The sequence below is a fragment of the Ascaphus truei genome, chromosome 12, assembly GCF_040206685.1.
Source record: "Ascaphus truei isolate aAscTru1 chromosome 12, aAscTru1.hap1, whole genome shotgun sequence".
NCBI lineage: Eukaryota > Metazoa > Chordata > Amphibia > Anura > Ascaphidae > Ascaphus > Ascaphus truei.
The window spans coordinates 17,824,422-17,896,510 of NC_134494.1; positions in this window are offsets into that span (position 1 = coordinate 17,824,422).

The following is a 72,089-nucleotide window of genomic DNA, read 5'->3' on the forward strand; positions in this document are numbered from 1 at the left end:
AGATTTCCCGGCTTGCTAGTGGCCGCCCCTCGGCGTGACGCGCGGTCACGCGTCATCGGGAGCCTGCGCCCCCTGCACGCGCGTCGGGGAGCCCTGGTGTCCCGCGATGTGGGGGACGGCGGCAGGGGGTTCCGGGGGACCCGGCAGCGGGAGGGAGAGCGCCCCGATCGGAGGGCGCTCTTCCGCTGCTTCGGCGCGCGCCCGTCACCCTCCGGCGCGCGCCAGGCTACTGCTGCGGCCGAGAACGGGCAAATGCTCGAATAAACTCGGCCGCAGCAGTATAACACAACTTTTTTTTATTATACTCTTTGTAAAACATTCCCAGCGCATTGGTATTCCAGGCAAGCACACTTTTTTGCCTCAAAGGCATGTGTTGTCTTTTACGGCTTGGAAAATAAGCGGGGTTATATTGAAATGACGTTGGATTTCTTCCATAAGTTATTCGTAAATTACTTTCTTGCCATCATAATTAACTTGTTTGTACCAGTCAAGGTACAGCTCATAACTGACGTTGTTTCAAAATGAGAAGGGCTAGTCTGGCCACATCTACTCTGCTTCTCCTGTATGCTCTGCGAGGAGTCATTTTGCGTCATGTCTGGGATCGCAATCGGGATGCATCTCCGGTTGCATTTGCAGCTATACTCCTGGGTGCCGCGGGTGGTATGGCAGGTGTTCTTCTGTCAGTGGGCGAGGGTAGATGGTCTGAGAGGATTCGCATCGCCGATGGCACTTGCAGCTGTACACCCCATTTATATTTTGCCTTTTCACATGCTTCATTGAGTATATTATTTTTTTTCTTGTTCCATTAATACATCTTCATCGTAGTACCCCCTGTAATTTTCCATTGCAGCACAATTTATTTTTATACATATCTTCAAATGATGATCTGTTCTTTCAAAGGTTCTAACCATGCAGTATGTCAGGATTTTCTTCCAGAGGTCACTGGCACAGAAAAGAGACTTAACGTTTTTGGTCCAAAAACCCCAGTTGGTGCCAAGTTAGAGCCCATGGCGGTGAAGATTTTCTTCATTAGATGGGTACAGATAAATGTCCCACTTTCCAATATATATCAAATAGTCCACAGTTTGGTTCTTTTCTCAATTTACTCGGAGACTATAGAAAACATCTTTTGTCAGTCTAATTTCGGTTCCCGTAGGGCTGGCTATTAACTCCATATACAGGTAATTTTCCTGTAGGATCACTGCTATCCAGTTCACCGGTTTCCGGCACTGAGTGCTATACAAAATTGGGACTCTTTCTGATCCTCTCCGGATCACACTGTTAAGAATATATTATTCTGTCCCTTATAAGCACCTGCCTATTTTTTGATATTCATTCTGATGTATATTAACGGATGAGCGGTCTCATCCCCTTTAAAGTTTAATATAGAATTGAGTGCAGAATCCTTAGCCTGGCTATTTTTACCTTGGTGTTTAATAGTTCGGAATCTACACATTCAAATACACTCTAGATTTTCTTCCAACAGTCTTAACATACTGTAGTAATCACCTGTTTTTCTCAGTGACAGCCCAAAATGCTCTTGGTTAATCAACAACATTAGAACACAGTGTCTTCCTTTAGCAATTTTTACTGTGATTTTAGAAAACACTGTTCTGTCACTAAGTAACTATTGTTAATCCTATGTTCCTTATCTTTTAAGACCCATCTCTATGGTCTTACTACCGGGGTTTTCTGTAAAACGGAAAAACCTGGGTTTTTGGTCTTCATTCTTGGACCGAATAAAAGCCCAAGGCTGTAATACTGTAGTCAGTTATCACTTTGTAGGATGCAGAGAGCCCCTCCCAATGTTTTTGAAGTGCTAAGCCATAAGTAAAAAGAGTATACTCTATTTTCTTGTAGTAAGTAAATGATTTATTAGCTCATGTAGATTTTTTTTTTTTAAATGTCAAAGTAATGGTAGTTTAATCAAACTGACATTTCAAAATGTTTAATATAACCAGGTGAGGGTACATACCATAGCCCAAATACTGTCTGGTAAAATGTTCATGTAACTGATATCAGAACTTTTTTTAAATGACGGTAACATCAAATAAGTAAACTGAGATTTCAAAATTTTTAATACCAAGTAACCAATGTATATACGGTAACATAGTCCATATGGTACATTGTCTGATAAAATCTTCATGAGCTTTCAAAACCTTTGAATTCCAATTCGTCACTTTTGAACAATGCATGCATATTTTCATCTCTACTGGTACCGGTAGAAATTTCACTTTCTACATCATCATCATCTTCGTCTGCTCTTTCATTTGTTTTAGAGCCAGACAAAACCTCAACTCAGCGTGTGTTCAACAGTTTGTCTTTCACTGTCTGCCCATGGGGTGCTATTCCACAGCATTCAAAAGCACGACTTATGCTTTCTTTGTTGAGACTGACTACACACAGCCGCAGCATTAACACACAACACAGTGGTAAAGCGAGCTTTAGTAGCACCACAGTGGCTAGCATCCACATTTTTGTTGCCAACAATGTCTACGGTTGAAGAGATTAACATGTCAATATATACAGTTGTGTCATCCATATTGTAAATGTGGTCAGCGTCTAAATCTGCTGTTACTGTAGGGACGCTGTCCAAATAGTCATGTGCGATTTGTGCCTTTTCCTTCTAGCGTTTCATTGTCTGCTTGACCCATGTGTGCAACTTTTCTCACAGATAGCTTGTTACGGTTCATAAAGTTTGATATCCAATTATCAGAGCACTGGAATTCTGCTGTTTCGATAGATGCCATGTTCTTATGCAACTACAAAAGCCGGTTCGCGTAAACGGCGATAATTAACAATCAGTTTATTTGCACGTTGTTCCCTAACCCACTGTAATAGTGCAGTTTCCAAATGTGGGTGTTGTGGTCCTCGACCACCCCCAACAAATCTACAGATTGTCCCACACACATCAGGGGGGCGTTCCAACCAATATCCACCCCTCAGATTGACATCCTCAGAGTTGCTAGGCACGACCTTTAATACGGATACATTATTCAAGGCTGGAATACACACACAGGCCTAATAAAGTGTAACGGGTTTTGTGAACCGGTCTGACCCACCCAATCTCACATTGGCCCCTGTGGTCTAACCAGTGCCCATTACAGTGTAGTAGTGTCTGGTGGTGCACCTGTTGGCAACAGGACTCCTGAGTCTCCCGCATGATGGTGTATGGGGAGGACCCGTCCAGACAGGCCGCTGAGGTAGTGGCTTGAGTCCTACCTAGGTCCAGTGCAGCGCCTCCACCTCATCAGGGTCCCTTCGGTCACTTGGGGATGGTCCTGGCGAGGAACTCCTCTGTGGTGCTCCTCTCTGTACAATCACTCCACACATGTACACGAGAGAGTTTGTATTTAAGAGCATCTTTATTGGACTGTGGGCCATGCTGCCCTCCACAATAGCCCTCCATTGTTACAGCACTTCCCTTTACAAGGTGTAATTCTCCTTAAATAGGGATTCCCTATCCCAGCCGGGGTGTCTTTACTCTGTGCCAGGTCCCTGGACACAGTCTTCTTATTCAGCTACTATAACATAACTCTCACTCCTCCTCCAGCAACACACACACAACTCCTCTCAGAACTAACTCTTAGACACAGTGCTGTGCCTTATGTACACTCTGGAAGCTGCCACACCTCTGACATCACTAACCATGGAGTCAGAGCCTGTGACCACTCCCATCCATACATAGGGCACCTCACCAGGGTGTGAGGGCAAACCTCCATAATTACTGCTGGCATGCCCATAACTTACCAGGCCTTACTGTCAGCAGGAGAGATGACTGTAATCCATTTTACAGCATGGTTACATACTATTTTTGTGTTCTCTTTTCTCTTACATGTGCATGGTGTCCCGCTCCCTTGTCACCTCTACCCTTTATGTACCAGGACCTATATTAAATACAAAAACAATGCATTTATAGCAAGACATGACATTTTTAGCAATAGAAAGAATGGTATAAACATTTAACATAATAAATAATGTATTATTGTAGGTTGATGAAATTTTTTTTTTTTTTTTTTTTTACAGGATCATATAACTTCCAAAGCAACTATTAATTGATTGCCTTTTTCTGAGAATCATCAGCGGCTTGTTTTAGACTTGGCGGTCTACTGCTGACTTGTTCCTTATTTTTTACTACAAGCAAAACATTCTCACCCCCCCACCCCCAAGTGCTGTACAGTGCTGTATAGTTTCTATTGAAATTTTACCTTTTTAGATGTACGTCAAAATAAAAGTTAACAAATGCCGTCCAACTAATATCCCATTTATCATTTGGGCATTTTTTTTGTGGCATGTATGTGTAACGGGTTTTCTGCACTGGCCTGACCCACCCAATCTCATATTGGCCCCTGTGGTCTAACCAGTCCCCATTACAGTGTGATGTCTGGTGGTGCACCTGTTGGCAACAGGACTCCCGAGTCTCCCGCATGATGGTGTGTGGGGATTTGCCAACCCAGACAGGCAGCTGAGGTAGTGTGCTGAGTCCTACCTATATCCAGTGCAGCGCCTCCACCTCATCAGGATCTCTTCTGTCGCTTGGGGATGGTCCTGGTGAGGAACTCCTCCGTGGTGCCCCTCTCGGTGTAATGACTCCACACTTACACACGAGAGTATCTTTAATCAGGAACATCTTTATTGACGGTTGTGGGCTAACTGCCCCTCACAGTGATCTTCTAGCCACACATAATTATTCAGCTGCTTCCCTATGAAAGGTATATCTCTGTCTTTGATTTGGGGATTCCCTATCCCCGCAAGGATGTCTTTCCTGTGCCAGGTCCCTGGTCACAGTCTCATCACTTTGCAGTGTCTAACTACACCAACAACTTTTACTCCTTGCATAACATTGCAGAACCGAACCTAACTTTTGAGCAGTGCTGTGCCTTATATCGTCAGGGGGCGGGCACATCTCTGATGTCACTAATAGTGGACTCAGAGTATGTAGCCACTCCCATCCTCACATAGGGCACCTCACCAGGGTGTGAGGGCAAACGTCCATGATTACTACTGGCATGCCCACAACTTACCAGGCCTTACTGTCAGTAGGAGAGATGACTGTTAGCCATTTTACAGCATGGCTACATATGATTGAAGAAAATCTTTTTTTATTTTGATTTGATGGACTCTCCATTTCTGATCCACTTTTCTATTTCTTTTCTATTTCTTTTCTTCCTGTGAAGTTATTTCTTTCTCACTGGAGATTTCCGGAGAAATATTTATCAAACTGATATTGTCAATATGAGATTTGTTCATATCACAATTGCTTGCATCACTCTTCATTGTCTCCTTTTTTCATCTGTATGGGTGTGCTTGTGAGTACACCAGCCATTTGATGTGGTGCGTAGAGTCTCCCAGAAATATCCCAGCTGCTTGAATGTGATATACCCAAATGACACCAAATCTAATTTAGATTGTCTCAACTACATGGAGTACAGTACTTGCTGTACATTATGACTACAATATCACTTTACATTACACTGAATACATTACGCAATTCTGAGTTTTGGGGGGCTATGGTGGAGAAAGCATGGCATGGAGTACAGTTCATTACCTTGTAATATTGCAGGATTTCTGTCCAGCGCCAATGTGTGTGTTTCCTGTGCGTTGTCTTCGCCCGGCTCCAGACATGCAAAACATAAAAGAAACATTAACATTAATCAATGAAAACTTTATACACTACCGACACACTTTATTGCTCATCGGCCAGATCCGCAAGCCGGGAGATTTCCCGGCTTGCTAGTGGCCGCCCCTCGGCGTGACGCGCGGTCACGCGTCATCGGGAGCCTGCGCCCCCTGCACGCGCGTCGGGGAGCCCTGGTGTCCCGCGATGTGGGGGACGGCGGCAGGGGGTTCCGGGGGACCCGGCAGCGGGAGGGAGAGCGCCCCGATCGGAGGGCGCTCTTCCGCTGCTTCGGCGCGCGCCCGTCACCCTCCGGCGCGCGCCAGGCTACTGCTGCGGCCGAGAACGGGCAAATGCTCGAATAAACTCGGCCGCAGCAGTATAACACAACTTTTTTTTATTATACTCTTTGTAAAACATTCCCAGCGCATTGGTATTCCAGGCAAGCACACTTTTTTGCCTCAAAGGCATGTGTTGTCTTTTACGGCTTGGAAAATAAGCGGGGTTATATTGAAATGACGTTGGATTTCTTCCATAAGTTATTCGTAAATTACTTTCTTGCCATCATAATTAACTTGTTTGTACCAGTCAAGGTACAGCTCATAACTGACGTTGTTTCAAAATGAGAAGGGCTAGTCTGGCCACATCTACTCTGCTTCTCCTGTATGCTCTGCGAGGAGTCATTTTGCGTCATGTCTGGGATCGCAATCGGGATGCATTTGCAGCTATACTCCTGGGTGCCGCGGGTGGTATGGCAGGTGTTCTTCTGTCAGTGGGCGAGGGTAGATGGTCTGAGAGGATTCGCATCGCCGATGGCACTTGCAGCTGTACACCCCATTTATATTTTGCCTTTTCACATGCTTCATTGAGTATATTATTTTTTTTCTTGTTCCATTAATACATCTTCATCGTAGTACCCCCTGTAATTTTCCATTGCAGCACAATTTATTTTTATACATATCTTCAAATGATGATCTGTTCTTTCAAAGGTTCTAACCATGCAGTATGTCAGGATTTTCTTCCAGAGGTCACTGGCACAGAAAAGAGACTTAACGTTTTTGGTCCAAAACCCCCAGTTGGTGCCAAGTTAGAGCCCATGGCGGTGAAGATTTTCTTCATTAGATGGGTACAGATAAATGTCCCACTTTCCAATATATATCAAATAGTCCACAGTTTGGTTCTTTTCTCAATTTACTCGGAGACTATAGAAAACATCTTTTGTCAGTCTAATTTCGGTTCCCGTAGGGCTGGCTATTAACTCCATATACAGGTAATTTTCCTGTAGGATCACTGCTATCCAGTTCACCGGTTTCCGGCACTGAGTGCTATACAAAATTGGGACTCTTTCTGATCCTCTCCGGATCACACTGTTAAGAATATATTATTCTGTCCCTTATAAGCACCTGCCTATTTTTTGATATTCATTCTGATGTATATTAACGGATGAGCGGTCTCATCCCCTTTAAAGTTTAATATAGAATTGAGTGCAGAATCCTTAGCCTGGCTATTTTTACCTTGGTGTTTAATAGTTCGGAATCTACACATTCAAATACACTCTAGATTTTCTTCCAACAGTCTTAACATACTGTAGTAATCACCTGTTTTTCTCAGTGACAGCCCAAAATGCTCTTGGTTAATCAACAACATTAGAACACAGTGTCTTCCTTTAGCAATTTTTACTGTGATTTTAGAAAACACTGTTCTGTCACTAAGTAACTATTGTTAATCCTATGTTCCTTATCTTTTAAGACCCATCTCTATGGTCTTACTACCGGGGTTTTCTGTAAAACGGAAAAACCTGGGTTTTTGGTCTTCATTCTTGGACCGAATAAAAGCCCAAGGCTGTAATACTGTAGTCAGTTATCACTTTGTAGGATGCAGAGAGCCCCTCCCAATGTTTTTGAAGTGCTAAGCCATAAGTAAAAAGAGTATACTCTATTTTCTTGTAGTAAGTAAATGATTTATTAGCTCATGTAGATTTTTTTTTTTTAAATGTCAAAGTAATGGTAGTTTAATCAAACTGACATTTCAAAATGTTTAATATAACCAGGTGAGGGTACATACCATAGCCCAAATACTGTCTGGTAAAATGTTCATGTAACTGATATCAGAACTTTTTTTAAATGACGGTAACATCAAATAAGTAAACTGAGATTTCAAAATTTTTAATACCAAGTAACCAATGTATATACGGTAACATAGTCCATATGGTACATTGTCTGATAAAATCTTCATGAGCTTTCAAAACCTTTGAATTCCAATTCGTCACTTTTGAACAATGCATGCATATTTTCATCTCTACTGGTACCGGTAGAAATTTCACTTTCTACATCATCATCATCATCTTCGTCTGCTCTTTCATTTGTTTTAGAGCCAGACAAAACCTCAACTCAGCGTGTGTTCAACAGTTTGTCTTTCACTGTCTGCCCATGGGGTGCTATTCCACAGCATTCAAAAGCACGACTTATGCTTTCTTTGTTGAGACTGACTACACACAGCCGCAGCATTAACACACAACACAGTGGTAAAGCGAGCTTTAGTAGCACCACAGTGGCTAGCATCCACATTTTTGTTGCCAACAATGTCTACGGTTGAAGAGATTAACATGTCAATATATACAGTTGTGTCATCCATATTGTAAATGTGGTCAGCGTCTAAATCTGCTGTTACTGTAGGGACGCTGTCCAAATAGTCATGTGCGATTTGTGCCTTTTCCTTCTAGCGTTTCATTGTCTGCTTGACCCATGTGTGCAACTTTTCTCACAGATAGCTTGTTACGGTTCATAAAGTTTGATATCCAATTATCAGAGCACTGGAATTCTGCTGTTTCGATAGATGCCATGTTCTTATGCAACTACAAAAGCCTGTTCGCGTAAACGGCGATAATTAACAATCAGTTTATTTGCACGTTGTTCCCTAACCCACTGTAATAGTGCAGTTTCCAAATGTGGGTGTTGTGGTCCTCGACCACCCCCAACAAATCTACAGATTGTCCCACACACATCAGGGGGGCGTTCCAACCAATATCCACCCCTCAGATTGACATCCTCAGAGTTGCTAGGCACGACCTTTAATACGGATACATTATTCAAGGCTGGAATACACACACAGGCCTAATAAAGTGTAACGGGTTTTGTGAACCGGTCTGACCCACCCAATCTCACATTGGCCCCTGTGGTCTAACCAGTGCCCATTACAGTGTAGTAGTGTCTGGTGGTGCACCTGTTGGCAACAGGACTCCTGAGTCTCCCGCATGATGGTGTATGGGGAGGACCCGTCCAGACAGGCCGCTGAGGTAGTGGCTTGAGTCCTACCTAGGTCCAGTGCAGCGCCTCCACCTCATCAGGGTCCCTTCGGTCACTTGGGGATGGTCCTGGCGAGGAACTCCTCTGTGGTGCTCCTCTCTGTACAATCACTCCACACATGTACACGAGAGAGTTTGTATTTAAGAGCATCTTTATTGGACTGTGGGCCATGCTGCCCTCCACAATAGCCCTCCATTGTTACAGCACTTCCCTTTACAAGGTGTAATTCTCCTTAAATAGGGATTCCCTATCCCAGCCGGGATGTCTTTACTCTGTGCCAGGTCCCTGGACACAGTCTTCTTATTCAGCTACTATAACATAACTCTCACTCCTCCTCCAGCAACACACACACAACTCCTCTCAGAACTAACTCTTAGACACAGTGCTGTGCCTTATGTACACTCTGGAAGCTGCCACACCTCTGACATCACTAACCATGGAGTCAGAGCCTGTGACCACTCCCATCCATACATAGGGCACCTCACCAGGGTGTGAGGGCAAACCTCCATAATTACTGCTGGCATGCCCATAACTTACCAGGCCTTACTGTCAGCAGGAGAGATGACTGTAATCCATTTTACAGCATGGTTACATACTATTTTCGTGTTCTCTTTTCTCTTACATGTGCATGGTGTCCCGCTCCCTTGTCACCTCTACCCTTTATGTACCAGGACCTATATTAAATACAAAAACAATGCATTTATAGCAAGACATGACATTTTTAGCAATAGAAAGAATGGTATAAACATTTAACATAATAAATAATGTATTATTGTAGGTTGATGAAATTTTTTTTTTTTTTTTTTTTTACAGGATCATATAACTTCCAAAGCAACTATTAATTGATTGCCTTTTTCTGAGAATCATCAGCGGCTTGTTTTAGACTTGGCGGTCTACTGCTGACTTGTTCCTTATTTTTTACTACAAGCAAAACATTCTCACCCCCCCACCCCCAAGTGCTGTACAGTGCTGTATAGTTTCTATTGAAATTTTACCTTTTTAGATGTACGTCAAAATAAAAGTTAACAAATGCCGTCCAACTAATATCCCATTTATCATTTGGGCATTTTTTTTGTGGCATGTATGTGTAACGGGTTTTCTGCACTGGCCTGACCCACCCAATCTCATATTGGCCCCTGTGGTCTAACCAGTCCCCATTACAGTGTGATGTCTGGTGGTGCACCTGTTGGCAACAGGACTCCCGAGTCTCCCGCATGATGGTGTGTGGGGATTTGCCAACCCAGACAGGCAGCTGAGGTAGTGTGCTGAGTCCTACCTATATCCAGTGCAGCGCCTCCACCTCATCAGGATCTCTTCTGTCGCTTGGGGATGGTCCTGGTGAGGAACTCCTCCGTGGTGCCCCTCTCGGTGTAATGACTCCACACTTACACACGAGAGTATCTTTAATCAGGAACATCTTTATTGACGGTTGTGGGCTAACTGCCCCTCACAGTGATCTTCTAGCCACACATAATTATTCAGCTGCTTCCCTATGAAAGGTATATCTCTGTCTTTGATTTGGGGATTCCCTATCCCCGCAAGGATGTCTTTCCTGTGCCAGGTCCCTGGTCACAGTCTCATCACTTTGCAGTGTCTAACTACACCAACAACTTTTACTCCTTGCATAACATTGCAGAACCGAACCTAACTTTTGAGCAGTGCTGTGCCTTATATCGTCAGGGGGCGGGCACATCTCTGATGTCACTAATAGTGGACTCAGAGTATGTAGCCACTCCCATCCTCACATAGGGCACCTCACCAGGGTGTGAGGGCAAACGTCCATGATTACTACTGGCATGCCCACAACTTACCAGGCCTTACTGTCAGTAGGAGAGATGACTGTTAGCCATTTTACAGCATGGCTACATATGATTGAAGAAAATCTTTTTTTATTTTGATTTGATGGACTCTCCATTTCTGATCCACTTTTCTATTTCTTTTCTATTTCTTTTCTTCCTGTGAAGTTATTTCTTTCTCACTGGAGATTTCCGGAGAAATATTTATCAAACTGATATTGTCAATATGAGATTTGTTCATATCACAATTGCTTGCATCACTCTTCATTGTCTCCTTTTTTCATCTGTATGGGTGTGCTTGTGAGTACACCAGCCATTTGATGTGGTGCGTAGAGTCTCCCAGAAATATCCCAGCTGCTTGAATGTGATATACCCAAATGACACCAAATCTAATTTAGATTGTCTCAACTACATGGAGTACAGTACTTGCTGTACATTATGACTACAATATCACTTTACATTACACTGAATACATTACGCAATTCTGAGTTTTGGGGGGCTATGGTGGAGAAAGCATGGCATGGAGTACAGTTCATTACCTTGTAATATTGCAGGATTTCTGTCCAGCGCCAATGTGTGTGTTTCCTGTGCGTTGTCTTCGCCCGGCTCCAGACATGCAAAACATAAAAGAAACATTAACATTAATCAATGAAAACTTTATACACTACCGACACACTTTATTGCTCATCGGCCAGATCCGCAAGCCGGGAGATTTCCCGGCTTGCTAGTGGCCGCCCCTCGGCGTGACGCGCGGTCACGCGTCATCGGGAGCCTGCGCCCCCTGCACGCGCGTCGGGGAGCCCTGGTGTCCCGCGATGTGGGGGACGGCGGCAGGGGGTTCCGGGGGACCCGGCAGCGGGAGGGAGAGCGCCCCGATCGGAGGGCGCTCTTCCGCTGCTTCGGCGCGCGCCCGTCACCCTCCGGCGCGCGCCAGGCTACTGCTGCGGCCGAGAACGGGCAAATGCTCGAATAAACTCGGCCGCAGCAGTATAACACAACTTTTTTTTATTATACTCTTTGTAAAACATTCCCAGCGCATTGGTATTCCAGGCAAGCACACTTTTTTGCCTCAAAGGCATGTGTTGTCTTTTACGGCTTGGAAAATAAGCGGGGTTATATTGAAATGACGTTGGATTTCTTCCATAAGTTATTCGTAAATTACTTTCTTGCCATCATAATTAACTTGTTTGTACCAGTCAAGGTACAGCTCATAACTGACGTTGTTTCAAAATGAGAAGGGCTAGTCTGGCCACATCTACTCTGCTTCTCCTGTATGCTCTGCGAGGAGTCATTTTGCGTCATGTCTGGGATCGCAATCGGGATGCATCTCCGGTTGCATTTGCAGCTATACTCCTGGGTGCCGCGGGTGGTATGGCAGGTGTTCTTCTGTCAGTGGGCGAGGGTAGATGGTCTGAGAGGATTCGCATCGCCGATGGCACTTGCAGCTGTACACCCCATTTATATTTTGCCTTTTCACATGCTTCATTGAGTATATTATTTTTTTTCTTGTTCCATTAATACATCTTCATCGTAGTACCCCCTGTAATTTTCCATTGCAGCACAATTTATTTTTATACATATCTTCAAATGATGATCTGTTCTTTCAAAGGTTCTAACCATGCAGTATGTCAGGATTTTCTTCCAGAGGTCACTGGCACAGAAAAGAGACTTAACGTTTTTGGTCCAAAAACCCCAGTTGGTGCCAAGTTAGAGCCCATGGCGGTGAAGATTTTCTTCATTAGATGGGTACAGATAAATGTCCCACTTTCCAATATATATCAAATAGTCCACAGTTTGGTTCTTTTCTCAATTTACTCGGAGACTATAGAAAACATCTTTTGTCAGTCTAATTTCGGTTCCCGTAGGGCTGGCTATTAACTCCATATACAGGTAATTTTCCTGTAGGATCACTGCTATCCAGTTCACCGGTTTCCGGCACTGAGTGCTATACAAAATTGGGACTCTTTCTGATCCTCTCCGGATCACACTGTTAAGAATATATTATTCTGTCCCTTATAAGCACCTGCCTATTTTTTGATATTCATTCTGATGTATATTAACGGATGAGCGGTCTCATCCCCTTTAAAGTTTAATATAGAATTGAGTGCAGAATCCTTAGCCTGGCTATTTTTACCTTGGTGTTTAATAGTTCGGAATCTACACATTCAAATACACTCTAGATTTTCTTCCAACAGTCTTAACATACTGTAGTAATCACCTGTTTTTCTCAGTGACAGCCCAAAATGCTCTTGGTTAATCAACAACATTAGAACACAGTGTCTTCCTTTAGCAATTTTTACTGTGATTTTAGAAAACACTGTTCTGTCACTAAGTAACTATTGTTAATCCTATGTTCCTTATCTTTTAAGACCCATCTCTATGGTCTTACTACCGGGGTTTTCTGTAAAACGGAAAAACCTGGGTTTTTGGTCTTCATTCTTGGACCGAATAAAAGCCCAAGGCTGTAATACTGTAGTCAGTTATCACTTTGTAGGATGCAGAGAGCCCCTCCCAATGTTTTTGAAGTGCTAAGCCATAAGTAAAAAGAGTATACTCTATTTTCTTGTAGTAAGTAAATGATTTATTAGCTCATGTAGATTTTTTTTTTTTAAATGTCAAAGTAATGGTAGTTTAATCAAACTGACATTTCAAAATGTTTAATATAACCAGGTGAGGGTACATACCATAGCCCAAATACTGTCTGGTAAAATGTTCATGTAACTGATATCAGAACTTTTTTTAAATGACGGTAACATCAAATAAGTAAACTGAGATTTCAAAATTTTTAATACCAAGTAACCAATGTATATACGGTAACATAGTCCATATGGTACATTGTCTGATAAAATCTTCATGAGCTTTCAAAACCTTTGAATTCCAATTCGTCACTTTTGAACAATGCATGCATATTTTCATCTCTACTGGTACCGGTAGAAATTTCACTTTCTACATCATCATCATCATCTTCGTCTGCTCTTTCATTTGTTTTAGAGCCAGACAAAACCTCAACTCAGCGTGTGTTCAACAGTTTGTCTTTCACTGTCTGCCCATGGGGTGCTATTCCACAGCATTCAAAAGCACGACTTATGCTTTCTTTGTTGAGACTGACTACACACAGCCGCAGCATTAACACACAACACAGTGGTAAAGCGAGCTTTAGTAGCACCACAGTGGCTAGCATCCACATTTTTGTTGCCAACAATGTCTACGGTTGAAGAGATTAACATGTCAATATATACAGTTGTGTCATCCATATTGTAAATGTGGTCAGCGTCTAAATCTGCTGTTACTGTAGGGACGCTGTCCAAATAGTCATGTGCGATTTGTGCCTTTTCCTTCTAGCGTTTCATTGTCTGCTTGACCCATGTGTGCAACTTTTCTCACAGATAGCTTGTTACGGTTCATAAAGTTTGATATCCAATTATCAGAGCACTGGAATTCTGCTGTTTCGATAGATGCCATGTTCTTATGCAACTACAAAAGCCGGTTCGCGTAAACGGCGATAATTAACAATCAGTTTATTTGCACGTTGTTCCCTAACCCACTGTAATAGTGCAGTTTCCAAATGTGGGTGTTGTGGTCCTCGACCACCCCCAACAAATCTACAGATTGTCCCACACACATCAGGGGGGCGTTCCAACCAATATCCACCCCTCAGATTGACATCCTCAGAGTTGCTAGGCACGACCTTTAATACGGATACATTATTCAAGGCTGGAATACACACACAGGCCTAATAAAGTGTAACGGGTTTTGTGAACCGGTCTGACCCACCCAATCTCACATTGGCCCCTGTGGTCTAACCAGTGCCCATTACAGTGTAGTAGTGTCTGGTGGTGCACCTGTTGGCAACAGGACTCCTGAGTCTCCCGCATGATGGTGTATGGGGAGGACCCGTCCAGACAGGCCGCTGAGGTAGTGGCTTGAGTCCTACCTAGGTCCAGTGCAGCGCCTCCACCTCATCAGGGTCCCTTCGGTCACTTGGGGATGGTCCTGGCGAGGAACTCCTCTGTGGTGCTCCTCTCTGTACAATCACTCCACACATGTACACGAGAGAGTTTGTATTTAAGAGCATCTTTATTGGACTGTGGGCCATGCTGCCCTCCACAATAGCCCTCCATTGTTACAGCACTTCCCTTTACAAGGTGTAATTCTCCTTAAATAGGGATTCCCTATCCCAGCCGGGATGTCTTTACTCTGTGCCAGGTCCCTGGACACAGTCTTCTTATTCAGCTACTATAACATAACTCTCACTCCTCCTCCAGCAACACACACACAACTCCTCTCAGAACTAACTCTTAGACACAGTGCTGTGCCTTATGTACACTCTGGAAGCTGCCACACCTCTGACATCACTAACCATGGAGTCAGAGCCTGTGACCACTCCCATCCATACATAGGGCACCTCACCAGGGTGTGAGGGCAAACCTCCATAATTACTGCTGGCATGCCCATAACTTACCAGGCCTTACTGTCAGCAGGAGAGATGACTGTAATCCATTTTACAGCATGGTTACATACTATTTTTGTGTTCTCTTTTCTCTTACATGTGCATGGTGTCCCGCTCCCTTGTCACCTCTACCCTTTATGTACCAGGACCTATATTAAATACAAAAACAATGCATTTATAGCAAGACATGACATTTTTAGCAATAGAAAGAATGGTATAAACATTTAACATAATAAATAATGTATTATTGTAGGTTGAAACAATTTTTTTTTTTTTTTTTTTTACAGGATCATATAACTTCCAAAGCAACTATTAATTGATTGCCTTTTTCTGAGAATCATCAGCGGCTTGTTTTAGACTTGGCGGTCTACTGCTGACTTGTTCCTTATTTTTTACTACAAGCAAAACATTCTCACCCCCCCACCCCCAAGTGCTGTATAGTTTCTATTGAAATTTTACCTTTTTAGATGTACGTCAAAATAAAAGTTAACAAATGCCGTCCAACTAATATCCCATTTATCATTTGGGCATTTTTTTTGTGGCATGTATGTGTAACGGGTTTTCTGCACTGGCCTGACCCACCCAATCTCATATTGGCCCCTGTGGTCTAACCAGTCCCCATTACAGTGTGATGTCTGGTGGTGCACCTGTTGGCAACAGGACTCCCGAGTCTCCCGCATGATGGTGTGTGGGGATTTGCCAACCCAGACAGGCAGCTGAGGTAGTGTGCTGAGTCCTACCTATATCCAGTGCAGCGCCTCCACCTCATCAGGATCTCTTCTGTCGCTTGGGGATGGTCCTGGTGAGGAACTCCTCCGTGGTGCCCCTCTCGGTGTAATGACTCCACACTTACACACGAGAGTATCTTTAATCAGGAACATCTTTATTGACGGTTGTGGGCTAACTGCCCCTCACAGTGATCTTCTAGCCACACATAATTATTCAGCTGCTTCCCTATGAAAGGTATATCTCTGTCTTTGATTTGGGGATTCCCTATCCCCGCAAGGATGTCTTTCCTGTGCCAGGTCCCTGGTCACAGTCTCATCACTTTGCAGTGTCTAACTACACCAACAACTTTTACTCCTTGCATAACATTGCAGAACCGAACCTAACTTTTGAGCAGTGCTGTGCCTTATATCGTCAGGGGGCGGGCACATCTCTGATGTCACTAATAGTGGACTCAGAGTATGTAGCCACTCCCATCCTCACATAGGGCACCTCACCAGGGTGTGAGGGCAAACGTCCATGATTACTACTGGCATGCCCACAACTTACCAGGCCTTACTGTCAGTAGGAGAGATGACTGTTAGCCATTTTACAGCATGGCTACATATGATTGAAGAAAATCTTTTTTTATTTTGATTTGATGGACTCTCCATTTCTGATCCACTTTTCTATTTCTTTTCTATTTTCTTCCTGTGAAGTTATTTCTTTCTCACTGGAGATTTCCGGAGAAATATTTATCAAACTGATATTGTCAATATGAGATTTGTTCATATCACAATTGCTTGCATCACTCTTCATTGTCTCCTTTTTTCATCTGTATGGGTGTGCTTGTGAGTACACCAGCCATTTGATGTGGTGCGTAGAGTCTCCCAGAAATATCCCAGCTGCTTGAATGTGATATACCCAAATGACACCAAATCTAATTTAGATTGTCTCAACTACATGGAGTACAGTACTTGCTGTACATTATGACTACAATATCACTTTACATTACACTGAATACATTACGCAATTCTGAGTTTTGGGGGGCTATGGTGGAGAAAGCATGGCATGGAGTACAGTTCATTACCTTGTAATATTGCAGGATTTCTGTCCAGCGCCAATGTGTGTGTTTCCTGTGCGTTGTCTTCGCCCGGCTCCAGACATGCAAAACATAAAAGAAACATTAACATTAATCAATGAAAACTTTATACACTACCGACACACTTTATTGCTCATCGGCCAGATCCGCAAGCCGGGAGATTTCCCGGCTTGCTAGTGGCCGCCCCTCGGCGTGACGCACGGTCACGCGTCATCGGGAGCCTGCGCCCCCTGCACGCGCGTCCAGGGCTCCCGCGATGTAGGGGACGGCGGCAGGGGGTTCCGGCGGACCCGGCAGCGGGAGGGAGAGCGCCCCGATCGGAGGGCGCTCTTCCGCTGCTTCGGCGCGCGCCCGTCACCCTCCGGCGCGCGCCAGGCTACTGCTGCGGCCGAGAACGGGCAAATGCTCGAATAAACTCGGCCGCAGCAGTATAACACAACTTTTTTTTATTATACTCTTTGTAAAACATTCCCAGCGCATTGGTATTCCAGGCAAGCACACTTTTTTGCCTCAAAGGCATGTGTTGTCTTTTACGGCTTGGAAAATAAGCGGGGTTATATTGAAATGACGTTGGATTTCTTCCATAAGTTATTCGTAAATTACTTTCTTGCCATCATAATTAACTTGTTTGTACCAGTCAAGGTACAGCTCATAACTGACGTTGTTTCAAAATGAGAAGGGCTAGTCTGGCCACATCTACTCTGCTTCTCCTGTATGCTCTGCGAGGAGTCATTTTGCGTCATGTCTGGGATCGCAATCGGGATGCATTTGCAGCTATACTCCTGGGTGCCGCGGGTGGTATGGCAGGTGTTCTTCTGTCAGTGGGCGAGGGTAGATGGTCTGAGAGGATTCGCATCGCCGATGGCACTTGCAGCTGTACACCCCATTTATATTTTGCCTTTTCACATGCTTCATTGAGTATATTATTTTTTTTCTTGTTCCATTAATACATCTTCATCGTAGTACCCCCTGTAATTTTCCATTGCAGCACAATTTATTTTTATACATATCTTCAAATGATGATCTGTTCTTTCAAAGGTTCTAACCATGCAGTATGTCAGGATTTTCTTCCAGAGGTCACTGGCACAGAAAAGAGACTTAACGTTTTTGGTCCAAAACCCCCAGTTGGTGCCAAGTTAGAGCCCATGGCGGTGAAGATTTTCTTCATTAGATGGGTACAGATAAATGTCCCACTTTCCAATATATATCAAATAGTCCACAGTTTGGTTCTTTTCTCAATTTACTCGGAGACTATAGAAAACATCTTTTGTCAGTCTAATTTCGGTTCCCGTAGGGCTGGCTATTAACTCCATATACAGGTAATTTTCCTGTAGGATCACTGCTATCCAGTTCACCGGTTTCCGGCACTGAGTGCTATACAAAATTGGGACTCTTTCTGATCCTCTCCGGATCACACTGTTAAGAATATATTATTCTGTCCCTTATAAGCACCTGCCTATTTTTTGATATTCATTCTGATGTATATTAACGGATGAGCGGTCTCATCCCCTTTAAAGTTTAATATAGAATTGAGTGCAGAATCCTTAGCCTGGCTATTTTTACCTTGGTGTTTAATAGTTCGGAATCTACACATTCAAATACACTCTAGATTTTCTTCCAACAGTCTTAACATACTGTAGTAATCACCTGTTTTTCTCAGTGACAGCCCAAAATGCTCTTGGTTAATCAACAACATTAGAACACAGTGTCTTCCTTTAGCAATTTTTACTGTGGTTTTAGAAAACACTGTTCTGTCACTAAGTAACTATTGTTAATCCTATGTTCCTTATCTTTTAAGACCCATCTCTATGGTCTTACTACCGGGGTTTTCTGTAAAACGGAAAAACCTGGGTTTTTGGTCTTCATTCTTGGACCGAATAAAAGCCCAAGGCTGTAATACTGTAGTCAGTTATCACTTTGTAGGATGCAGAGAGCCCCTCCCAATGTTTTTGAAGTGCTAAGCCATAAGTAAAAAGAGTATACTCTATTTTCTTGTAGTAAGTAAATGATTTATTAGCTCATGTAGATTTTTTTTTTTTTAATGTCAAAGTAATGGTAGTTTAATCAAACTGACATTTCAAAATGTTTAATATAACCAGGTGAGGGTATATACCATAGCCCAAATACTGTCTGGTAAAATGTTCATGTAACTGATATCAGAACTTTTTTTAAATGACGGTAACATCAAATAAGTAAACTGAGATTTCAAAATTTTTAATACCAAGTAACCAATGTATATACGGTAACATAGTCCATATGGTACATTGTCTGATAAAATCTTCATGAGCTTTCAAAACCTTTGAATTCCAATTTGTCACTTTTGAACAATGCATGCATATTTTCATCTCTACTGGTACCGGTAGAAATTTCACTTTCTACATCATCATCATCATCTTCGTCTGCTCTTTCATTTGTTTTAGAGCCAGACAAAACCTCAACTCAGCGTGTGTTCAACAGTTTGTCTTTCACTGTCTGCCCATGGGGTGCTATTCCACAGCATTCAAAAGCACGACTTATGCTTTCTTTGTTGAGACTGACTACACACAGCCGCAGCATTAACACACAACACAGTGGTAAAGCGAGCTTTAGTAGCACCACAGTGGCTAGCATCCACATTTTTGTTGCCAACAATGTCTACGGTTGAAGAGATTAACATGTCAATATATACAGTTGTGTCATCCATATTGTAAATGTGGTCAGCGTCTAAATCTGCTGTTACTGTAGGGACGCTGTCCAAATAGTCATGTGCGATTTGTGCCTTTTCCTTCTAGCGTTTCATTGTCTGCTTGACCCATGTGTGCAACTTTTCTCACAGATAGCTTGTTACGGTTCATAAAGTTTGATATCCAATTATCAGAGCACTGGAATTCTGCTGTTTCGATAGATGCCATGTTCTTATGCAACTACAAAAGCCTGTTCGCGTAAACGGCGATAATTAACAATCAGTTTATTTGCACGTTGTTCCCTAACCCACTGTAATAGTGCAGTTTCCAAATGTGGGTGTTGTGGTCCTCGACCACCCCCAACAAATCTACAGATTGTCCCACACACATCAGGGGGGCGTTCCAACCAATATCCACCCCTCAGATTGACATCCTCAGAGTTGCTAGGCACGACCTTTAATACGGATACATTATTCAAGGCTGGAATACACACACAGGCCTAATAAAGTGTAACGGGTTTTGTGAACCGGTCTGACCCACCCAATCTCACATTGGCCCCTGTGGTCTAACCAGTGCCCATTACAGTGTAGTAGTGTCTGGTGGTGCACCTGTTGGCAACAGGACTCCTGAGTCTCCCGCATGGTGTTGTGTGGGGATTGCCAACCCAGACAGGTAGCTGAAGTAGTGTGCTTGAGTCCTATCTATATCCAGTGCAGCGCCTCCACCTCATCAGGATCCCAGCGTCCGCTTGTGGATGGTCCTGGTGAGGAACTCCTCTGTGGTGCACTCCTCTGTGTAATCACTCCACACTTACACATGAGGGTATAGTTTAACAGGATCATCTTTATTGCTTGCGGCGGGCCAGCTGCCCCTCACAGTGGGTGTACTTAGCCGCTCATGTTCACTGCACTTCCCTTTGAAAGGTAGCCTCTACTTAAATGGGGATCACCTATCTCCTCGTAGGGAGACAGTCCTTGTGCCAGGTCCCTGGTCACAGTGTCATAAGCTGTATCCTTCCAAGTCTGCACTCAGATTGTTCCTTCTACCACCAACCTACTGAACTCTACTCTAACTACTCAGCAACAACTAACTTTTGAACAGTGCTGGGCCTTATGTATCCTCTGGGGGCTGGCACAACTCTGACATCACTAATCATGGATGCAGAGCACATGACCACTCCCATCCATACATAGGGCACCTCACCAGGGTGTGAGGGCAAACCTCCATAATTACTGCTGGCATGCCCATAACTTACCAGGCCTTATTGTCAGCAGGAGAGATGACTGCAACCATTTTACAGCATGGTTACACATGAAACACTAGGTAATGTGATATGGGTAATTTAATTATGTTGCATTGAAATAAGTGTCAGAACATGACACTATGGAAGAAGGAACAGAGGGCACAACGGATTTTAGCAAAAGAAAACTCATTTATTGAGCCAACACACAACGTTTCGACCGTGGATGTCTTTCTCAAGTGACAATGGCTTAAACAAAATATATCCCATCAACAGTTATATAGTGCCCCATAACCCCCATAGTGCAACCTGTCTAATCAGTGTAGATGTAGTTCATGTGCATGATCAGTCCCGTGAGCCAATGCTCAGTGTGCATACTTTAGTGGGTAATCCCCAACAGCTGTACATCCTTCTGTAGAAATCGTGTACTCCCTCTTCCTGGTTCTTCGGTTTAGTCGCCATCTTTATGACATCATCATTCCAGATCTTTACTTCCTGGAACGCAGAGTCCTCATGCGTTCCATGTGCGCACATGCGTGGTAGCTGGACGTTCAAACTTGTCATGCGCGATTTCCTCTTTTCTATAGCTGGAACGCAATATCATGCGTTTCAAGCGCGCACATGCGCAGTAGGTTTCAGCTCGTCCTCCTTAGTCGCCAACTTTGTGACATCATCATTCCTTCCTGGAACGCAGAGTCCTCACGCGTTCCATATGCTCAGTAGCTGGACGCTCGATCTATCTCCCTCTCATGCGAGATTTCTAGTTTTCAGTAGCTGGAACGCAATATCATCATGCGTTTCAAATGCGCACATGCGCAGTAGGTCCTTCCGTATGTCATTTTTTTCTGTTGTTCAGCTGAGGGAGGTATCTTCAAATTTTGAAAGTCCACGATATTATAAGAGAGAAAAAATAAGGTGATGGATCAGCACAACACTGCATAAACAAGCTGTTAATACACCATTTTACCATGAAAAGTGATAAATATTAAACATTAAAAGAAAGGTTGGTTTTGACAATTTATAAGACAACAATGATCCAGCGACATACTGACCTGACAGATTTACTATTTATCCAATACAGCCGGCAGTGGCAGCAACCTAAGGTAATAGTATTTTTATCTTTCCTCAATATAACATCCTAATGATATAAAATCGTTTAATCCATTAGGGAATACCGTATCCAGTGTGTGAATCCAAAATGATTCACGTTGCAATAATAAGACATCCTTCTCCAATCCTGCCCTCGCTTTTTTAATGTGCTCAATGCCCATTAATTTAAGTGATGAAATAGGATGACTAAACTCAGAGCAATGTCTAATAAGAGCTGTGTCTTCCGCACGATTATTAATTTTGCTCTTGTGCTCAATAAATCTAGTTTTGAGCATCCGGTTACTCTTACCAATATAGCACAGTCCACAAGGACATTTGATCATATATACTATATTTGTAGTGGTACAGGTAATACGTTCTTTTATAGTGATGAGAACACTCTTATTTCCTTTATTCACTATTTAAACACTAATGATTATAATATTAAATTCAATTTTGAGCACAATATGAATTATATAAATTATTTAGATCTAACACTGTACGTTGACAATGGGATGAAAATTCAGACCGATGTTTATCGAAAGGAGAACTCCAGGAATATGCTTCTCAATGTGCGGAGTTGTCATCCCCGCTCATTGATAAGGAATATTCCTGGATCTCAATTTATGACACTGAAAAGATTGTGTTCAACTAAAGATACTTTTCTGTCAAGATCAAAAGAAATGTCTGACAGATTTAAGGCCAGAGGTTATTCAACTAATGACATAGACGCTGCTTTTACGAGAGCAGATTCCATGGATAGAGATAATCTCATTCAAAAAACTGTCTCCAGAATAAAAACTCAAAAAACTCTAAAAAATCAAATAATACGTTCAATAATTCCACACAGAGTCCATTTTTTGTAACTACGTATAGTTCAGTCATCATCAATTTCTAAAATTGTACAAAAACATTGGCATACACTCTTGCTAGATGAAGATATTGGTCCTTCGTTGTCTAGTGGTCCAAGGTTTACCTTTCGCAAGGCCAAAACCCTGGCCTCACATTTTTCTCCCAGTCTGTTTGACTCAAATAGAAAAAGCCCAAGAATCACAAATATACCTAAAGGTTTCTTCAGCTGCGCAAATTGTTCTATGTGCCAATATGCATTGCCAGCAAAATTCATCATGTATTCCAATGATAAAAAGAAGTTCAACATCAATAACTTTTTAAACTGTAATACATCTTATGTGGTTTACGTTCTCTCGTGCGCTTGTGGCCACAAATATGTGGGCCGCACAATTAGATCCTTGAGCTTACGTATAGCTGAACATACCCGTTTAATAAAAAAGCATGATCTAATACATCCAGTATCCAGGCATTTCTCCCAATGTCCAATGGGAGGCATTGGTAATTTTTCCTTTACTGCCGTTGAACATATACCCCATCACCCAAGAGGCGGCAACAGAGAGAACAGGTTAAATAAAAGAGAAATGTACTGGATATACATGCTTAACTCCCTTCACCCTTTTGGAATGAATTCAGATTGGGATCTGAAACATTTTCTTTTGGATTAATGTGGAATAACATATATGTGGTTACCTATTGAGTTTATATTTTACATTTATGATTTTTTCATATTCAGGATTTCTCTTTATGTATCCATTAGATGATCAAAATAATAACAGTCATTAAAATTAAAATTCAATAATAACAAGTCATGAATTTTTTGTATTTTTTTTATATTTTTCATATATTTATATATCATACATTTGTATTCTTCTTGGATGTCCATGGAATATCTAATTTTCATTATTATGCTTGTCATCATGTTTCGTTGTTTTTAAATCATATTGTAATTTTTGTATATACATTGTCTATTGTATGTATATGTTTGTATGTTTCTTACCAGACTAGCAGAGGTTAATATACCACACATTGGAGTTTCCACTCACTGTGATGATTGACATCTGCTGAGTCTGATTTTGGAGTAGGCCAATCAGATTTTGTTTGTTCCTATATATATGTGTCTGGTATCTGAAACAAGTATCTTTGATAAAGTCCCTTGCACGGGATGAAACGCGTCAGAGCTTTTTTCATGATGTCCAGCTTTTTGCAATAAAGAACTTTTAATTCACTACGCTTGTGTTTGGTGCTCTAGGAAGTAGTGACCATTCCTTCCTTTCTACATTTTATAGTGAACAGTTTGCCACTTCTGGGGTGATAAAATTTGTCTCCAGTATTTAAACTGTTGGAAATGCTACATCCATAGCACTTGTAACAGCCCGCTGAACATGAACAGAACATGACACTAAACATTAGAATACTCAAGGTGAAAAATCTCATACTTAACAAGAGTTAAGTGAATGTCATATTCCATTTACATGTATAACGGTGTTTCTGGACCCTCCTGACCCACCCAATCTCAGATTTGCCCCTGTGGTCTAACCGGTCCCCATTACATGGATGTGTGTGGTGGTGCACCTGTTGGCTACAGGACTCCTGAGTCTCCCGCATGATGTTGGTAGGGGGAATGTCAGCCCGACAGGCAGCTGAGGTAGTGTGCTTGAGTCCTACATACTGTTGGTGCAGCGCCTCCACCTCATCAGGATTCCTACTTCTGCAGGGGAATGGTTCTGATGAGGACCTCCTCCATGGTGCCTTCCTCTGCTGAGTAATTCCAGACTCACACATGAGGGTGTTGTTGAACAGGGGCATCTTTATTGATGGTTCAGGCAACTGCCCCTCGCAGCAGTCAGCTCAGCCGCTCATTCTTTTACAGCACTCTCCTTCAGAAGAATCTGCCCTCCCAATGGAGTTGGATCACCTCTCCCCTTAAAGAGATCACCCCCCTGTGCCAGGTCCCTGGACACAGTGTATGCACTTTCTTTGTGCCTGTCAGCCTTACTGCTGTAACATTAGATCATTCTCCAACCACTCTTGAACTTGGAACTTGAACCACTAGTAGACACACTAACTTTGGTCAGTGTTGTGTCTTCTATAACAAAGGGAATAGCTCCACCTCCTGTGTCACTAACAATGGACACAAGGTATGTTACCACTCCCCTGATGTACATATGACACCTCACCAGGGTGTGAAGGCAAACCTCCATGATTGATGCTGGCAATCCTGTATATTTACCAGGCTTACTGCCAGCATGAGAGAACTGTATACCATTTTTAAACAAGGCTACATTCTCCCCCTGGTGAATCCCAACTCCCCGTCTGGGACCTAAATTTGTCAGATCTTCCAGGCAGCAGTGCAAAACATAACACATGATACAAATTTCACATATACAGTTCTCATGATATTTTACATAATAACAGTCTCAACCAGTGCCTGCTGACCCGCAGACCGCACTGCTCCTAAAGAGTACTCCCCAGTATCTTCCTAATAATAGTGCCTGGGATCTGGCTTCTTTAATTCCTGGCCAGCGATATCCTTGACCGTCACACTATATTCCCTGGGTAGCCCACTCTCCGGCCTATATTCTACCCTGTGCATGAAAACATTGCGCCCAATGCTCCATACCCTCATTAATTGAGTTATCCTCTCCTCCGTTTTGAACCCAGCATACCCACCACCTTTGGTCATGATGTATTCCTCAATGGTTTCCCGTAACTATCCATGCCTCTGGTCCTCTATCTCCTGCATTAAGGGCTACGGGACATAAGGGTACTCCAACCCATGGGATTTCTTATACTCTGTAATTATGACCCTTTCAGCCCTGCTATTCCTGATCAGCCTGGCGTTGCCTGCTCTGCCCGGCAACACCCATGATAAAGGTTCATCCGGTTCTATGGGGTCCCTGAATCTACCTGACCCTTTGGGATCCACTACCCCCGCATTGATGTCATGCCACCTTAGCCTAAGCTCTTCCAGCCGTTCCTCTTTGGTGAATTGCCCTACTCCCCACCAGTAGTCCACCACCCCTTTTCGGCGTAATATGAAATGGGTGCGATCCAGCCAGGCCTCATACCCTTCGAATTTGGGCGCCCACCACCTGGCCTCTCTCTCCCTAGCATCCTATGGTACCGCTACAGTCTTCTAACTCCCCGCCAGAGGATATCCCGGAGGTGCCAGTAGATCTGGAGTGGGACCCTAACCTTTTGGGCCTACTGGGAACACTTGCGATACTGGTACACTCGCTGGACCCAGACACTTGTCGCGTCTACACACCCCCTCCCGACCCATCATCCAACGTAAAACACTCGCCCCAGTCCAAGTTTTCCGCAGTCTGTTCTTCCGAAGTGGCTCGGGACTCCCCAGACAACCCTTGGCTGGATTGGGACCCATAGGAAAAAGTGACAGGGGCAGGGGCTTTAACTATGGCCGGGGGTTGGACATAGGGAAACACTGCCGGCATCCGCGGGGCTGCACCCCCAACTTCTCGCTACCTTTCCCGGTGCTATCGGACTGGCCCTCCGGTTCTCCCGTCTCGCTGCTCCCAGGCTTCCGCAGGGCCTGCCAGCTCTTCCCGAATCCAGGCTATCTGGTACAGCTGGTTGGTCGCGAGGACGCGGCCATCTTCCATCCGGTTCCGCAGTGTCCGCCGGAAGTGATGTCATCAATCTCGCGGTCTCACCGTCGCCATCTTGGGTTGGGCTCCCCACCGGAACCTCTTCTTCCAGAACGACGTCCGCCGCCGGAAGTGATGGTTCTGCTCTCCGCTCCACTATGCCGCAATACAATTCTCTTGCTCTAAATGTGGGAAATGTTTTTCCAAGAACTCACAACTTGTTAGGCATCAAAAATCTAACCCAGGAGAGAAATCATTTATTTGCTCTGAATGTGGGAAATATTTTTCTCTGAGCTCTATTCTTGTTCAACATCAGACAATTCATACAGGAGAGAAACCATTTGTTTGCTCTCGTGGGAAAATGTTTTCGTTTAAGCCAAATCTTGTTCAACAACAGAGACTTCACACAGGAGAGAAACCATTTGGTTGCTCTGACTAAGCTACGTTGCAATATATCGTGTAATGGTTGTTAAAAGTAGTCATATAATTAGCATTTAAAATGACTGTCATGAACTTAGCTTCACGTTGTCACCTTCTACCACCTCTACCCCCTCCCCCAACACTTCACCCCACCATAACCCCCTGAGCTGCCTCTTTTCCCCCCACCACCCCCTCTGTTCACCTCTATGCTATGATAACATATTAGTTGAAGTTGTTTTCACACACAGGTACATGAGCGTAATTACAATATAAAGTTGGCTAAATATGAACACAATTTAATTCTATATGGTACATATTGGTATTTCTGCTCACATGAGGCAACATGAACAAAAACAGAGCATTAATAACAAAATATGGAATGTCTGTGTGAAAGTTCATAATGTTCGCCTTTCACTTGACAATAGTACAGGCAGGACTTTATTATGCAGTTAGGGCCTGTTTAGAGGTGTTACATAGATACACAAATATATACATATATTCTATCTATATATAGATCGACAGATACATCAAATAGTGAATTATGGATTGTTCACATAAACACTAACCAAGAACACAGTGATGACACCCATTAATGTGACAAAGGATGACTGTGGGTGTGTTTAGTGGGTATGCATGTTAACCCTGTGTGTGCTCCAAGCTGTGACCATACTTGAAGCTTAAACCTATAGGGGAAAGATGTGGAATGGTTTGTAAAGTAAAAGGTGGCAGTGTGTGCTATTTGGTATATCATTACACATCCCTTCCTGCAGTTCAAGTGGTGTGTGCTAGCTAATAATGGTGTAAGGCAGGATTGCAGGGCCAATAAATGCACATGAGCATACACATATAATATATATCTAATATATATATATATATATATATATATATATATATATATGAAATATCATCACCAAGCTGATATAAACTATGTTTATATTTTTTTTTATTTATTACATTTTGGCTGGAATATTGATCTAAACATTTTGATACGACACGTGTAGTACAGTAAGATTTTTCACCTGGTGGGAATTGATGTTGGTGGATTCCGATATCTGTCCCCTGGCAAACCCTCCACGACGGCCGGAAGAAATTTTTCACGCATCTGCTCCTCCAATGGAGTTAACGTTAGAGCTGGTGCTGGCGGGCCGCCTCCAGTGCCATAAGCATGCATCCGTTGTGCTTGGATTTTTTTTTGAGATTCGCCTTGATATCATCAAATCTCTTCCTACAATTCGTGTGGCTCCTGATTCCAACACGCAGACACAGACAATCTAATTTGATCCCACATTTCTTTCTTCACGGCTGAACTTGTCCGTCCTTCAAATACATAACAATTATGTTAAGTTAATATTTAATTTAATGACGAATACATAAAAAATCTGCTAACTGTTGAAAGAGATAGATAACATGCTGGTTTCGGTTGAATATGTGTGGCACATGAGCATTTATGTGGAGACATACAAAGCTAAGGAAGCTTGCGTGAATGTTCAATGAACATAGAAAATCATATTTTAAGGATTCTTATGTTCGGTGTAAACAATGAAGGATTATGTGTGTAACAATCTACTATAATTGATAGACAATACAGATTATTAGTTTTCTATTAACACGTGACATCAGATACGAGAAAAAGTATTTGAACAATCAATGCAAAGATTGACTTACCTACTAAATGCCCATACAGATGGTCATGGTGCTCCAAAATCCCTGTCACAAGAACTCTGTTTTCCTCATCATTGAAATGAGGATTACATGGCCGCTCCACACGTTTCTTCCGACCACGTCCAACCACAGAGCTTGGCTGCTGCTGACTGGACTCTCCTTCCAATGGAAGAGACTCCAAAAGCGCTCCACCACCAGACACCACACCACCACCACCAGACACCCCACCACCATCACCACTCGCACTCACAGCAACACCACTCGCACTCACAGCAACACCACTCGCACTCACAGCAACACCACTCCCCTGACTCCCACGTTCACTCAGACGCGTACTCACACGACTACCTGTACCACTCACACCAGCATCACTCTTCCCACGCCTCTCGGCCATACCTATAGCACTCACAAAGAACAGAAAAGAAATTTAAACACAATCGCACAACACTTACAAACTGAAAACAACAACAAGATGTTAACAAAACAACACAGGACAAACAAATCACAATACACAGCAACTCTCTCAATATTAAATATGCACATCGCCCAGCTCTGTCTCTCTCTCCCAACAACACAGAGAATGAATAGAAATACTCACTGCCTTTAAATGGGCCGCTCAATCAAGAACATGCTTGCTTCAGCAGATTCAGAAACAAGTTTAATTGACGAACATAACACGCCCTCGCCATGCTCGCCAATACACCTGTGTCTGATCGGCAAATCATCGCCATAGTGGCAACAAGTGTTTTCGGCTTGATTCGCCAGGGATTTGGCTCTTATTGCATACGGCGAGGGAAAATCTGCAAAATCATGCCGACAGGGAACACTTGGCGATTGCACTTTTTCGGCGCTTACTGCATAGAGCCCTAAGTAACTATCGTTAATCCTATATTCCTTATCTTTTAAGACCCATTTCTATGGTCTTGCTACCAGAGTTTTCCGTAAAGCCGCCCAGGGCCGTAAAACGGAAAAACCTGGGTTTTTGGTATTCATTCTTACCCTGAATTACAGCCCAGGGCTGTAATACTGTAGTCGCTTATATCACTTTGTAGGATGCAGAGAGCCCCTCCCAATGATTTTAAAGTGCTAAGCCATAACAAATAAAGAGTGCTCTATTTTCTTGTAAGTAAATGATTTATTAGCTCATGTAGATTGTTTTTTTAAATGTCAAAAAAGTAACAGCAGTTTAATCAAACTGTGACAATTCAAATTTTTTTTATATAACCAGGTGCGGGTACATACAGTATATACCATATACTGTCTGGTAAAATGTTCATGTAACTCATATCAGAACTTTTTTTTTAATTACGGTAACATCAAATAAGTAAACTGTCATTTCAAAATGTCTAATACCAAGTAACCAATGTATGTACGGTACCATAGTCCATATGGTACATTGTCTGATAAAATGTTCATGAGCTTTCAAAGCCTTTGAATTCCAATTCGTCATCACTTTTGAACAATGCATGCATATTTTCATCTGTACTGGTACCGGTAGAAATTTCACTTTCTACGTCGTCATCATCATCTTCGTCTGCACTTTCATTTGTTTTAGAGCCAGACAAAACCTCAACTAAGTAGAGAAGAATGGTGGAGCACAGCTAGAAAAAATAAAGGGCTGGAGGCTTGTGGCAAGTTAGAAAATGCTTTAATCTAATGCGTAAGTAGAACGGGCTACAAACAGATAGGTTCTCTAAGGCGTTTCGCGCTGTCAAAGCGCTTTGTCAAAGAGTAACCTTAGTGTGCATGAATCACTCATTTATAGATGCTGGAATGCGGAAGTATGTTCGCGCCAAAAATTCACCCCCCCGATCACGTGGTCAGGTGTAATTACGGGTGCCTATAGGCTAAAACACACTCCACAATCTCGCACATGAAAAAGGAGAATAACAGTGTTAAAAAACCCCAACTATCCACCCACTTACAGAGTTTCTACCTTGTCCGATGCTTCCCTTACACCCAGAGCCTCCTTCCAAAAACCAAGATGGCGATCGGAATACAAACTACGAAAGCCCCAGAAGGACAAAAAAGCACACCGTGCAAAGCAGAGACTTCAAAGCAAGAAAAACTTTATCGGTATTTTTTTAAAAACACAAACAATTTTACAAAAAATAAAAAGAAAAGACACGAATGATTATATTAATGATATAATGAAACATAGATGATATAGACTAAATATTAACTAAAAGAAAATATATGATCTATGAAAAAACACACTTAAACCCCCAATGGTGAAAAAGGTGAAACATGTGATAACACATACACATGAATGTTATTGATACTGCCAGTAACAACACATGAATCAACCATGTATGTTACTTCATTAAATTAGTATAAGCATCATGCTTAATGAATATATGTTATTAAATTTAAATACTATGTCAATGAATGTATGCATGATAGCCTAATTATGTAAATTCTATTTCATGAATGAAATGTATGATACTAAAATACACAATCCTTATAATACAAATGATACTGCTAATACCACGTGAATCAAGCATATATATTACTTAATTAAATTAATATAAACCTCATACTTAAAGAATATATGTTAATAAATTTAAATATTAAATATTAAATCAATAATTTATACAAGATGACCTAATTATGTGAACTATATTTCATGAATGAAATGTGTAATAATACTAAATACAAAAATCTTTATAATGTGTAAACACACCCATAATTGATAATACACGTTAATCTAAAGATAAATTGCTAAACAGAGATAGAAACATATGCTTAAATACTTAAAAAAGAAAACCTATAATTAAATACATATTTATTAAATGTAATGAATTTTAAAGAAAATGAATCAATTCCCAATCTTGGTTAATTCCAGATGGGAAAAGTGTGTCCATACTGAATATCCAGAACATCTCTCGCCTGTTGAGCATGTTCAACCTGTCTCCCCACCGCGGGGCATAGGAACATGCTCAACAGCTGAAAAAGAGAAGCCCCAGATACCTCCCTGAGGGCAATCTACAAAGTGTCTAGCAACAGGATGAATAATATTGCTTTTTTTGATGGCCCTTACATGTTCCATTATTCTTGGTTTTAAAGACCTAGTGGTGCGGCCTATGTAATGTTTTCCACAACCACAATGAATAATGTAAACCGTACAATGTGTTACAATTGATGAACGATGTAATCTTAATATTCTTGATGGGTTTCACTATGTTTATGTCAGAGATAGGGATCTCATACTGACAGATCACACAGTGGCCACATTTGTAAAAACCCCTCGGAATATTAGTAATACGTGGTTGGTGATGTGATGTAAACATGCTGGGTGAGAGAAAGCTGGCTAATGACTTGGCCTTTTTAAATTCAAATCTCGGTCCATCACTCACAATAGGCTTCAGATCTTTATCTAATTTTAGCATATTCCAATGCTTATTGATAATCCGTCTGATTGAATCTGCCTGTCTGGATTGTTGAGTAATAAAAAATGGCCCCAATTGACCTTTATTTTGAAAACAATCTACCTTCAAACCTCTATTCCTGTGCATCATTTTTTATTTTTTTTGCCACAGTTGAGAGTAGGTCTATCCTATTGGTGTTATTGACTGTCTAATGCTTCCTGAATGTGTGATTGTGGGTACCCCCTCTCTTGGAATCTGGTTAACAGATCTCTAGACTGTTTCTCAAATGCTTCCTCTGTTGAACACAGTCTTTTTAACCATGAGAACTGGCCTTTCAAGATACCCTTCTTTAGTGGCCTAGAATGGTCACTATTGGCCATGAGGAATGTATTACGTGAATTGGGCTTCCTCCTGTACATGTCTGTTTGTATAGTCTTGTTGGTGTCGACATACAACATTAGGTCCAAATAACAAATCTGTTGAATGTTGAAATCATAAGTGAAAGTTAAATTATAATCATTCATATTTAAAGTGTTAAAAAAAGATTCAAAAGAAAAAAGTCCCCATCCCAAATAAAAAGTAAATCATCTATATACCTCTTGTAATATTTAATGTGTTGTCTAAAGTGATTAGAAGCACCATAAATAAAAGTGGATTCCCAAAGCCCCATAAATAAATTGGCATATGAGGGTGCAAGGGAGGTCCCCATAGCCGTGCCCTTAAGTTGTAAATAAAAGTGTGAATCAAAACTAAAATAGTTGTGTGTCAACAAAAAAGTGCAAAGTGTAGTGGGTAAATCAGATAAGTGGAGAAAATGTTGTATGGCAGACAATCCTTGTTCATGTACAATATTACTGTACAAGGACGTAACGTCCATCGTAGCCCAACAGTAAGTGGTTTCCCATTTAACTTGTTGTAGATCTGTTAACAAATGATTGAAGTCCTTAAGAACGGAAGGTAAGGCTTGAACTAAGGGTTGGAGGAACCCATCCACATAACGTGACACACCATCTCCCAAAGATCCAATGCTCGCCACTATGGGCCTGCCAGGTGGGCAGGTCAGTGACTTATGGATCTTTGGGAGATGGTGAAAGATGGGCACAATGGCATATTGACAGGACAGGAAGCCCAACTCTTTGTCATTCAAGACACACAACAACTTGCCTGTGTCTAAAAGAGATTGTAGTTGTTTATTAAAAATGACTGTTGGGTCCCCAGATAATTTTTTGTACGCAATTATATTTTCCAAATTGTCTTAGAGCCTCCTGTCTATAACCAGCAGAGGACTGCACTACAATTGCACCCCCCTTGTCAGCATTTTTAATAACAATTGTATGGTCTTGCTGAAGATTAAATAATTCTATTTTTTCATCTTTTGATAGATTCCCATGGGGTGCCGGTTTGCGTGCACAGTCCTCTGCTAGTTTTTTGAGGTCTTCCTCCACTAATCTCTCAAATGTGGCAACATAAGGCCCTTTAGAGGTATATGGAATAAAGGTAGATTTTCTCTTAAAGTGAGTTTGTTGTTTAACAAAAAAATTGCTAGGCATAGACTTCATTAGGACTCAAATTGTCTTGTTCCAAAAGTAACCCTTCCATATCCGATATGGCACATAATTCTCTGAAAGAGGTTAATGTGTGGCGTGGGTCAGGATCCAAGACCCCCCCCTGTCCCAATAGGGGCATGAGAGGCCGAGGAAACCTGAACCACGTCACCTCTTGGAGAAAATAATTTTTTAAGACACAACTTGCGTATGAAGCATTGCAAATCAATCATGGCGTTGAAAAGTCTAAAATTGTTGAGTGGTGCAAAGTTCAATCCTTTGTTGAGGAGAGATAATTGTCCAGGGGTCAGCGTTTTACCTGAAATATTAATAACATTGTTAATTTCAGATTTTAAAAATATTTCTTTTCGTGGCTCCACGCATGTCCCCGCTTCTTCCTCGATCTCCTCGTCCCCTTCCAGAGCCGTTTTTTGCCTCACGATCCTTCTGCATTGGAAGCCAATAGCTGGTTTGTCCTGTAGAATTGGATGTAGATGGATGGCTTTAATCCGCTCGTAATCTACTACTGGATCTCCATGACTCTGTATTACCATCAAAGGCCACTGATGTATTTCTGCCTTCTCCCTCAGACGCATCCGATTCAAAGCTTGATATTTCCGCTGCTCTGTTTTTTAATATTGATTTGTTTGGATTTCTTGATTTTTTCTCCGAATCTCTGGGGGTGAAAAGAGGTTTTCCAGATCTACCTCTATTAACAGTATAGGATTTCCTCTGCCATACATAAATTTGATTTCTGACATAGTCCTGCTTGTCGCATTCAAATTTAATCTGCTTTTTTGTGATCAATTCTTTTTCCATATATTCTAGATTTTTAGACAAGATCTGGTCATTTCTCTCAAAATTATCCATCTCCTCAAAGACTTTTAGTTTCATCTGCAATGCTTCTATGTCTTTAACCAATAAAGCAATTTCTTTCGTTTTCTGCTTAATTATAAGATGGATGAGTTTAAAATGAACATTCATTTAGAGTCTGAATCCAAACTTTTTCAAAATCAGCATTGTTGAAGCCAAAAGAGGGGGCCTTTTTTATGCGTAGTCCTCTTGGTATACATTTAGTGCGGACATAATTTTCAAGGGTTGTAATATCCCACCATAACCTCGAACGAAGGGTTAATAGCCTCTCTAATCTTGCAAAGTGTGTTCCTAGATCAGAGGATTCATCGCATAAAAGTTCTCCACTATCATCAAAAGCAAGCTCTGCCCGTCTGGCACGTTTAGTATTATCAAAACAATTATAAGAGAAACTCTTGGTCATCACTTCCACAACATCATCCTTCCTAGGTATATCCATTGTATCCATTGAGCACGAAGTGCTTTTTTGAATGAACCATTCATTGCTACATCTAATGGCTGTAGATAGCATGTTGTTTTAGGGGGGATAAGTTTCACAACTGTTTTCCTACGCTGAAATGCCTCACACAACTCGGTCTTGTGTGCTGAGCATTCATCCATGAACAATACAGATTTCTCTATATTGAATAATTGAGATGGTCGCTGTCCAAACAAATTTTGAATCTACAAAAGCATCAGTTCATACTGTTATGTCCTTTATCCCTTATTAAATACCGTAAAATATTTTTTGGTACTTTAACTTTCTGAACATTTTTTAATCCTTTAAGGATTATCATAGTTTTTGTCACACTGCCAGCAGCATTAACACACAACACAGCGGTAAAGCGAGCTTTAGTAGCACCACAGTGGCTAGCATCCACATTTTTGTTGCCAACAAAGTCTACGGTTGAAGAGCTTAACATGTCAATATATTCAGGTGTCATCCATATTGTAAATGTGGTCAGCGTCTAAATCTGCTGTTACTGAAGGGACGCTGTCCAAATAGTCATGTGCGATTTGTGCCTTTTCCTTCTAGCGTTTCATTGTCTGCTTGACCCATGTGTGTAACTTTTCTCACAGATACTGTAGCTTGTTACGGTTCATAAAGTTTGATATCCACTTATCAGAGCGCTGGAATTCTGCTGTTTCGATACCATGTTCTTATGCAATTACAAAAGCCTGTTCGCGTAAACGGCAATAATTAACAATCAGTTTATTTGCACATTGTTCCCTAACCCACTGTAATAGTGCAGTTTCCAAATGTGGGTGTTGTTGTACTCGACCATCCCCAACAAATCTACAGAATGTCCCACACACATCGGGGCGTTCCAACCAATATCCACCCCTCAGATTGACATCCTCAGAGTTGCTAGGCCCGCCTTTTAATACGGATACATTATTCAAGGCTGGAATACACACACAGGCCTAATAAAGGAATTAACCTTTCCACTGCCTGCACTAACAGGACTGACAGAGGAAAGGCCCAGAAAAAGAAGTAACTGCCGGGCGGCTGTTACATGTAAAAATGTTTTACCGTACTTTTTTTTTTCTTTGGTTTTCTCTCTCCTTTTATTTCTTTATTTTTTCTCTTCTCTACTCCTTCTCTATCACTAAAATGAAGCTAATTAGCTTGAAATCAGTGTCAGTGAGTAAGGCGCTGGTCAGACAGGATAAAGTGAGTTGGAGGGAGCTGACTAACTTGCGTTAGCCCACGTGTTGCAGGTGGTAGTGCGTTGTTTATACTATAACACAGATAATATTACCATACGAAACCACAACTCCCGCCATCACCCTCTGTTTTCCAATGGCAGTAGGGCGTCGATGTCGGCAGTGAACGTCACCACATATCGCCATAGTAACGGAGTGGCAGTGGTGATTTGAACCGGCAGACTGAGGAGTCTGGCCGGGAAGCAGGCTCCTCCCCAAAGCAGCGGTACGGCGTCTGCACCGGCCTCAGTCCATCGTCTCATATTTGGCCGGTTACTAACCTGTTCCGATGGCTGCAACCTGCGCGAGCCGCCTCACTGACGTGGGAGCGTGCTCCTTCAGAGACTTTGTTGGGCTCCCGATATTCCAGGGTCTTCGGGGCTGCCGGTTGCGAGCACACCTCAGAATAAATAGAATACTGGAATAATCGGGTCCTTTTTCAGTAAGAAATCCCTCTGTTTACCCGATATGACCCCCCCCTTCCCATCGCTGCTGTGATGTGTATATCTCAATGGGGAAGTTAGTTCTTTCTTGAAGATCCACTTCCCTTTTGAACTAGGGAGGTGAAAGTCTCAATCCTGTGATTGGAGGGGGGGGGGGTGGGTGTTAAACCTACTCTTGTTCTTACAATCTGTTAGAATATGTGGCTGGTTAAAAACAGGTGCACCTTGTGCCTGGGTATAGACTGGAAGAGTTTTTGTCAATGTTTTCCAGATAAAGGAAGTTCTTTCTGTTTGTGTAGTTGATAATTTTCTTTTTTTGACCTTATTTCAGGTGCCTTTTCATGAATTTCATCTACTAGAATTTCATGTACTAGATGTCTGCATCGCTTCAACCATAGTTGGTGATTCAAGATGAAAGCTTCTTACTTCAGAGAAGTCATCATTGGATGAAAGTTGCACATCAGTTCGTGGTGACAAAACGCCACCATAGAAAGAGCCATCATTCTTTGCGCTAAAGTGGCCTTCATTTGCTCTTGACTTTGTCTGAAGTTGATTCCCTTGTATTAGTGTTTACAAGAGTTTTGAGTGTGATATTCATTATATGCAATTCTTCTGGGATTTTTATGATGATATTTTTAATATTCCTCATTTGTGATGCCATAGTTTGATGTACTCCCATAATTTCCTGACGGTGGGTATTTTGAATTTGAATCATCCTTTCTTCGGAGGCATCAATTGCTGCCAAACTGTCTTGTTGGTTCCTGGCATGATGTACTTCATGTGTTTGTGTTAATACTGGACTCGGAAGATCGGTACGTTCAATCTCTGTATGTTGAAAAAAAAACCACCTAAGTCACATATAACATTTTTCACATATTTTTATGTAAGCATGTGTGTTGCTCAAATTCCTGAGAAGTAAAATTATAATTATTTTTGATGTGGCATTATTGACCGACATTGTAACATGATCGATTGAGTGAATGATTACATTAGGGTTGATCTAAATGATTATGCAGAGCCCCCTTTTCATCCATGCAAGTTATTGTGACCACCCCCTGCCTGATAAACATAGTCCAAATGTGTAAAATACTTATTTAGACATTTTTTGGTAGCTACATTATGCTGCTGCCACAGAGCGGTGACCACCAACTCTGAAAGCATGAACACAGGCTGTCTAGCATAATTTGGCACACAAGCGGGGTGGCATGGATCGGACCAATATCTGTGTGGCTGTGTGTGTACATTGAAACACGCTCAGCAACAGTCAAAGTGAAACCATTTTGACTCCACAAGCGCCAAGGTTGGGAGAGTGTATGCCCCCCAGTTTGTGCACCGCTGCATGAAATCAAACACACACACATCACAGCACCCCCAACCACAGGTGAAACTACTACTACTACTATACTGCAAGTTCCAATCACCCATGCTTCTTAACAGTTGAGCGAGAAAACAGACAGGAAAAGAAGGATGGCTTGTGTCTGTGTGCAGAGAGAAGCCCCGTCCACGGTGCAAGTATAGGGAAGCAGAAAGTAGCTGCAGTTGCTTGGCTGCGCCGTACACTACTGTGCCCACTCACGTTTCATGGCAGAGCCAGCGCCACCACCACCACCATAAATAATATTTACATAAACAGCTTGCGCAGCGGTGGTTTACATCATGTAATCTTCGTAGCTAATGAATGCTGGTGATTGTACTACTTTAGATGCACATTTATGATAAACTGTTGAAAATAAATAAAAAACATCTGATGACTCACTGGAATCATTTTCAATACTTTATAGTTTGTGAATATTTAATGTTCAACATCAAGTACGAATATCTGTGGAGGCAATATATTCATGTAATACGAAATTATTGAATGCTTGTATTTCTTAAACGTTTAGATTCATAGTGACCTTAGATAGTAGCAACGTATATTATTTTGAAATGCTAACTTGTGAGGCATAACTTCACACACCCTCCTATCTCTTGGTGAAATTTATGAGTGCAACATCATATGTGCCAAGTTTCTATTAATAAGTATGCCGATATCACCAAGATCTGCATGTGATCTGTGTTCATACATCTATTTGTTGTTCCATATAAATGAACACATTCTATAATAAGAACATTATAGCCTCACCTTCCACTTCTGATGATGACACAGAAGATTCAGGTATGGACACCTCTTGTCTCGTGGGACGCACAGGGGACACTTTATAATAAAAAAAAACATTTATTTGACAATCACACATTTTTTCATGAGAGTATCTGAACTGGGAGTACTTAAGATTAATACAATTGTTATCATTGTATTTCTCACATTTCAGTTGAGGAGCATCTGTACAGTATATGCTACATGTTCCACTTGTCAAACTTATGCACCTAAAGGAAATATACTATGTAAATATAACTAAAAATATGTGAATTCATATATTTAAGAAGGCTTCTATAAAGTAATTGATAAAATACAACATCAAAAAAGTGTTCATGTACAGTATGTAAATATAATAAACATTGTAATATAATACACAAGATTACAATACAATTTGTGTAGTGTCAAATAATATACAACATTTGTATACAAAACATGTCATCATGTGAAATTAGTGACCTGCTGGAAATGTTTCATCATAAACGCCGATATCCCTATCACCAGGCAAACCAGAAAGAATGACTGGCAACAATTTGTTGCGCAACTGCTCCTCCAACGTTGTTAAGATTACAGGTGAGGCCGGAAGCATGTCTCCGGGCAAAATGTTTTTTTTCCTTCAAATGTCTTCTTATCGTCAACGTTACCGACAATTTTTATGTGTCCTGACCTGATTGCCACAGGCGGACACTGATAAAACGGTTTGGGACAAGTCCCAGTAAACAGTGCTCAATCCAAGTTGGACTCTGTATCACTTGATGAATTGAATTGTCCACATATCATGGTGTAAAGGAAGCATATGAAGCCAGAATAATGGAGTATTGGACCCAGTGTTTGAAGTGCAGCAGTGATTTTATAGGATATAATAGTCCATAGGCAAGAGTAAATAAAGGGTTAACATACCAATATTTGTTGTGTACTCTGCTGAACTGAACACTTTGGCTGCAACACTGTTACTGGTCAACAAGTCTCCACATGGAGGAGACAAACCATACTCACGATTGGCAGCTTCCTATGGTGCGTGCATCACGCTCAGAGTTGCTGTAGTAGGGAAATCCTGGGATTGCTGCGGTGCACAGCCAAAACAGGAGGAGGGGACCAGCAGGGTGTGGGTTAAAAAATTACTTTATTAGTACATGATATCGGGCTAACAAATTCTGACGCGTTTCAGACGTGATATGTCCTTTATCAAAGAGCTGATTTGCGTCTATCCCCCATTGCAGTCTTATAGATCAAGCCCCGCCTGCCCGCGTGAAATTTTGACTGTCTTTGTCTGAAAACAATCAGCTTTCGGAACAGGGACGGGATTGGTCAAGAACTAGCAGGCACGAGTTGACTCCTCCCCTCCATAGTTGACAGATTTTCATTGCACATTCTTTTGAATTGTGGAGTGGGGAGGTGTATGATAAGTGTTAAAAGTCCATTTTTTTGTGGGTGGTTGCTGTGTCTCGTATTGGTGTGTGTGTTGCAGCATTTTGTGTGTAGAGCGACTGTTTTGTGTGTGTGTACACAGAGGGAGCGGAACTGTATGGATATAGATCTTTGCAGTGTAAGCGTCAATTGAGGTGCTTTCATGTATGTACCATTTGTTGTTCATAAAATACATATACCTAACTATACAAAAGTGTCTTTATGTACATTTCATACATTTAGGCTATAATAGTGTAACGGGTATTCCCTCTAGTCTGACCCACCCAATCTCACATTGGCCCATGTGGTCTAACCAGCCCCCATTACATGGTCGTGTCGGGTGGTGCACCTGTAGGCAACAGGTCTCCTGAGTCTCCCACATGATGGTGTGTGGAGATATCACCCGGACAGGTAGCTGAGGTAGTGGGTGCAAGTCCTACCTATATCATGTGCAGCGCCTCCACCTCATCAAGGTCTGTGCTTTCGCAGTGAGATGGTCCTGGTGAAGAACTCCTTCTTGGTGGTGTCATCCACTGTTGAGTAACTTCACACTCGCACAGTGGGGGTATCTTTGAATAGGGCATCTTTATTGTTTGTATCGATATGATAGACTGCCCCTTGCAGCTGTCAGCTTTAGCCACACATCTCTCCGTGCTGTCCCTTTGCCAGGTACGCCCTTCCAATTGAAGTGGGATCCCCTCTCCCCGTAGGGAGATCACCCCTGTGCCAGGTCCCTGGACACAGTGTGGCCTTGACAGGCTTGATTTGGAAACCCGTGCCACTAGTTACAGCACTAGTGGGCACAAAGCTATCCTGCAATCCCTTTCACAGGAGCCAAAACACTTCAGCAACAACAACCTAACTTTGACAGTGTTGTGCCTTATATACCTCGGGGCAGGCACATCTCTGATGTCGCTAATCAGGGATGCAGACATGGGCATCCGCAGAAATTTTTTCAGGGGGTGCAAAATTTTAACGGTCAGTGTCCGGCGTAAAAGTGGTGGTGAGTGCACTGTGGCGAGCGAGCCCGACGAGCATAAGGGGGGTTCTCCCTTACGAGAAAATTTTGATTAAAAGAGTGTGCAAATGGTGCATTTTCAAGCAAATTTGAGAAAGCTTGAAGGTTAATAAAGCAATTGTGAAAGTGTAGTTATGACATCAAAAAAGAGCAGATACTCAGGGTTGAAGGATCTGGTGGGTGCCTGGAGAACTTGCCATGTCACTAGCGCTTAAGTGCAGAAATTCCAGCCGTACTACTACATTTTAAGGCTGCTTCTCTGCGCAGGATCCTCCGACATGACGTGTGCCAGGTGGGGCACAAGAAAAAGAAATAGGGATCATTAAATACTCTGCTCATCACCGGGCTGGCGGTATTGAATAAACTGTGGGTTGTAGATGAGCTGCAGGGAGTTGAAAAATCCCTTCAAAGTTCTGCTAGGAGATCCAGGCTTTCCTTGCATAATGCATAGTTATATTGGTAAGATGAGATTTGTGAACTTCAAATAACTCACCTACAATGCACTATTTATTGAATACAGCCCTGTATGCAGTAATAGAAACTTGAAAAAGGAAAAGTGTATGTGTGCGGCACACAGTGGGTATATATACTTCTAATAAAAAAAACCCTTCAATACTGCAAAATCAACTCTTTTTCAAAAAAGCAAGGAAAACAGAATGTTTTCTTTATATAACCCTCACCCAATAAGGTTTCCCCGTGGTGGCATGCTTCATCATTGGGTCCATCCCGTACCGGCTGCGGAACGGGGCGTGCTGCGACCTACGAGCTATGTGGGGGCACTTATTAGTATGACTGTAGACAGACACACACACAATATATATATATATATATATATATATATATATATACACTGTAGTGCCAGATTTCACTTGCCACAGCACTAGATTGCCACCAAAACACTTGCCACACAGCACCAGTTATAACACCCCAGCACTTGCCTTAGCATTGGATGGTATCCACATCATTCACAGATATAACCCCACATCTTCCGCTCCCCCGTTTTTCTGAGTGCTTGCTTGCTTTCCCTCCTTTTTCACTGTCAGCTTCTCCTTCTTTTTTCAACAACACACAAGACACAGTGCAAGGTTTTTTCTATCATGTGCTCCCTCTCTCCCCATCTTTCTTTTTCCATCCATAGTAGCATCATGCTCCTTTGTCTCTCTTTTGCTGTATCTATTTTACTTTAACTCTCTCGCTGCTCTCTCACTCTCACCCTGCCCCGTCTTGCTTTTTCCATAATATTTCTCCATTCTCTCAGAATCTCTCACACACTATTAAGCTCAGCTTAATAAATAGCCACCATGATGCATGTGGTGGCACTGGCACCCAGCAAAACGTCGTGTTTTCTTTGTACCCTAATTTTCAATTTGTTGCCAATTCCAAATGCTAACTCCTGCCCTCTGAGGCAGCAAAACTACTGTGGTCTGTGGATTATTGGATTCAGATTTCAGAACTAATTGCAGTCTACTCTGCAGAGTGCCGGGGCCGCCGGGGCCTATTGCGCAGAGAGAGTGCTGCTGCCTGCGTCTTCACTCTTCAGCAGACTCTCTGAACTGTGAGCCTGCGCAAATTGATGATGAGTCAGAGGAGGCGAGAGCATGATGGGCGGGAGGCCGCGTGATGAGTGTGGAGGTCAGAGTCGGACCATGATTGGTCCGACTCAGGGACTGGGTCATCAGCGGATGGTGGCGGCTCTCTCATTGGTAGCGCTCAGCTACCAATGATGAGTGGACTTGTTGGCACCGGCACCGCCGCAGCTCAATGGCGGGCCCGCCACGGCACAGATTGGTCCCGACTTGGGAGTGAGGCGGCTCTCCCGGAGTCTGTTTTTGGCATTTATAGCGTCATTAACATACTTTACGGCGCCCAGGGCCAACAGAAATCATGGGGCCCAGGACAAATGAAAGGAGCAGCCCCCCCCCCCCCACAACCCATAGCGCACCTACCATGGAAAAAAATTTTTTTAGCCGCCAACTTTTACTTAACTGTTTTTTCTTACTGTTGGCACCATGCTGTAGTACTTGGCGCAGGCCCGGGTGACCTGCATTGGACGCACAAGCTCCGCAGATACTCACGCCCATCAACCTCGACAACCAGGAAGCTTCCTGGAAGCTGATAAGTAGTCACGCTCAAATCAGCCATCTTTTGTGCAGGGGTTGATTCAATCAGCTTGCTTGCTCGACAATTGGCTCCTTTGTCGCCAGCCAAACAAGAGTGAAGTTTCTGATACTCACTTCCTGTTCCTCCAGCTTGGGAGGAACGCTGTGATTGGCTCTCGACGTGCCCCCTCCCTCTGGTGGAGGGTTGAGGCGGGGCACTCAATTTCTTTGGGTGACATGGGCTCCTCCTTTGGCCTGTCACTGTACAGGTGGGTGTGGCTACAGCTTTCGCGACGCTCCCTTCTTTTAGCTGGGGTTCTGGTGCCAAACCCTTGCACATCTCTCTCCACATTTCTCGCACAGCCTGCTTGCATGCAGCACGTGCGCGATCTAGGTTTGGCGGGAGTCGCCATTTTGGATCGGCTGCAACACGCGTTGCAGTGAATGGCACACGCGTTGCAGTGAATGGCACCGCAGTTGCCATTTTGAACTCTATGCCGCGCAGAGCACATGTATCTATCGCCGCCATCTTTAGTGAGCCCACCAAGCCCACGATAGCGCTACTGTCAGGGCCTAAAGTGCAACTCGTTCCTATGCACTCAATAATCTCAATAGTACGCTAACCAGTGATAGAATGCATGGCATGCCCCAGGCTAGGCAGAATTCCCTCCTTGTACACCGCACTCGCTGACGGTTCATTAAAAGCACACTGTGGTGTGTAATCTGGATACTGGCTAGTGTACTAAAACTTCCAGCAGTACTTGGCGTCAACCTACTTTTGGCCACTCATAGTGCAGACCCTTATGCTGAAGTTCCTGTCCCAAGTTAACCAGGCCAACCCCATAGGCATCCTACACTATCTGCCTCAAGGTGACTAGGACAGCTATAGCCAAGTGTACCCAAATCTACATCACCCTCTTAGGGCACCTAGGGTGTACTGTGTGAGAGAACAGTCCCTCCTGACTACCCCTAGTCTCCAATAATGCCCATCTTTCTGCAGCACTTGCTCTGAAAGTGTACATACTACTTCGTCCTGGTTCGCTGAAAACCTGTCCTGATTAGCTCAGCAGTGCCTCCAATTGTAGCCCGTTAACCCCCCCCCTCACCCAAACCTCGTATTGTTTACCCTAGGGTGTTTCTTGGTCTGGGTACGTGTCTTGAGTATGGTGCATACCTGCTGGCAACAGGAGTCTCCCGCGGTGACATGGGGGACAACAGGACAGATTTCTGGGGTGGATGCCTTCGATCTCCTCAATGGTGCAGAGCCTCCATCTGTAGTAGGCCCCAGGGATATGGGGTGGAATCCCTACTGCAGAGTCCCCTCCCAGGGACGAGAGATTCAAGTCTCACACACTACTAGTTTATTTTAAATAGCTGCAGCTCTTTATTAGCTTCTCAGCAGCAAGCAGACAATGCAGGGTATACACAGCCAGCCAGCTGTCCTCCTTCAGGATGTCCCCTGCCTCCACTCTGGGCCTAAGGCCATGCATAGTGGGGCTAGCTCTTCCCTCACCCCCTAAGCAGGGTTTGAGGTATTTGGTCCACCTAACTCTAGCAGCTCTACTCTGCAGTCTCTAACTTACTCATTAGACAGAACAGCCAACTCCTACTCTACTGGTCACACTAAATAGGAAATTGCACTGCCATAAGTAGATTAAGCAGACACCGCACCTCACTCTTCATTGTCTCCTTTTTTCATCTGTATGGGTGTGCTTGTGAGTACGCCAGCCATTTCTGATGTGGTGCGTAGAGTCTTAGAAATATCCCAGCTGCTTGAATGTGATATACCCGAATGAAACAAATCAGATTTAGATTGTGTCTCAACTACATGGAGTACAGTACTTACTGTACATTATGACTACATTATCACTTTACATTACACTGAATACATTACGCAATTCTGAGTTTTGGGGGCTATGGAGGAGAAAGCATGGCATGGAGTACAGTTCATTACCTTGTAATATTGCAGGATTTCTTTCCAGCGCCAATGTGTGTGTTTCCTGTGCGTTGTCTTCGCCCGGCTCCAGACATGCAAAGCATAAAGAAACATTAATATTAATCAATGAAAGCTTTATAAAACACAACTTTTTTTTATTATACTCTTTGTAAAACATTCCAAGTGCATTGGTAATTGGTATTCAAGGCAAGCACACTTTTTTTTGCCTCAAAAGGGCATTTGTTGTCTTTCACGGCTCGGAAAATAAGCGGGGTTATATTGAAATGATGTTGGATTTCGTCCATAATAGTTATATGTAAATTACTTTCTTGCCTCTTGCCATCATAATTAACTTGTTTGTACCAGTCAAGGTACAGCTCATAACTGACGTTGTTTGAAAATGAGAAGGGCTACTCTGGCCATATTTACTCTGCTTCTCCCGTATGCTCTGCGTGGAGTCACTTTGCGTCATGTCTGGGATCGCAATCGGGATGCATCTCCGGTTGCATTTGCAGGTATACTCCTGGGTGCCGCGTGTGGTGTGGCAGGTGTTCTTCTGTCAGTGGGCGAGGGTAGATGGTCTGAGAGGATTTGCATCGCCGGTGGCATTTCCATTGCTGCACAATTTATTTTTATACATATCTTCAAATCATGACCTGTTCTTTCAAAGTTTCTAACCATGCAGTATGTCAGGATTTTCTCCCAGAGAGGTCACTGGCACAGAAAAGAGACTTCACGTTTTTGGTTCAAAAACCCCTGTTGGTGCCAAGTTAGAGCCCATGGCTGTGAAGATTTTCTTCATTAGATGGGTGCAAATAAATGTCCCACTTTCAAATATATATCAAATAGTCCACGGTCCGGTTCTTTTCTCAATTTACTCGGAGACTATAGAAAACATCTTTTGTCAGTCTAATTTCAGTCATAAAGAATTTAGAGTGCAGAATCCTTAGCCTGGCTATTCTTACCTTGGTGTTTAATAGTTCGGAATCTACACATTCAAATACACTCTAGATTTTCTTCCAACAGTCTTAACATACTGTAGTAATCGCCTGTTTTTCTCAGTGTCAGCCCAAAATGCTCTTGGTTAATAAATAACATTAACACAGTGTCTTCCTTTAGTAATTTTTACTGTGATTTTAGAAAACACTGTTCTGTCACTAAGTAACTATTGTTAATCCTATGTTCCTTATCTTTTAAGACCCATCTCAATTGTCTTACTACCGGGGTTTTCCGTAAACCTGGGTTTTTGGTCTTCATTTTTGGACTGAATAACAGCCCAGGGCTGTAATACTGTAGTCGCTTATATCACTTTGTTGGATGCTGAGAGCCCCTCCCAATGATTTTAAAGTGCTAAGCCATAACAAATAAAGAGTGCTCTATTTTCTTGTAAGTAAGTAAATGATTTATTAGCTCATGTAGATTTATTTTTTTAAATGTCAAAAAATTTACGGTAGTTTAATCAAACTGACATTATTTCAATTTTTTTTTTATAGTATATGGACTATGGTATATACTGTATGTACCCGCACCTGGTTATGTCTGGTAAAATGTTCATGTAACTCATATCGGAACTTTTTTTTTAAAAATTACGGTAATATCAAATAAGTAAATTGACATTTCCAAAATTTTAATACCAAGTAACCACTGTATATATATATATATATATATATATATGGTACCATAGTCCATATGGTACATTGGGCCTCATGCAGTAAGCGTTGATAAGGATTTTATCGGCATTTTATAGCCAAAATTGGGTTTGAGATTCAGTAAGCGCCGATAAGTGCTTGATTTCGCCAGTTTTCGTAGCCGATAATTTTGTTATGGCCAGTCGGCTGCCGATAAGCCTGTTTTCGCCACTGATCGCCACTTTTTTAAATCGGCTGGATTCAAGTACCAAAATCAGCTTATCGGGGCTGATCGGCACTACGAAATTGAGATGTTATGGCCAATTTCTCCCGCCAACTAAAGTTGGCAAGTTGGAGGGGAGAACGATCGCTAAGGCTGCCGGAACGGCACTTAGAAAAAAAACTCTTCTGTACATCAATGGAAGTCAATGGAGCGGGGACGTATAACAGTATAGTACTGTTTACGTTTCATTGCTCACAATACAAACGTCATTTGCATTACAGTGTGGGGGGCATTCCCTGCATTGTGTCACGGCTGACGTGTATTATTTGCATAACATTGTACTTTTACATGTTTTCATCATTTGCGTGTCACATTACTCATCATGTGATGATGTGTCAAGGGAAAATACTATACTCAACTCTTAAAGGAGAACCTCACATCATATCACACATTTTACTGAACTGAGCGACAATTGTTTACATGATGTCACACATGTCACACATACACCGTATATTCATGTTCCTTTACATTACACAATGCTTGTAATGTGTGACGCATCTTTAAACGTTCATGTACATCTTTATTCTCATGTTTTCATCTAGGTTTGGTCCTCCCTATTTTCATGACGTCACTTATTGGACGCTCAATCACATTGCATGTTTACATTATAACCGTTGCATTACAAGCACTTCAACCTAACTTCTACACACATGTACAGTAATTAATCATTGTGACACCTTGAAAACTCATTCTATAGCAACTATCCTCATTACAGAAATGCATGCATATGCACACGACTATTCATTGTTGTCAACATGTGACAATAACATGGCTAATTACACATGTTACAGCAAACTTGCCCACGTCAATCTCAGCCTTTTTGTCTAATTACATGACTGACTGTTGCGTTCAGAAGTTTTACATGCATTGCACATTCAACTATTTATTTTCAAGCAATGTTTGTACAAAGCTTCACGTCACATCATTGTCAAATATCATCATTCCCTGCAGAATACACACAACAAATACTTCCAACATCAACTGCACACAGCTTGCCACAGAAGTACTTTATTATGTTAATGTAACACCTTGCATTTTACTATGTCACCTGACATCATCACATACCTATTTAAAGGACGCCCATTACCTGCTCATTCACAGCTACTCATTTCAAAATGTTGCGATTGTTTAGGAGACGGAGGAACATTCTTTTCTATGACATGCTTGCTGATCAAGAGAATGATATAGGGCAAGGGAGGGACAGACCGAGGGACAGTGACAGGGACAGGCACGCGGATACGACAGGGAGAGGGACAGGGAGAGGGACAGGAGATCAGAGGAGAAGACAGAGGAGACAAGTTGTGCCTCGTCCGCGTGTGTACAGGGAGAGAACCCTGTTAGATGGGATGAGTGAGGAGGAGATAGTAAGTCGCTATCGTTTGAGTTCAGCAGCAATCTTATCTCTTTATGAAGAGATAAGGGGAGATTTAGATTTTGTGACAGCCAGAGGTCGTGCAGTCCCTGGGCTTGTTAAAATGCTGTGCTCATTACATTATCTTGCTTCCGCGTCATTCCAGACAACTGTGGGCATAGTGGGCGGGGTCTCGCAATCTACATTCTCGCGGGCCTTTACCCAGTTTCTCTATGCACTCAATAGACGCGCTAGGAATTATATTCATTTTCCTACAGAGGCGACAGAGTGGCTGGAAGTCAGGACTGGCTTTTATAATATAGCAGGGATACCATGTGTGCTGGGTGCAATCGATTGCACACATGTTGCTTTGATTGCACCTAGTCAGAGTGAGCATGTTTACCGCAATCGTAAGCACTACCATTCACTCAATGTACAGGTGGTATGTGATGCCACGATGAGGATAATGCATGTGGTACCCAAATTCCCTGGTTCCAGTCACGATTCCTCTATCCTGAGGAACTCTTCAGTCTTCCATGCGTTCGAAGAGGGACATTTTGAACATGGTTGGCTGCTGGGTGAGTACAGATTTAGATGTTCTAACACAAAACACATTTTTATTTAGGAATGTTGGCATTGTAGAATTTGATCACTAATGTCAGCTTATGTGTGCTCCATTCATTATAGGTGACTCAGGATACGGAATTAGGCCGTGGCTCTTGACTCCGGTGCTAAACCCTCAAACTGAAGCAGAGGAGAGGTACAATGCAGCCCATATATCTACAAGATCTGTTATAGAGAGGACATTTGGCCTACTCAAGACCAGATTTAGGTGTCTGGACAGAACTGGTGGGGCTCTTCTATACAAGCCTCAAAAAGTGTCTGATATTATCCTTGCCTGTTGCATTTTGCACAATGTTGCACTCAGGCACAATGTACAATCAGACCTAGCTGAGCCTTTGCTAGACGAGCATCCCACCCATGTAGCTGCTGAAAATGAACAAACAGCCAGTGGTGGCCAGACACGCCAGAATCTCATCAATTCATTTTTTTCTTGTAAGTAAAAACATATATGTTCCTAGTACTACTTTTATAGATTAATTATGTTATATTAACAATAATGTTTTTTTATATAACCTTCTGTTAGGACACAGATGAATATGGGTTGCACACCTTTCTTTTCTCTGCTGTGTGCACAAAGGGATGTGGCACCGGTATGTTATTGTTGCACAGGTTATATAATCCCTCTTCCATTGTACATTAGTTGTGTGTATGTGAATACAACTGGGGTAACAAAGCAGTAATATTTTTGCATTGTGTTGTTCCTTATGCAAAGACAATACACATAGTATGCCCATAGTCATTCATTCTTCTAGTATGCTTACATACAATGTTATTGGTGCAGTGTAACATGTACATCCATATGATGTGTACACCAGCCTGCTTTACATTTGGAATGTCATTAAATATACATGGTGTTGCACATTGAACAGCAAATACAGACTTTGCTGTGTTGCTTACGGTACTGAAGATGGCATGTCAATGTTTGCAATTTATATATTGTTCCATTGCATTATAGGTATATCTCCAGTATGACTGATCATGGTATGTATATTTGCTGACATCTGTCATAAGATGTGCCTACCTCAATCTTCCTATAATTATTTGAAGTAAAAACCCAACATATTGGTTTAAAGACAAATGTAACATACATGTACTTTCTGTATCATGTATATGCATTTAGCTACTCTTGAGGTTTCATGTGCATTGTATTAGAAAATGATTACTCACATTTCATCACATTTTATGTATGTTTCCTTATAAATTCCATTAATGTAATATAGAGGTGTTTGGAGAAAAGGGGATAACTGTACTTATTTGTTTACTTACGGGAGCTCATTCATCACGGATGAAATTGACTGATCATAACACTCCATGCATGAATGCCTGTAATCACAACAATGCGTACTACATCTTATATTTAGCAATGTAGGTGTTTATTAATGCTAGGAATTAATAGTCAACATTAATTTAAATTTGTGACATGTGTATGTATAAGTCACACGTGTGTGGATGTGTCCTACATGTACCAAGTGTAAAACTGTTAACAGAAACCACAATTTTGTCGCAAATGTTACTGTAATTTTGCATTTCTAATTTCCCACTATGACAATGTTGGTAATATTTTTGGAATGTCAATCACATCACTTCATCATTATCATGATGATAATTATCCAGTATTCTGACAATTGTAACGTCAATCACGTGCACATTAGCATAGACACTTTTTAAGACAACTGTTTGTGTGTGTATCAATTTGTGTAGGATCCATGTATAACACCGACAAATGATAACAGCAGCTTTATTATGGTAGCTTATATCATCATATTGACTGTACTATTTATTTTTAGAACGTTTCATAAACACAGTAAACTATAGTTAGGTTAATGAAATATACACAGAAACGTACTTCATTACATGATGTTGATGTAATATTCAGAACATCATGCATTGTAGGGGACCACAACATCTAGGCAATAACATTATTTGCTACAGTCCCAAACCATTTTATCAACATACCCATGTAACAAGAGATTTTTAACAAGAAATGGCTAGTTGGTTGTAAGTGTCCTTTACATTGGGAGAAGGAGTGGCTCAGTGAGTAAAGACACACACTGGCACTGAGAGTTTGAAGCAGGGGAGTTCTGGTTCAAATCCCGGTGTCGGCTCCTTGTGACCTTGGCCAAGTCACTTTATCTCCCTGTGCCTCAGGCGGCAAAAAATAAATTGTACGCTCCACGGGCCAGGGACCTCAGCCTGAAAAATGTGTCTGTAAAGCGCTGCGTACAACTAGCAGCGCTATACATGAACATGCTCATATTATTATTATTGTTACATAGTTTCGACAGTCATACGTTCCATTACACAATAGAATACACAAATGTGTTAGCAGAGTGGGAATGGTTGTTATATATAAAACACACCATGCCATAAAATGCTAGTAGTAATTAAAGAACACTCAATAAAAATTCATGAGGCACTCTTTTGCAACATCATTATGTTAATTAAGTGCTTATGCAATATAGGCATAAGGGTATCACATTTTTAATTGTTTGTTAATAAGCGCTGCAAGCAATATAAAATTAGTTCCATATGTAGTATAGTAGTCGGTGGCTCCTCCTCACAATCATCTCATATAAAAGTAGACTCTTCTGAAATCATACATTGATCCGATTGTATCTTCCCCGACAATTCTGAAATACAGCAAACACATGATGGTCAAAGATGGTACCTTACTATATATGTATCCGTGACAACGCGTTACACAGCTCTATATGATTGTGTACATACACACGTCAGTCACTTATATGTTAGAAGTACAAGTGTACATCAGTATGTAATTTTTCATTAAATTTGTAGCAGGCATAACTATGTATAGGAAGTGAACGTTGCCTGTATACTGACAAATGTGCGCGCACATCTTAGTGTGCGCATGCACTTCACGCTTGGGTCGACTAACTGTTAGCGCATGCGCAAAACAATGCATACGTTGTGCGTTCAATACATGTTGAAAATACCATTAAACATAAAATCTTTATTTCAAATACAATGAAGACGAAACTACATTCGTTCTAAACGAGTACATCTGTATTATTTTTAAACAGACGTGTTTGGACAGAAAGCACGGCCGATAACACAATGCGCAAATGCAATACATGTGACGTCATGTTAAGCCAGCGTGAAACGCACGCTAACACTCCTCCCACTCAATTAACATTCGGCTAACGCCCAGTGTACGCCCCCAGTGTATGACAAAGTGCAGTTACCGTAACTATAACAAAACAACACAGCCAATAGGCTTTGAGGCGCGCACGTCGCTTGGGGGCGGGACTTACATCCGTAATCCTTTTTAAGGACGCCTTGGCCCATGACAAGGGTCCCACGTCATACGTGGTGGACCCAGTTTTTTATTTTGTAGATGTTGCATGATAACAAAACAGGTATGTGTTAGAGTTATGTTAAAATGTTGCTAATATGTTTAAAGGGATAGGAAAGTACGTATATTTATTCCGTCAGCAATGTGTACTACTCTTTCAGGTTCTACTATATTGTAATAGGAAAAAATTTGTTTGTGATCGATACATGTTATGCAGTCTGCAATGTAACGCTGTATCCACGCATTGAAAGTGAAAATGGTGGTTACAAAAAAAAAAAATTTTTTTAACGCAGTCAACGCATAACGATTGTTATATTTACCATTCTTGTAGAATTAACACTTCGTCTGCCTGCAACTGGTCGCTCCAGAAAAGCAAGGCATTTGCATCCACGCTTGACCCAAACGCTGAATCCAGTATGACACACATCTCCTCCATGAAGCGCTCATAGGAATCGCCACTGCTTTCTTCAAACAATTGGTCCGGAGGTAGGTTCATTTCTTCGGGTACCCATTCCAATGCATTTTCAGCTGAAAGGCTTGGTACATAATCATAGTAGTTATGTTCTTGTACAATGTGGGTTTCAGGAATGGAGGGTGCAGATATTGCAGCAGGTATCGATTCACACGGAACAGTAGTAGCGGATCCATTGCTATTGGCATTAGGAATAAATATGCCATTAAGCACAATATGTGTGCCCTCTTTCACGGTGAAATGTTTATCCTTGGCAATCTTCCAGAAACCATACCTGTCTTCTAGCTTATCCTGCACATGTTCAAAACACTCATTAGTTGATAAAGTGAATCTTACTGAGGATTTAAAATTGCGCGCATGCCCAGGTTCTTGGTAATAAGGATACTTTGCTCTAATCAAATCATAGATTTGACCGGTGTTCGCTTTGTGTCCTGAGGTCGACAAAATAGCTTCTGCTATCATGAATTTATACCCTCTGTGCGGATTCATATTCTCTAACAATTCATCAGCCATTGCAGATTAACAGAAAAGATGTCTGCAGCTCTCTGTTCTTTGCTCATAAGAATGAAACTGGTCAATGCCTAACATTTTGCTGTGTTTCCTTTTCAAGGTCATAAAAAGTATCAACTTTTACTCCTTTTTTGAACCACCAATTGGATGTGTTGAAATAATTGGTTTAACGTTTGTGGTTTGTGATAGCCGTTTGTCTGACAAACATGTATCATTTTTTATCTCGTTTCTCACAACATTGCTATACTTTTAATTAAGTAACATTGTGGTTTCAGGAAAAATAAAATAGAGCACTGTCTGGAAATAGTGCTTACACAGCCATATAATGAAATACACACACACACCTGCAAAAGTAAATGTTTTTTTTCCTCATACATTTCTGTGTGTATTTGAAAGTCTGGTTAACTCCCTGTCTGCATCAGTTTAACTACGTGTCTATATGTATATATATCTCTCTCTCTCATATATATATATATATATATATATATATATAAATAACAATATGTCTGTTAAACCAAACTTTAAATGTGTGTGTGTATATTACAACTTTTAAGGGCTTATATGTAAAGAGGGATTTTTATATTGCAGTGATTTATTTAAAGGTTAACATAATAGAGGCTTACACTTGTATGGCCTATTGCATTGACCTGTATGGTAAATGTGATTTACCATCAAAAAATTTTTTTTTATTTAGAAGGGCTGTAGTGTTAAAACCAATAATATATATATATATATATATATATATATATATATATATATATATATATACAGGAGTACACACAACATATTGATGCCAGTAAGTATCCCTTGCATGAAACCTATTTAAATGGTGATAAACATGAGTGAATTAAGTAATAAAAATGTGTTTAAGCCCAATACTGTTATAGGCTCACAGGTAGTATAGTTCACAAACATTAGGCCTGTATTATTAAAATACTGTATTTTCACATGGAAGCATGAAGTGTATGTTTTTTGTAAATACATCTATACCAGTTTAGATAGTACTATATATACATACACACACACACACACACACACACACACACACACACACACACACACACACACACACACACACAGTGTGTGTCTGTGTGTGTGTGTGTGCATATATCCATACATACTACATATATATTAGTATAAAATCAGAGATGTTCTTGAAACAAGAACACATAAATGATTAAAGGACAACATTACAATGGCCAGCCAAGGCAAAGGTAAGTAATATTTAACACATAATCCTGCTGTACACGTACAAGAAAGATGTTTGCAGTTAAATAGGTGTGTTTTTAATTGCATGTGAATAATATGCACATGCAATGATTACATCAAGTAACACACCCAAATACAATGTTTTGCTGCAAAGTCAATGGCAGCTTCTCTAAACATAGCAACTGGCTCCTGGTGGACCATTACTGAATACACGATTAATACATCAATATTAATAACACTATTCATTAATTAGGACTGTTAACATTTCCAAAACTTCACGTGTACAAGAACATACTTGAAAGTTTGGAAACACAGTCTTCAGCATACATACAATATTAATTAGATAATCTGAAGTCAACAAAACAAGGCCAAAGACATATTTAGTGAATTATAACATTTATTTTTTTTGTTCCTTTTGAGAGCGAGTAACAGGCCTGCTTGTTGTCTCTTGGATTTTCGTTTTGCAACAACTTTAGCCACAACAGAGCCACTTTGAGTGGACTCTTGCACTTCACGGGCAGGGCTTGTGGCCAGTGACTCACCTACAGGGCTTTTGGGCAGTGACTCACCTACAGGGCTTTTGGGCAGTGACTGTTCACCGACAGGGCTTTTGGGCAGTGACTCACTTACAGGGCTTGTGGGCAGTGACTGTTCACCGACAGGGCTTTTGGCCAGTGACTCACCGACAGGGCTTGTGCCCACTGACACATGTGAGCAAGTTGGTAGACACTGCACAAGTGATGGTTGGTCTGTTTCATGTGTGTCTTTTTTTGTTTGTGTCCAAAAACTGGTCAGTAGTAACTGCTTGTGCTGTTTTGTTTTTGTCGCCTCCTTTGTAGGTGTCAGCTCCTGATTTTGTACAGATGGCAGCGGTAGGATGTTGTCAGGAACCTGCACAGCAATGTCTGCTACTTGACCGGTAACATTCGGACCTGGGGAATGAAGATCAGATGCATGTGGTGAAAAATTACCAGCATGTAAAGATCCTGCCTGTGAGGTGTTGAAGTTTAAATGTGGTACAGTAGTCATTCTCAAGTAATTTGCTTGGGTTTGCTGAACAACTAATGCTTCGAATGAGGTGTTGATTTTTTGCAACTGTTTAGGCACTTCAATGAAGACTCTGTTGAGATGTGCCAATTGTGATATCGTTTCTACCTGCAGTGCAATCATCCTTTCCAGCACTGTCATCAGATCAGAATGCCGACGATTTTCTGCTTCCACAATTTTTCCCTCAGAAGCTACAATTGCATCGTATGTGGTAGTTGATGGACGATTTGGCGGTAAAACTGTTTCAATTGGAACCTCTTCATGCTCACTTGTTTGTATTTCTGTGTCTATGGCGGTGGCATCATCATCATCATCATCTTCATCATCATGTTCTAAAAATAAATGTACACATTATTAAATGGCATGTTAATCTCTGCTGTGTTACTATGTAATTATACTGTGTCATAAGTAACAACTAACATGTTTCCATACGTTTTATAACCTCACATTAAAAACTACCTTGACTTACGAATAATGTTTGGACTCAGTATGAAATATGAATGAATGAAAACTTGCTCTAAACTCACAACTCCTACATGATACTTAACATCACTAACACAATACATGTTGCCTTACACTTCATTTTCACAGACACTAAGTAATCCTATTTAAAGAACATGTGCAAAACAAATAATGAACATGACAACATAACATATAGAAGAGCACATATTATATGGCCACCAACTGGATACACTCACCTTCTAGGTGTGTTGAGCTGCATGACCCAGGTGAAGACACTTGTTCCGTCTCAGGTGACACATGTCCTCCAGGGGCAACTATATATAACAATAACATTAGTTTTACATTTACATGAGTAAATATTGAACAAACAGTTATTGTATGTTCTGTATTTATGAGTACCTAACAGCATCAGTTCCTTAACCGAAAATGTGTGTGTGAAAGTGAACATAAATAGTTGTAATAACAATGTACATGCCTGTGTACTTAGAACTTTTGAGTTCCCTAACATACAACATACTATGTTTCTGCAGTAATGCGTGAGGATAAATAGATTAAAATTGTACATAAAAATCATATGTTGTGTAGTGATATCAGTATCATAATGTACATAACTATCATGAGATGAACATTCAGAATGGTTATCATGAAGGTGGTCATATTGCAAAAAGTTTTGTTTTTGGTACAGGATATGTGTGGTACATTCATAGAAGATGTGGCACACCTGAATGTGGCTGTCACTCAACAAGACAACGCATGCAGTGTGTGATAATGTGTCGTTGATAGTAGTTCAACTATTGATATGAGTGAACTAATGACTTGTTGGGGCATTTAGTAGCTAGAGTTACGCTTTCAAATGAGTGTGATTAACTTCAGTTGTGCTAGTCAGGTTGTAAGAACGGTATTCCCTTCCCATAAAAAGCCTAATCAGCCAGACCTTTCAATTACTTCAAACAGGTGAAAATGGTGTGAACTAAGTTGACCCTAAAATGAGCCTGTAATTTGTGTGTGTGCTGAACCCCACCCCCTCTGTTGACGTGTATGCTGTGATGAGATATTCATTGCAGCTGCTTTAACACAACGTTAGAGGAGCTAAATAGTCGTCTGCAGTGTTTAAGTTATGAACACAATGACATAACATATGCTACGTGTGCCTCATTATGCTGTCTGTATATGACATAAAGCAGAAATGGACCTTTTCATAAACAACTATAGATGTGTTAGTGCAAGTGATGTTTGTAGGCCGTTGCATGCAATATATTTGATGCATGCTTAAAATAGGCAGTAATGTCGTGTTTGTAGGAGTAAAATAAATAAAATACACAATAATATTATACATATTTATGTTCTGTACCTGTAGCTAGTAATAATTTCTCATTAGCATGTGTTTGTACTACCCTGTTGTTCCCCATCTTCGCCCACCATCAATTGCTTCCACTGCAGCAATGCATTTTGGGAATTCACATGTAAATGACCACGCAATGGCACGTGCTATATTAGTTACTGCTTTTAGTAGGACTACAACATATATGTCTATTTTGAGATATATATATATATACAGAATCAGACATATACATATATAGATGCAGGTATGCTTATATTGTGAAGACAGTATAAAAAGCAGCGGAAATATGCAAAATAATTGTAAGCAACGACACGCCTAGTACAGTAATATTTCTCACCTGGTGGAAATTGTGAGGGATAAATTCCAATATCACGGTCACCAGCCAAGCCCTCGACGACGACGGGAAGTAATTTTCCCCGAAGCAGCTCCTCCAATGGAGTTAATATCAGACGTTGTGGTGTCGGCCCACCTCCAGTGCCAGTAGCATGCACGCGTTGGTCTTGTATTTTCTTTTTCAATTTTGACCTAATATCATCAAATCTTTTCCGACAATGATACTTGTCCCTGACACGATTCCCACACGCATTGACACCAATGACTATTGTGTCCCACATTTCTTTTCTGCTTGATGAACTTGTCCGCCCTTGAAGAACATAGAAAATATATGAGGTAAATTAATAATAATAGAAGCACCAGTTTCCTACACTGCTAGCTGTTCCAAGAGATAGCAAACATGCTGTTTTGGGTGTAATATGTGAAGCACATGAGCATTCACTACTAAACCTATACATGTAAGCAAGCTTGCATTCATATTGTATGCAGTTATGGCAAATTGAACGCCTGTGTTTAGTTGTCCTTGTAACGCATGATAAAAAGCTGTGTTTCCACACTAATTAACATAGAAAGATATTCTGTACCCATATTTGCATATGAACAAAACTCAGATGACCTAGGATCACATGTATTTGAAGAATAAATGGAAAAGTACACTTACCTACTAAATGTCCATAGAATCCCAGTGACAAGAGCTGTATTTTCCTGGTCATTGAAGCGAGGATTACGTGGCTTCTCCACACATTTCTTCCGAGCAGGTTTAGGCTCAGAGCTTGCCTGGTGCTGACTGGACTCTCCTTCCAATGGAAGAGACTCCAAAAGCTGGCCACCAGCAAGCACGCCACCACCAGACACGCCACCACCAGACACCCCATCAGCAACTGAGCCACCAGCAGCACTCCCACTCCCAGCAACAGCACTCGCACTCCTAGCACCAGCACTCCCACTCCCAGCAACAGCACTCACACTCCCAGCAACACCACTCGCAGCAACAGCACTCCCACTCCCAGCAACAGCACTCGCACTCCTAGCAACATCACTCCCCTGAACAGTACGTTCACTCCGACGCGTACTCGCACGAGTAGCACTCCCACTCCCACCAGCATCACTCTTCCCACGCTTTGCGGGCATACTTACAGCACTCACAAAAAACAGACAACAAATGTACAGCCAATCACACGAAACACTTCCACATATAAAACAAGACAAAGATGTAAACAAAACAACAAAGGACAAAGCTCTCCCAATACACAACAAGTCTCTCAGTCAATATGCAAATCTTAAATCACCCAGCTCTGTGCGTCTCTCTCTCTCACTCCCAACAACACAGAGAATGATTAACAGTACACGTTGCCTTTAAATATGGCGCGCTATCCAATACATGCTTGGTTCGCCTGATTCAGCAAGATTTTTGATTGGCGAACGTAACAGCACCCCGCCACGCACGCCGATACACCTGTGTGTGATCGGCAAATCATCGTGAGAGTGGGCGGATATGTTTTCGGCTTGATTTTGAATGTATTCGGCACTTACTGCATACGGAGAGGAAAAATCGCCAATAACATGACTAATCGGTAAGCTTGCCGATTTCACATAATCGTCGCTTACTGCATGAGGCCCATTGTCTGATAAAATCTTCATGAGCTTTCAAAGCCTTTGAATTTCAATTCATCACTTTTAAACAATGCATGCATATTTTCATCTCTACTGGTACCGGTAGAAGTTTCAATTTCTACATCGTCATCTTCGTCTGCACTTTCAATTTGTTTTAGAGCCAGACAAAACCTCAACTAAGCGTGTGTTCAACAGTTCGTCTTTCACTGTCTGCCCATGGAGTGCTATTCCACAGCATTCAAAAGCACGACTTATGCTTTCTTTGTTGAGACTGACTACAGCATGTGCCACAAAGTCCACTATGTTTTGGTAGGAAGGTTTTTTGCGATAACCTTTGTTTGTGTACTCCTCGCCATTGGCAAACAATCTTCCCATTGAGCACGAAGTGCTTTTTTGAATGAACTATTGATTGCTACATCTAATGGCTGTAGATAGCATGTTAGTTTAGGAGGGATACGTTTGACAACTGTTTTCCTACGCTGAAATGCCTCCAACAACTGTCTGCATGTGTGCTGAGCATTCATCCATGAATACAGATTTCTCTATATTGAAAAATTGAGATGGTCGCTGTCCAAACACATTTTGAATCCACAAAAGCATCAGTTCATATGTCATTGATCCCTTATTAGATACCGTTAAATATTTTTTGGTACCTTAACTTTTGGAACATTTTTTAATCCTTCAAAGGATTTTCATAGTTTTTATCACACTGCCAGCAGCATTAACACAACACAGCGGTAAAGCGAGCTTTAGTAGCACCACAGTGGCTAGCATCCACATTTTGGTTGCCAACAATGTCTACGGTTGAAGAGCTTAACATGTCCATATATACAGATGTGTCATCCATATTGTAAATGTGGTCAGCGTCCAAATCTGCCGTTACTGAAGGGACGCTGTCCAACTAGTCACGTGCGATTTGTGCCTTTTCTTTTAGCGTTTTATTTTCTGCTTTACCCATGTGTGTAACTTTTCTCACAGCTTGTTACGTTTCATAAAGTTTGATATCCACTTATCAGAGCACTTGAATTCTGCTGTTTCGATACCATGTTCTTGTGCAATTACAAAAGCCTGTTCGCGTAAACTGCGATAATTAACAATCCGTTTATTTGCATGTTCCCTAACCCACTGTAATAGTGCAGTTTCCAAATTTGGGTGTTGTGGTCCTCGACCACCCCCAACAAATCTGCGCCTCTTCTTGTCTGGCATATTTGTCAGTTCAGATTCCCTTTGGCACCATTCACGTAAACGTTTTCTATCAATACCCAACTCTCTCGGAAGTTGAAGTTAAATTACCAGAAAGTTCTTTTACCCGTTTTACAGCCTCTAGCTTGTCATTGATCGTATGACTTTTGCACACGTTTTGGTGTGTTCTTTTGGAGTTTGGACTCCATTTTGGGGTATACTGTAAAATGTTTTACCCTACTTTTTTTTTCCTCTTTTTTTCCTTTGGTTTTCCCTCCTTTTTATTTCTTTCTTTTTTTCTCCTCTACTCTATCACTAAAATGAAGCTAATTTAGCTTTAATTCAGCGTGTTCAGTGAGTAAGGAGCTGGTCAGACACAGGATAAAGTGAGTTGGAGGGAGCTGTGATGACATCACTAACTTGGGTCAGCCCACGTGTTGCAGGCGGCAGTGCGTCGTTTTTACTATCACACAGATAACATTACCATTCAAATCTACAACTCCCGGCATCACCCTCGGTTTCCCAATGGCAGAAGGGCGTCGACGTCGGCAGTGAACGTCACCACATATCGCCATAGTAACGGATTGACAGTAGAAGCAATGTTGAAAGAGAGGAGCCCCCTCAACTTTTCATGTGCTACAGAGGATTAATCCAGGAATATATAATCCGTTTTAACCTTCAACACGATACCAGACAATCAAGGGTTAATGTTTAAAGTAAAGCAGCTGAGTCTCCTGACTCTCCCCTAGTGTGGGAGCAGCCTGGCGGTATACAGAGGGTTGACTAAGCTGGTTTTGCAACCAGCTGCGGACCCCTCAAGTGTATATATCACGCACTAAAAAGTGGCTGGTCCCCTGGGGTAGCTTATAGACATAAATTCTTTACTCAGATCTTGTTTTGTAGTCTGTTCGGGTCGGTGTGCTCCATGCTGTTTTAAGCAATGAAGTAGAAGAATGTCCTCTCAATGAAGAGAGCAATCAGCGGGTACTGCTTAGAAAAACAGATGAAGGCTGGACTGTGCAAAAAAATATGCCTTTATTGATTCATGGCAAGTACAAATTTAAAAAGGGAGAAGGAGTCCCCCCTCAGCGCTCTAACGCGTTTCGCCCGTGGGACTTTGTCAAGAAGTACAGCAGCGTTGCACGCGTGGGAGAACCCCCCCCCCCGCCGCCTTTTTTGTTTTCTGTTCCCCTTATGTCCAACATGTTTTTTATGTAGCTTTAATAATTTTTAATACATATCCCCCACCCGGTGAGTTGAGTGCTTCCAGGCATTTTTGGCTGTCCGCCAATCCTCTGCTGTTCTGAGTACTACCTTCAATGACTCACTGAACTGCAGTGTGTGGGGAAAGCCCATGATTACTCCTGGCAAACCTGCCCTTACCCGGGATTACTGCGCAGGAGTGTTACGCCGGTGCTGCCCGCAGACCAGACCCGTCCCTTATACTGAGGTGGGGACGTATTTGTGCACGCACCCGCAGCAGATGGAGCGTGTCCGGAGTGTGGTGTTTTTGGCGTTGCCAGGCCAGGTGGAAATAGCTGTAGCAATACTTGCCGGTACCGGTGAAAGAAGAGACGTAGTCGTTGCCGTTAGCCAAGGTCTGGGAGAGGAGAGATCCGGAAGGTCGGGGTCCCAGCTGAGGTCGTGGGGCGGGAGAAGCAGCGAGGTCAAGTGAGAGCCGGGGTCCAAAGCCAGAGAGTGAAGTCCGCCGGGTCGTAACCTGAATAAACGAAGACAAGAGAGAGAGCCAGAATAGACATCCGCTAGTAGAGACTGTCGAGCAATGTGAGAGGCAAGACAGGTACTATATATTGCGGCTGACCAATAGGGAACGGAGGCATTCCTGGAGGAACATGAGGAGCTGTCCTGGATTGGTTCCTGTAATAAGCAGCCAGGTGGGGAGCTTTAGGGTTAAGTAGCAGCCTGTGTGAGAATTGGGGGCGTGGTTTCACTGCTAGTGCAGTGAATAAATTATCCTTGCCCGGCGCGCTCTAATGTCGGAGAGCGCGTGCCCGGGACCAGAGGGGGCCGCCAGAGCACCGATAGTCCGCGGGGCGGTGCCGGTCTACAGGGAACAAGGGGAGCGCCCCCGCACAGCGGGACCATGCTGGGAGAGATGAGAGCCGTCTCACGGCAGTGGGGGCACTCGGAGATAAGGAGTGGTTGTGCTGTAAGCGCCGCGAGCTTCGCATCCTTACAGTAGCCCCCCCCCCCTTCAGGGTCGGCCTCATGACAATCCTCCCATGGTTTGGACGGGAACTTTTTTCGGAAATGTTTGAGAAGCCCAGGTGCGTGAATGTCTTTAAGAGATACCCATGATCTTTCTTCGGGTCCAAAGCCCTTCCAATGGACCAAGAATTGAACCTTACCTCTTGAGAGGCGGGAATTCAGTATGGCTTGGACCTCATACTCTTCGTTGCCCTGTATAATAACTGGGTCTGGTCTGAGTGTGGTCCGGAAAGAGAGGACTGGAAAGGAACGGCTTGAGAAGAGATGTGTGAAAAACATTAGGAATTCTCATGCTTTGAGGTAATTGAAGACGGAAGGCCATCGGGTTTACCTGCTCCATGATAGGAAATGGCCCCAGAAACCGAGGTGCCAATTTAGGGGAAGGGGTTTTGAGGTGGATATTTTTGATATACAACCAAACCTTGTCCCCTGGCTTGTAGTGGGGTGCAGGTCGGCGTCGGCGGTCAGCCTGGATTATCGAAGTCAGGGAGGCCTTTTGAAGTGCCGATTGAATTCTATCCCAAGAGTCCTGTAGGAGGGAAACGTGTTCATCCACGGCTGGTACTCCAGAGGAGATATTGGAAATAGGTAGGCGAGCCGGGTGAAAACTGTAATAAAGAAAGGCGTCTCATGAGTGGATTCATTCCTGGAGGAATTAAAGGCATACTCAGACCAGGGCAGTAATTCCGCCCAGTCATCCTGGGAGTCAGAGACGAAGCACCTTAAATACATGAGAGGGTTAATCAATCTCTCGAGGTCTGCCCATTAGATTGAGGGTGATATCCACAAGAAAAAGGGGAAGAAATGCCCAGTCTTCTGGGGAAGGTTTTCCAGAATCTGGAAACGAATTGAGAGCCACGATCCGCTGGATGTGGGAATGCCATGGATCCAGAAAATCTCTTTGATGAAAATATCAGCTAGGGCGGGTGAGGAGGGTAATCCTTTGAGAGGGATAAAATGTGCCATCTTGGAAAACCGATCCACCACTACTAGAATGGTGTTCATGTCGTTCAACCTAGGCAATTCGACAATAAAGTCCATGGATATGTGGGACCAGGGGCGCTCCGGGATGGGTAAAGATAAAAGAAGACCATGTGGTCTCTGATGAGGGAATCTTATTGCGTGCACATACCGGACAGGCCCGAGTAAATTCATGGATGGTCTTGGCCATATTGGGCCACTAGAAGACGGATGAGGTCCAATGTTTTTTGAATCCCGGATGTCCTGTCGAACGGGAAGCGTGCCCCCAATCCAGAATCTCAGGAATAAACTTGGCCTCTACGTACAAGGTGTCCTTCGGTACATCGAGATCATTAGGAAGGTGATTTTGAGACTTGATGATTTTTTCAAGATTCTTGAATGCAGCGACCGCGAGGATCTTTTGCTTGGGAAGGATGATTTCGGTAGTTTTTTCCAGTCTCTCTTCAGAAGAATATTGTCTAGAGAGGGCGCATCCGCCTTGACGTTCTTGGTGCCGTGAATGTAGGACAAAATAAAATTAAACTTGGAGAAAAATAACGACCAGATTTTTATGGTCCGGGAGAATCGTGAAAGACTCGACCCCTCCAGAAAGATGCCTCCATTTCTGAAGGGCCAACTTGAGAGCCAAAAGTTCTCTATTGCCCACGTCATAGTTCCTCTCAGCTGGAGAAAACTTCTTAGAGAAAAAACCGCAAGGGTGAAGTTTATCCTGGGGAGAAAATCTCTGGGATAGGACTGCGCCGGCCCCACAGTCCGAAGCGTCTATCTCTAGGGTAAATGGAAAATTGGTGTTCGGGTGTCGGAGGATGGGAGCTGAGACAAATGCTTGTTTCAATGTTTTGAAAGCCGTAACTGTCTCAGGTGACCAAGACGATGGATCAGCTCCTTTTTGGGTCAGCGCTGTGATCGGACCGATGGTGAAAACGTTGCGAATAAAGTTCTGATAATTATAAAACCTAGAAACCGCTGAATAGACATGAGGGACTCGGGTTGCGGCCAATCCACTACGGCTTTCAGTTTCTCAGGGTCCATGGCCAAATCCCCTTTTGGAAATAATATACCCAAGAAAGGAGGTGATAGACTGGTGAAAAAGGCACTTCTCCATCTTGGCAAATAAGCTGTTCTCTCGGAGGCGGGAGAGCACAAACTTCGTATGGATAACATGGTCCTGTAGATTCTTAAAAACAATAAGTATGTCGTCCAGATAAACAATTACAAAACGGTTAAGGACATCCTGAAAAATGTCATTGATAAAGTCCTGAAAGACCGCCGTAGCGTTGCATAAGCCGAAGGGCATCACGAGATATTCGTAGTGGCCGCTGCGGGTGTTGAAGGCGGTCTTCCACTCGTCGCCCTCGCGGATGTGAATGAGATTATATGCCCCGCGAAGGTCTAGCTTGGTAAACAGGTTAGCACCTTGAAGTCTGTCAGAGTTCAGAGATGAGTGGGAGTGGGTAGCGGTTCAGACCACGGTAGTCTATACACTGAGTACCGTTTTTCTTAACAAAAAAGAATCCAGCACCGCAGGCGAATTGGAATGCCGTATAAAGCCCCGCTTCAAGTTCACGCGAATATATTCGTCCATGGCTTCCGTCTCAGGCAGAGAGAGGAGGTAGGATTTGGATTTGAGCAATGTGTATCCAGGTACTAAGTCTATTGGACAATCGTATGATCTGTGAGGGGGTAGTAGCTCGGATTGAGTTTCGCTGAAGACATCCAGAAAATCAGCGTACGGGGTGGGTAAATCTCCCTTAGGGTTGGATGTATTAGCCAGCAGTTGAGGCGGAAGTAAAGCTGGTGGTGAAGACACGTCTGACCTTGACCTCCAGACAATGGGATCTTGGGATGTCCAATTGATGTGCGGGTTGTGCTTCTGCAACCAAGGTAAGCCAAGGGTGACCGGTGTTCCAGGAGCATGGATTACATCAAAGGCCAGGGTCTCCTTGTGGGAATGAGAAGAAAGGGTGAGGGGGCAAGTCTCCAAGGAGATGTATGCCGGGGTGAGCGGAAGGCCGTCGATCCAGACCAAGGCAACGGGAGACTTCTTCCTAATGAGTGGAATCTGGTTCTGTTCAGAGAAGGCCTGGTCCACGAAATTTTCTCCCGCGCCGGAATCGATAAATGCCGCTGTGGAGGTGCGGAAAGTAGGACCAGAGAGGGAGACGGGAATGGTCAATTTTTTTGGGAAGTTCCTTCCTGGAAAGGGGACAAGGAGATTTAGCACCCAGGGAGAGCCCCTTCGTACTCACTGGGCTTGGTCGTTTCCCAGACATAATGGACATTCCCGGACCAGATGCTCGTAAGATCCGCAATAGTAACATGACCCACCGGCTTGGCTAAACTGTGGTATCGGTGCCCGAGGACGCTGGACTCCGAGTTGCATCGGCTCCGGGGCCTTCAGTGGGCAGCGGGGACACGGCAGGTCCCGTGGTTGAAGAGAACCTGGGAAAAGGCACGGAAAGGCATACATCGGGGGTGTTGGCACTCAGCGCGGCGTACCTGAAGACGTTGATCCACTCGAATGGCCTGGGAGATAAGTTCCTCCAGAAGTCCAGGCCTGGGTTGTGAGGCGAGTTCGTCCTTCACAGAATTCGTTAAGCCTCGCCAGAAGACTGAGACTAAGGCCTCCTGGTCCCATCGTGTCTCGGCCGCTATGGTCCTGAACTCCAAGGCGTACTGGGCCACGGACCGACATCCCTGTGAAAGCTGAAGCAGAGAGTCCACAGGCAGTTTCTTGGCGTGCGGTGGTATCGAAGACCTGTCGAAAGTCTTGTCAAAAGGCAGCGTAATCTCGGGTGATTTCGGGACGTAGTTCCCAAATCGGGGAGGCCCATGCCAGCGCATTTCCCGTGAGCAGGCTGTAAACATATGCCACTTTCTTACGACCAGTGGAATACTGCAGCGGGGCCATCTCAAACCGGATCTCGCATTGATTGAGAAATCCACTACAGGTGTGCAGATCCCCGTGTACGGTTTAGGTGCCGGAATCTTCGGGCCTGGGGTTGCGGCGGACACCGGTTCTACCTGTGCCGGAGGTGCGGCCAATGGTGGTGCCTGAAATGGAAGGTCCTGTACCTGTTGAGTGAGGAGAGCCATCTAATCAGTTAAGGCATGGATTTGTTGATACATGGCAGTCATCATAGAGGCCAGATCAGTCTGGTCTGCGTCTTGTGGGCTCGACATAATGTTACGCCGGTGCTGCCCGCAGACCAGACCCGTCCTGTCCCTTATACTGAGGCGGGGACATTTATGTGCACGCACCCGCAGCAGATGGAGCGTGTCCGGAGTGTGGGGTTTTTGTATTGCCAAAAATGCCTTGAAGCACTCACAACTCAACGGGTGGGGGACACTTAATTTTTTTTACTTAAACATGTTGGACATAAGGGAAACAGAAAACAAAAAGGGGGGGGTTCTCCTCACACGCGTTTCACACTGCTATAGCGCTTTCTCAAGGAGTTTAGAAAGCGCTACAGCAGCGTGAAACGTGTGGGAGAACCCCCCCCCTTTTTTTGTTTTCTGTTCCCCTTATGTCCAACATGTTTTTTATGTAGCTTTAATAATTTTTTTTACATATCCCCCACCCGGTGAGTTGAGTGCTTCCTGGCAGTTTTGGCTGTCAGCCAATCCTCTCTGCTGTTCTGAGTACTACCTAAAATGACTCACTGAACTGCAGTGTGTGGGGAAAGCCCATGATTACTCCTGGCAAACCTGCCCTTACCCGGGATTACTGCGCAGGAGTGTTATGCCGGTGCTGCCCGCAGACCTGACCCGTCCCTTATACTGAGGTGGGGACGTATTTGTGCACGCACCCACAGCAGATGGAGCGTGTCCGGAGTGTGGTGTTTTTGGCGTTGTCAGACCAGGTGGAAATAGCTGTAGCAATACTTGCCGGTACCGGTGAAAGAAGAGACGTAGTCGTTGCCGTTAGCCAAGGTCTGGGAGAGGAGAGATCCGGAAGGTCGGGGTCCCAGCTGAGGTCGTGGGGCGGGAGAAGCAGCGAGGTCAAGTGAGAGCCGGGGTCCAAAGCCAGAGAGTGAAGTCCGCCGGGTCGTAACCTGAATAAACGAAGACAAGAGAGAGAGCCAGAATAGACATCCGCTAGTAGAGACTGTCGAGCAATGTGAGAGGCAAGACAGGTACTATATATTGCGGCTGACCAATAGGGAACGGAGGCATTCCTGGAGGAACATGAGGAGCTGTCCTGGATTGGTTCCTGTAATAAGCAGCCAGGTGGGGAGCTTTAGGGTTAAGTAGCAGCCTGTGTGAGAATTGGGGGCGTGGTTTCACTGCTAGTGCAGTGAATAAATTATCCTTGCCCGGCGCGCTCTAATGTCGGAGAGCGCGTGCCCGGGACCAGAGGGGGCCGCCAGAGCACCGATAGTCCGCGGGGCGGTGCCGGTCTACCGGGAACAAGGGGAGCACCCCCGCACAGCGGGAGCAGGCTGGGAGAGATGAGTGAGCCGTCTCACGGCAGCGGGGGCACTCTGAGGTAAGGAGGGGTCGCGCCGCGAGCCCCGCATCCTTACAAGGAGGAGGACAGAATAATAGGTTTGGGCTATCAGGGCTACAATAACAAAAAATAAAACACTCTAAATAGCAGCAAAATAAATCAGTCTAAAATAGGCTGAATGATACACTCTGGTGGGCAAAAGGCTGTACTACATAATATGTATCAAATACACCAGAACCTAAAAACATCAGTTTTAAAATTGTATATGCCCCTTCAACAGTGGGTCCTTAGATAAGATGAATAGGATGCATGACACCATATATGGACTTGGTGTATCTGAAATGAGAGAAATTGAAATAATCGGATCATTGAGTCACTGGATCAAATAAAGGCCCCTATGTCGATATCGACTTTTAAACCCTTTAGGTGTGAGTGTGCAGTTGGTAGATCCATTATGTCTCTCTGTGCCAATCATTTGACGCGATCTCCCCCTCGCCAGTTTTGGGGTGCCAATTCGATCGCCCTGTACACAATCCTGCAGGATCTCCTTCATGGTACATGCAAAAATGTTTTGAAATACTGTGGGTCAATAGATGTCGTCTGATGTTGCCCATGTGCTCCAGATCGCGGACCCGTAATGACCCAGCCGTGCGGCCCACATGGGCATTCAAGTAGGTAAACTACATGGCTGGTACAGCAATTGATAGTCTTTCATGTCAAAACATTTACCCGTAATATTTGATTTAAATTAATTTTTTTCAGATGAGCCTTGTTTGCTGGCTTTACATGTTGAACATTTGTAGAATCCTATCGCTTGTGATACCTAATTCCCTGTTTGTTTTTTAACAGCCTATTTTCGACCGGTTTTAACTGATTGACTGGCGAAGCCGGCCAATCAGAAGAACAAACTTACTCGTTAGTGATCCAACAATAAAAAGAAAAACCGGTGAAACTAAAATATAACATAAAACTTGTCAAAGTGCACTTTAAAATAAATAAAGTGCACTAAATTAGGGAGGTGAGTTTAAATAAATCCAAGTTACGGGAGACTGAGCAGAGCGCTCCATCTAATGCCCACTGGAAGGCAAATTCAGACACCGTCCCAGTGGAATCGGCATGAGCGTACTCTGCCCGGATACGGGAGTGTACCAGTGTCCGGAACATACCCACAATGTTCATTGGGATCTCCCCTTCCAAGCACTGCTTCCTGGTTTTATATATGGCCAGCTTGGCCAGGAGCAGGTTGGCAAGGAGGGCCCCTGGGCTTATTGCCCCGGGACACTGGGCACCAAGAAATAAAAATGTGTGGGTAAAATGTGTAGCCAGAACTGCAGGAGAAGGCCCCTCTAGATTGATAAGAGGGGCTGCAGTCTGGCCCATGAAAAATAAATATGATACACCGACTCCCGTTAGCCACAAAATGGGCATGCGCCCCGGGGAGTCCGTGAAGGGGCCATAAACTCTGCCGTGCTGAGTGCACTGTGTAATATTCTCCAACCTAGATCCCTGGTGGGACGGGACGAACTCTTGAGTAGAGCTCCCTCCACCGGGTTTCTACGTAGACGTCTGAATTGTCCTGATGGGATGTTTGACATCCATTTGGGCTGGTGGCAGCTAGATCTCAGTAGGTAGTTATTACAATCTACAGTTTTTACATAGGTTTTAGTCTTTAGCATACCATCTTCAATGTAAATTGTGAGGTCTGAGATGTTGATTGACTCGCGACTATGTTCTGAAGTGAATATTAAATTCGAATTATTCGTTTTAATGTACTGCAGAAATGAGTTTAAACCTACCTCATCTCCTTCCCAAATGAAAACCTTCGCTAGAGGACCAGGTATGCGCCAAAGGGGTGGTCAGACCCTATAAAACCAGTCTCCCACGTATCCATGAATAGATTTGCGTAACTAACTGCAAACCTAGTCCCCATGGCGGTACCGCATTTTTGCAGATGGTGTGTTCTGTTGTATTGTGAGTAAGGATGAATTCTATACCATCCAATAGAAAGTGTATCTGTTTGCCTTGTAAATCTCTATCGTTCTTCAAGATTCATTTAATAGCGTTGAGGCCGTCTTTATGGTCAATGACAGTATATAGACTAGTCACATCGCAGATGACAAGCATGTACCCTTCTTTCCATTCTATGCCCTCAAGTATGCTGAGGATCTGGGTGGTGTCTCTGAGATAGGATCTCATGACTGTCACATACCTCTGCAGAAATACATCTATGTACTCTGAGAGGTTGGACGTCAGAGATCCTATCCCAGAGATGATGGGTCTTCCTGGTGGGTTAACAGAATCTTTGTGAACCTTGGGCAAAAAATATAATACTGCGGTAACTGGATGTGCAGTATTGAGATATTCATATTCTTTAATATCTAGAATCCCTAAGTCCCTTCGTAAGGAAGGTATTCAGTTCCTCTTTGAATTTATCTGTGTGGTTGGTATTCAGATTTTCGTAAGTTTTTTTGGTCTGATAATATCCTCTCGGCATCTTGCAGATATGCTGTGGTGTCTAAAATCACTACCCCTCCACCTTTGTCAGCTTGTTTAATGGTGATAGTCTGATGATCCATTAATAGTTTTAGGGCCTCCTTTTCTTTGATACTAAGGTTGTTAAATGTATTATTGGTATTACTCATGCGTTCCAGATCTTTCATAATAGCCTGTTGGTATAATTCTAGAAAGTGTCCCTTTGCCCCACTGGTATAATGTAGATTTTTTTTTCTTAGGATTAGAATTTCTAAAATCACTGTTTCTTGTATTAATATTTTGTATTATTTGGTCTGTTCCTGTAGTCATCTGAATAAGATTATTTTCTCTACTCATGGCGTCTTTGTTGATAAAAAAAACTTTTTTAGTGTAAGTTGTCTATAAATAAATTAAAACCTTTATCTCCCACTGTTGGGGCAAAATGTAGTCCTTTCGCTATCAATGAGTTTTCTGATGGAGTTAAAATTCTTTTACTCAGGTTAAAAACTGTATTTAAAGGTGTCTCTTTATTTGCCTGTTTTCTCCCTCCTCTTTTTCCTGTCTTTTTTTGCCTATTGGATATCCCCTCTTGTTCTACTGTATCTTTTAGAATAGCAAAGCGATTGTGTGTGGATTGGAGGTGGGCCCTGCTCTAAAAAGAGTCCGTGTTGGGTTTGCGAGTATGTCTATTCCTAGGAGGGCTATCCCTGTGTGGGCTTTTTCTCAAAGCTGGACTGTGTTCCCTTCTGGTCTGATACCTTTCTACAGGTCTCCTGTCTCTCTTTCTGGGGCTTCTCTGTTCCCTATCGTTTGATGGGGATTGATACCTATCCCTCCACTCTTTATGGTAGGGTTTCTGATAACCACCCCTATTCCCACTGTTGTTTCTTCGATCGCCTTTGAGTGTCATATGAGGAAGTCAGTTGTTCACGGTGATCATATTTATTGTCACGTGAGGCCATTCTGTTCTGCGGGGAGTGTTTCTTTTCGGTTGGAGGTAGCGTGTTTTTTCCCCCTCTATCCTGTGAATTGTCATTTCTAATGTTTATGATCAGTCTCATTGATACTAGAGGTGGAAGTCTTCCTGCTGATGTTTTGGTTGGTGTTATGGTTAAAATTCATTTTGTTACCCTTTTGTATATATCTAGTGTCTTATGTATTTTTTCTGCCACTTGCGATGGATGCCCCCTCTATAAATACAAAGACAGTTGATTACTTCACACAATATCAGAAATAGCAGGTTGTACAAGATGGAGAAACTAAACAGGGATACTCCCAACATGGTGAACCCACTGCTAATAGTGCTGAGGATCTGCCTTGCATACTTCCCTTCCATTATGATCAACTACTTTGATAGAATGGGACTGCAGAGGGCCATTTTCAGGGCCATACACCACCTTGTGCATGAATATCCCTTTCCCCACACTCCAAACTCTCATGAGGTAGCAATTTTTCTCCTTTGTGTGATATACAGAAGTACTACTTTTAGACCTCAAGTATTCCTGTACTGCTTCTCAGAGCCAGTACTCATGTTGCTCCCCTATTTCGAGCATTATTGGCTCAGGCACAT